Raw genomic sequence first — 72,089 nt, 5'->3', positions numbered from 1 at the left:
ATGCAGGAATCCACATGGAATCTGAAAGATTCCCTAGAGGCCTAAAAATAACATTTTTAGAATTGACTGACTTTATAATTATTTTTCTATGTTTTTTGCAAGGAGCACGATTGTGCGATCATTTTCTTTGTCTAAGCAGCTGAATTTCAGTTAACCATAGAATATAATCTTTAAGGAATATTTGAGACTCCTTGGGAGCCAAAATTTGGCTAAGTCAGAAGGGCGTCAAGTTTACTATCATATTTCACAATTTTTTGCCATGAATCCAACCATGTAGTGTATTTTTTTAGCAGAGGTGTGCATTTTTAGGCCATACCTGGAAGTGGAGGTATAAGATTTATTAATGCAATGTCTTCTTTTAATTTTTACTGATATGATGATTTGATGTTGAGAATGTTGTTTTCCATTTTGTTGGAGTATCCTTGTATGCCACGTCATGTGAGAGTTTGATATTTTTTCATGTTGAAGGAGAGATTTTATGAGTGAGTGTTCTTATATAATAACATCTCGTGGAGGGACATGCCACTCTAGTTAAGGGATGTCTTAGTTGTATTGACAAAGAACAGACCAAGTATTCATCATTATCTTGCAGTAACTAGTGGAGCGACCTCCCCACTCTTGACACTAGGCCCAAAGACGTAACCCACATTGGGTGAAATTCGTTATCAACTTGTGTGGGTTACTTGATTTGATGATTTCCTATATGTTTGCTCTTCTTTAAAGTATGCACTTGTGATTTTTTATACTCTTCCACATGCAATCCTGCTAACATCACACAAGTAAAAGATCTTTGTTAACTATAGTAGCTGAGAGAATCTAGATCACTGAGTCCCTTACAAGATGATATCCTATGGTGGGGTGCATTTATTGTTAGTTCCGCTGACAAAAGATGTGTTTAGGGCATATGTGAAGAGGAAGTCTTGAAGAGAAGAAAGGGATCATATATTTGTTGTTGTGGAGGTCTTTTCAATAGTTTATTGGACAATATGTTAGATTTCCCAAGTACATTGATGATTAAGGGTCAACCTCACTATTAGGGGGGAACTTGTTGTATGCCCTAAAGATAATCAACTTTTGGAGCAAAGAGGACTGTCATGAGGGTTGGTTAAGAAGCCCTAAGTACATTATATGCAGGAGGTAATTCAATGTTATGTGGATAGTTGAAAAGAATCCACAAGTTTCTTCAGGCTTTAATAAGTGAAGAGATGGTTAGTGGTTAGAATCTTGAAGGTCCTATATCGATGATTTGATATGTGAAAAAACATTGATAAGAGGCTTAGGTATAAATACCCTAAGAGTAGTGATGATAGAGCATCCTTGTCATTGTTAATGGGAAATTTTTTGAAGACCCTATGAGTGTTCTATCTTGGAGGAGTATAAGAGAAGATAGAGGGAAATTTCATGAGCCTATGTTTAGTCATTCTAGAAGCAACTGGAATATTGATAGTGGCATACTGCATGACTAGAGATGGAATCTTTATAAATATGTAGAAGTTCAAATGATCAATAGAAGGGGTGGAAGACGACCTGCTAGATGAGTTCAAGCTATTGTGACCAAAAGGGATGAGTAGAGTGCTCTTTTAGGAAGTAAGTCAAGTGTACTTTGTTGAGGGAAATAATGGAAGTCATATTTATTGATTCGAAGCCCTAATTGTCAGTGTATGAGGACTGTATGTAAGGGCTATGATCCCTTGTACTGGAGCCCTAGATTTGTTGTATTAATATTTGTAATATAGCAAGTTTTTGGTTAAAGATTTTCTTATGCACGAGACTGATTCAAGGCTATATGTTTTTTGTTGTGAAATGTGGTGAGGTTTTGGTATTTTAGTGTGTTTGTGATCATGATGTTAGACTTAAACCTAATTCTGAAGTGTTGTGGAAAAATCAACACTCTTTTACTAATTATTTGGAATTACGAATTACTGAGTGGGGTGGTGAAATAGTAATTATAAATTTTAAACTTATTTAACCAAACAATTAATCATCTTCAATTTGCCCACAATATAAACACATTGAGATCATATATGTAGACATTGTTTTAGAGTGGAAACCTTTCTGAAGAAAAACCATGAAAGCTTGTTTTTATTATGATGTAAATGAAAAGCACCAAATCTCATCACATCGATTCTTGTAACCACGCACTAGAAAGAGGGTCCAACACACTCAAATCAACAAGAATTGACTTCCTAAAGTTACTAACCTTAGGTCTATTTAAGCACTGACCTCCTATGGCAAGTTAGATCTATATTTCATACATTTTCAAAGTTAAATATTTGTTAGTGTTCTTCAATTCCATTTTAATTCAGTTTTATTTCCCTCATATAGCCACCTCTCCCTCGAGAACATACATTGTTAGGCCCCTATACTACTAGTGTAACCCCTTATTGTTATTAGTATAACCCCCTTATTATATTGATGTACCCATGTAGTGCCCATATTGTTACTATTGTGCCCCATAGAAGCCCACTATTGTTATTATTGTGCCCTTACATTATTATTGTTATGTCGGCTCTGATTATATTATGACCCTTAGACTCCTATATATAGAAAGGAGGTCTTTTCATTTGTATTATCGAAGAATTGGTCATTTATGTAATGTAAAGGAGGTTGCCCCCTCGAAGAGGCTGAATTCTAAGGTGTGGATCTCTCTTTTCTATCTTTTTGTGAGCTGGTTTCATAACATTTGGTATCAGAGCTTTGGATTCTAGGGTTTCGCTGCTCCAAACAGGTCATCGTAATTTTTGCTATAATTTTTTTTGCGACATTTCATAAGCTAACAAAAAAACCCATTTGAGATGAGATCATAATGAAGCTCAGGTCCGAATTTCAGAGTGTTTTGCGCTATATTTGCGGAGATATGATCTGAGGAAGTTGGTCTTTTTGCAGACTCCTGAATTACATTCCAAATAGGTGACCTGGGGAAAATCGTCATAACTTTTTCTCTAAGCATCGGATTGAAATTTTGTAAGAAGGTACAGAAAGAGGACGGATTTTAGTTTCTTGTAGATATTTTTTAGAGCCAAAGGTCGAAACAGTGACACGTGGCACTTCATTCAATTTCGCTCTTTTGGAAAGGGCTATAATCAGGTCATCTTGGGAGATTATGTATAACTCTTTCTTGGAGAATCCAATTTGGATCAGACTGTGGCATTGGAAAGTGGACACAAAGTGCTACTACAGGTCACAATTTTAGAACTTAAAGATCCGAAAGTACAGAGTTATAGTCGTTTCAAGATTGAGCTCCTAAAATCAAGAAAAAACAAGATGAGGAAGTTTGATGGCAAGGATCCGGTAAATTGGATACTTCAAATGGAGCAATATTTTTATCTACATGGTGTACCACTGTTACAAAAGGTATGTATTGCATCTTCATATTTAGAACCAGATCAATTTTTATTGTATGAAGGGCTTTGTTCTCGTAAAAAACTTGTTACGTGGTCAATTTTCACGGAGGAAATGATAGCACATTATGAGGATACAAAGAGCAACACCACAACAATTGGAAAGAGTAAAAGGGCTTTGTGACATAGTGGAAAGCAAAATTATGGAAACCAGGAAGCATACCCCTCACAACTATAAAGATGGAAGTGTTGTTTCTCCTAGTCTTCCACAACCTACAAGGGTTACACCACAAAAATTGGAAGAAAAAAGAGAAAAAGGGCTTTGTTACAATTGTGATAGAAAATGCACTAAAGGTCATAAGTGTGCTGAGAAGAAATTATTTTACATAGAATATGAAGAGGAGGAAGAAAAGGAGCAAGAAAGGTCAAAAGAAGAGGATATGCTCCAGGAACAAAGCCTAGATAAAGAAGAAATGAATCCAACCATATCTTGTAATGCATTGACAAGAATTACCACTCCTCAAACCATCAAGATAGAAGGAAAAATCAAGAAGAAAAAGGTAATAGTGTTGATTGATTCAGGAAGTACCCACAATTTTAGTCATTGTAAGGTAGCAAAAGAATTGAATTGCTTCTTATATCCAACACCAAAGTGTCAAGTGATGGTTGCAAATGGAGGAACAATAAATTGCTCTGGAAAGTGCCATAATATCAAGCTATCCATGGAAGAATATGTATTGACTAGCCCAATGCTTTCCATTCCAATGGGAGGTGCTGATGTTGTACTAGGAGTCCAATGGCTACAATCCTTGGGTACAATAGCTTTTAATTTTCAAGAACTTTTCAAGAAATTTTCTGTGGAAGGAAAGGAAGTTGAATTAAGGGGCATTGCAGGGAAACCAGGAAAGATAATCAGCTCTAACGGTATGAAAAAGCTTCTAAAAAAGGAACAAAGAGGTGTAATTGAACAATTACGTTCACTAGATGTTTCCACATTGGAATCATCTATTTCTCCATATTTCAAAAAGTCTTGGACAATCATTCCAAGGTATTTGAGACTCCCAAAGGTCTCCCACCCATTCGTGATCATGATCATGCTATTCATCTGATTCCAGGAAGTGTTCCTCCAAACATCAGGCCATAGAGATATCCCTATACCCAAAAGAGTGAAATTGAACGTATGGTTGCAGAAATACTAGAGGCTGGTATAATTCAACTGAGTCAAAGTTCTTTCTGTGCTCCAGTAGTATTGGTGCACAAGAAGGATGGATCATGGTGCATGTGTCCGGATTATAGGGAGCTCAACAAGCTCACTATTAAAGATAAGTTTCCCATTCCAGTCATTGATGAATTATTGGATGAATTGCATGGATCAATTTACTTCACCAAGTTGGATCTTCGTTCAGGATATCATAAAATCAGAATGAAGACTGAAGACATTCTGAAAACAGCATTTAGAACTCATGAGGGTCATTATGAATTTTTGGTCATGCCTTTTGGCCTTACCAATGCACCTTCAACATTTCAAGGTTTGATGAATTCCATTTTCAAACCATTCCTTAGAAAATTTGTGTTAGTATTTTTTGATGATATACTAATCTATAGAAAGTCTTGGAAGGATCATGTTGAACATATTGACAGGGTGCTACAATTATTGGAGGAGAAACAATTATATGAAAGAGGATCCAAATGTTTCTTTGGAGTACAAGAGGTCGAATATCTGGGTCATATTGTATCTCATGAAGGAGTTAAGGTAGACCGTAGCAAAATTAAAGCCATTAAGGAATGGAAAATCCCCACATCCATAAAGCATATGCGAGGATTTCTTGGGTTGACAGGGTATTATTGCAAGTTTGTTAAGAATTATGGGAGAATAGCAGCACCTCTAACAACATTATTGAAGAAAGATGCATTTTCATGGACTCCATAAGCAACAAAGGCCTTCGAGCATCTTAAAGAGGCAATGTGCCAAGTACCAATCTTAGCTACACCAGACTTCACAAAAACCTTTATTGTGGAATGTGATGCTTCAGGAAATGGAATTGGTGCTGTTTTAATGCAAGATGAAAGACCCATTGCTTTCGAAAGTTGTCCAATCAAGGGAAAGTTTTTACACAAAGCTATTTATGAGAAGGAAATGTTGGCAATACTCCATGCACTTGAGAAATGGCGACCCTACCTAATGGGAAGACACTTCAAGGTAAAAACGGATCATGATAGCCTTAAATAATTTTTAGAACAAAGATTATCCTCGAAAGAGAAACAAAAGTGGGTCACAAAGATGTTGGGTTATGACTCTGAAATCATCTACAAAGAAGGGAAGCAAAATGTGGTGGTAGATGCACTCTCAAGCAAAGATGCGGATGTGGAAGCATTATTGTGTGCCATTTCTATTATCCAAATAGATTGGATAAACGAAGCAAGGGATGAATGGAACAAGGATGAAGAAGTATGGCCACTTATTCAAAAGTTGCAAAAGATCCCAATTCAAACAATATTGCCAGAAATTGAAGAGGAAGGAAAAATCATATTGGAACTTGAAGCAGTCACAGAAAAAAGAACCCGACAGCTACGAAATCGATAACTTTTTGAGTATCTCATCAAGTGGAAGAACTTACCCGCTGAAGATTCCACATGGGAGGACAATAATTTTATACAGAAGCATCAAGAACTACTCAAGCATTGAGGACAATGCTTTTTGAAGGAGAGGGGCATGTTAGGCCCCTATACTACTAGTGTAACCCCTTATTGTTATTAGTACAACCCCCTTATTATATTGATGTACCCATGTAGTGCCCATATTGTTACTATTACGCCCCATAGAAGCCCACTATTGTTATTATTGTGTCCTTACATTCTGTCGACTCTGATTATATTATGACCCTTAGACTCCTATATATAGAAAGGAGGTCTTTTCATTTGTATCATCGAATAATTGCTCATTTATGTAATGTAAAGGAGGTTTCCCCATCGAAGAGGCTAAATTCTAAGGCATGGATCTCTCTTTTCTATTTTTTCGTGAGCTGGTTTCATAACATACATTTTCCTTACAAATCACTTCATTCTTCCATAGACACACACATTCTTATTTTGTAGCACAACACTTATGTAATACACTTGCTACTAGGATTAGCTACTCTCAATCTTCACTCACCTCCACTCAACACTCATTCACTACTCGTAACACACTCAATCTTTTTCAACACTACTCTTTCTTCAAATCAAATTATACACAACTCGAGAACAAGTGCTACATTCAATGCATATAGGGATTGAAGATGTTTTTCATTAATTACTCTACAGTTCGAGGAGGTAGTTTACTTCATTACAATGGGGGTAGTTTAGTTCATTACAATTGCAGTCCATTGTTGTCATCCTTAAATTTATTTGAGCTCCTCTTTGGCAATATTTCCCAGCTTCAGAATGTCTATCCACTAAATTGATTTCCACCAATTGCACTTTTCTTTTTAAAGCTTCTCCATCCTAAGTTATAATTTTTCTAGAACACAGTTTGAATCTTGCACTTCTTTCTCTATTGGTGGTTATCTATCTCTTCTCATCATTTATTCCATCCCAAAAACATGTAGTTCACTATAGTATAACTATGCAAAAAATCATTTTGTTTTTCATAACTAAATACGACCATACATCCTGACTTTTCAAGCCCTTAAAGCTTTAACCCCTCTTTGTAATGTGACTGCCCAAATGACCAAAACTTGTATGTTTGAATTACTTAAACTCATAGTAGGGTTCATATTTTTCATCCATGTCATTGTACTAATGACCCAAATGACGAGATATCTAAGTAGCTCATATATGGGGCCACTACCCTTGGTTCCACATTAACCTATACTTGTCTCACAATATGGTCCCACCATATTTAGGAGTATATGAGAAACTGACCTATGTACTTCTGCTACGATGCCCAAGCCATGAATATATTAGACCAAATCATGTATTAGGCATTCTTCCTCGATTTCACCAAATATCAGAAAAATCATTAACATGAGACATTAGTTACAAACACAAACCCATAGCTCAAAATCCACAGTCATACCAAATCAACAACTGAAATTGGTTCTTACATCATGATGACATCATCATGTCACATAACAACATTTAGTGGTGCCACAAGTCATATGGATTTCACCCACTTGGCCATCCAAAATGTCCAAATCTACCTACCATGTGTCACATACACGGAGTGACATGTCATCACGTAGGTCTAGTAAGTGCCACATGTATTCCACTTCACTAGCTTCATCATCCTGCCATGTCATCAGAATATACAAAGAGGAAAGATGGACATTGGTGCTTCTCCAATTTTTCCTTTATAAGATTCTTTAGGGTTGGATGTGTGAACTACACTAGAACCATGCTAAAAATGGAACTATCCCAACAAATATAAGTAAAATACTTCTCTTAGCATTCACCACTAAATGGCTTGAATATCCAAAACATCCAATCATTTCTGATGTAGTGCAAACTCCAACTCCTTTACCAAGAACCACCTATTTTCTCTCTTGAAAGGCTTGAACCTCCAAATTTCTTCTACTAACGCTAACTTCCCAACTTGAAACCACATTATTTGTTCAACCCTTGGGATAATCTCTAAGTGCCATATACCATTGGAAAAATTATTTCATAGGAATATCCCACTATGCACCTTATAAATGCACCTAACTTGATCTTCATCCCACAAATGCACTAATATGATTGCCTAACACTCTTTGAAGGTTTGTTTAAGAATGAAATAAAAAGTAACTATAAGGGTTCTCAACAATGTCGTCAACACCAAACACCCATAGTCATAATCATATTTTTTAAATATTCATCACATATCTTACTACTATGATGGTTCTCAACTAAAGACCTTAAATAATAGTTGAATCCCACTGATCTTGCTACTCCCCTTGACATCAATGATAACACTATGCTAAAAACTATTCGATGCTAATCAATGAAGACAATATGCTAAAAAATTGGTGCATATTTGATACCTGGAAAGAGAGTTTTATGAGTAATTTGTTTATGGATTTTAATAAATCTCCTTAAAATAATAGGGAGGTGCCGTTTTGTATCCATTGAAAATTGTGATTTGAATTCAAATTGATCTCCACACTAATTTTTTTTGCAGTAGTGGGTTTTAAAGGGTTTGTATTCTCTCTATTGTGGTTCAACCAAATACTAGGCATAATCCATTTGGAGGGCCACCTCCTCTTAGATGTAATCCCAACCAATTCCCACAAGAACCTCTATGTTTATATTTCCTTTTTGACACTAGTAGTGCAATAACATGTCTCACATGTAGTCTAGTGTAGGATAGTTCATTTGTGGTGGCCTTGAGACAATGCCCATTGGAGTAGACCTATAGGTGTAGGGCCTTTGGACCACATTGGTTTTAAACCATCAACGCCATGAAGTGACAATGGTGTCTCTAATATGAGTTGAGTAGCACCACATCTATTCTCTCATTGTGAGCATGCTTTCCATGGCCCAATCGAGGATCCCATATAAGAGAGATTTATGGATCAACTTGGTATGATTTTTAATTGATGCTAAATTATTGGTATTTGTATAATTGAAAAATATTAAATAACTGGAACTTTAACATTTTGACTTTTGGTTTTTTAACATGTGTAGGGGCTATGAGAGGATATGCCACCATCGAGGTGGGAAGATATTGATTCTACCACTATCGACACAACCATGGTTGTAGAATTTCATATTGTGACACATTACACACAAGTATTTAAATGAATTTATTCTTATCTACTTCAATTATAACTTAGCATGATTTACAAAATTGTTGTTTTACAAATATCCAACTTATTTGGTAGAAGTAAATATTATTCTTTCTGATTATATATGTTTCCACTAAACAGTTCGAATATCCATCTCCACTTGGGATTCACATATCACATCACATATATTGATCCATTTTCATGTATTATTATCATCATTTTTTATCCATTTCACTTTTCTTTTCTCTTCTTAAATCCCATACTTAGTCATATTTCCAAAGTTGAATGTGGAACCTTATAGCTTGAGTAATAATCCTGCAACTCACACACTTTCCATTCCATGTATAGCCCATATCTAACTACTCTTGGTTCGATGAAATCTAATGATGGCCTCTCAAAGTGCATTAGTGGCAATGCAAACCTAGAACATAAATAAAATGTTCATTTGGAGGCATGATTATAGGTACTTATGCAATGAATTTGAAGATCATGTAAAGATATGAAATGTAGGAAAGTGAGTTGGCTTTCTAAATATATAATTTCTATTTATATAAATTTTACCTATATGTGAATCTTCATATTTCATAACAATGGTATGTTATTTTTCATGCAAAATATAATAGATATGTTTCTATTAGTGCAAAATTTAAGTATTTAAATGTTGGAATCTTGTTTCAAAAACTTGTGGAGTTGTAGGGAACGATTTTAATTGTGCACAACTATTTTTCGAAAACTCATAATATTAATTTTATATTTTTCATAAATTATGAAAATCATTATATAATTCAAATGACAATGCCTTATTGGCATGTTTGTGTTGCCATTAATGTCACGTCTTGTAAGACATGTACTTATGAGTCACTATGTATTACTTATTATGCATGCAGTATTAAGGTTGTGCTGATGTTGTCAAGTGTTTTCATAGACTCAAGAGGCCTGTAGTAGAGTTGTGTTGATGCAGCGAATATTCGCTATGCCAACAAGGGGAACTAACTTGATTGCAGACCCCAATTAGATCTGCTTTCATTTGGAATGGCTAGTTCTGACAAGTTTTAGAGGATCCCGTAAACTATTATATGTGTTGAAAGATTGCTTCTTGGAGGAAGACTTCAATTAAATCAACAAATGAAACAACTAACCTATATGTATGAAATCCTAACTACACTAATTCTAACTACTTATGCTAGTCCTAACTATTCTAATCTATCATGCAGGAGCATAACAAAAGGAAGTTAAACATCATATATAAATTCCAAGTCCTAATGAATCAATTACTAGTTCACAGATGAACAAGGGTGTCTTAAATATTAATTGCAATCTAATTACTTATACAGGAATACACATTCCTTTCCATACAAATAAAACTTGGAACTGATGTTTAACATGGTCTCGAATCAACAATCGCTTGTGAATTAACCATGGTAACAAATCATATTTGAATGACCAAGATTAGTCACGAATTGTCTGTTATCAATATGCACAAAACAAATCACATTTATATTTAGGCCAGCAACAACATACTCATTCTAAACACATGAAAGGAGAAGCAAATGAATCTGAGAAAGGCTCTTTCTTGACCAAATAGTCTTCTTTATTCACAATAAATCAAATTTGTTCTGCCCAAAAAAAGTCTCGGCTTTCATCTTCGGAGGCAATACTTATACAGAAGCCACTGACCCTCGGTCTCCACTGACTTTTCACCTCACCCCTCTTTTCAATATACAAATTAAAATATACAGGCATAGAATCGATCGGTGAAATGGCTGATACGTGAACGCCACATCTACTGGAGCGTTTCATTTCCTGGGGAAATGAGTGGATGCTGATTGAAAGGAGGAGGTGTGTGTGTCATTTCTTCATGATGAATCCTAAGACTGCATAACCTTCGGAACACACAGGTAACACATGGAAGCATGACCACCAATGCCTAAAGCCAAATCTTTAAATAAAACATATCCACATATATAAACTCTTTGGATCCGCTCATGCATCTTTTATCTGGAGCCATACTTGATGCTTATACATCTATTATTCGACCTCACTTTCCTTCTCTTGGTCCTCATCTGTAGAGATAACCAACATCAGCTATACTTATGAAAATATGATAGAAATTCTTAAAAACAAAAATCTTGGCTTACTTAAATGTTTATAACATCAGAAGGAACAAGTGTGAATGAATGGGCCCCTCATTTTTAGTTCACGCATTGATTAAGTCCTCCAAGCGTAAACTCGATTTACATTGAGAATCATTGCATAACACAGAACCAGATCCAAAATACGGACTTGAAATATTATAGACAGGAACCCATACACTATCGGGTCCACTAATCGCATCGCGCCTTATGTTTAAGCTTTGGGCTCATGCCGATTGTGACTTGCGATTGGCCGGACCCGAAATATATATGTGCCACAGCTCATAATCCCCTCGGGTCCACCATATAAGACTTGCTTTTGAAAACCCAGACCGGAACACTTTATCGAAAACACAGGGAAAACACGAGAAAACCCGCGGCCAGACTTCAAAAATTATGCATCCGGGCGTATAATTATCGCGAGGTTTGCTCATCGCGCCTTCGTATCTCGCATGGGCTTCACCTTTGCCAAATGCTGATTGCGATTAGAGATAGGCTCTGAATTTGAAAATATATAAGATGTGCTTAATAATATCGGTGGGTCCACCATATCATGGAACGCCTTGTGTATGGGCCTTGGGTTCCACCAATTGTGACTTGTGATTGTGGAGCAGACCCGAAAAATATATGTGCCACACTTAATAGTCTTGGCGGGTCCGGTATATCGCAGTGCTTTATGTATAAGCCCCAAGCTCCGCCGATTGCGACTTATGATGGGCTTCAGACCTGAAATAGATATGCGTTATGGTTAATGATGCCGGTGGGTCCGCCATTCACGAAACGTTGAAACTTGGGCTTTGGGTCTTGGCAATGTGCGATTGAGATAAGTGATAAAAGCATGCAAAAATGTGTGAAGACCGAGGCAAGGCGAAAAAGGTTAGATTCACGTGCATGTTGTATAGTATTTCTATTATCAAGGCATTGATATGGAAATAAGGACGTGATCGGAGGATTTGAGGATTGAAAAGTCCCGATGAATGATATGAATGAAGGGATGGAAAGGGTTATAGATGAATCATGCAGCAGAGATTTATTAGGGGGTATTAACCATTAAGAATTGAAGATTTGACTCGGCACATAGTTGAAAACCCTAGGATAGAAACAGATCATTCAAAGAGTAATCATTCGGGGAAATGAAAGAGAAAACTTCTAGGGGACCCATTCAAATTTTCTTCCAGAGAAGGTTTTAGTAGGGTGGTGGTTGTGGCCACAAAAAATGGCGAACCGCTGGGCGAACTAGTTATCTTTGTTTCCAAATAAACCTTGGATCAATAGAACATCCGGGTGTTAAGATAAACTTGAAATGCAAACTGTATAGATGGACAGGCATGGGTTCCACTTCAACATTAAATGCTTCAGGTGGGATAAAGACAAATAGCTTCAACTTACTGATAGGGTTTTGAGAGGCATTCTCCAATGGTAGTATTATGGGATTCATTGACCTTCCTTTTCCTGTTTCCTACTTTAAAAATCCTTTCAGGGACATCACGGGTCTGCCAATTTCTATTTAGGTGCATACCTCAGCTCTTTATTGCATCATCAAACTTGATGTAGATATGTTTATCTGCACTTTATGTAAGAATTCCAGTGCTATATTTTCGTATGATTGAATGGGGCGTAGTCGTGGATCATGCCATATTTTTAAACTGCTTAAGCAAGGTTGGGATTGTTGTGTCAATTAGTACTCTGAGCCCAGCAACAATCCCTACTCCAACCAGCTTCCCAAACAACTTGTCCTTCCAGATTGGCACAAGGACTCGACATTTCATTTTCCTTTAAATAAGTCCTTCCAGTTTCACGCACAAGGACTAGATCACAATTGGATTTGCCACAAGCTATATGACAGTGATCTTAGCCCATGAAAGTAGGTTTACTTGTAGATGACAGGTATTTGAAACCTAGTGTGGTGGATGGGACCAATGGAGAGTAACTGCAAACCTTACAGGCAAGTATAAGCTAAGTCTGAGTGGGATTGTTTAAAAATGCAGTGTTCCGCCATGCTAGTCTAGTCATGGTTACACATTTTTTCATTTTATAAAGATGCCCCTACATGCTTCAGGTATCCAAGCTATCAACAGATCTTACCTAGTTCCCAATAGATGCTAATGAGCGGCTTCGATTTGAATTCCACAGCTGATTTTCAAGTTTTCATAGGCTTATTGAAAGTTTGTTTGATTTGCAAGGTAACGATGAATCTAGGATCGACAAACTCATCAACAGGTTAATGAGGGATGCAAAAGCTGAAGGTGACGAATGAGGGAAATCTGAAGAGAGTTTAAAAAAGTGAAAACGAGAGCAGAGGACTGAAATCCACTGGTTGAAAAGGACTGAAATTCAAAACAGAGGAAAAATAAACTCTGCGGAAATAACAGGAATGGAAGGGACCGAAATATAACTAAGCTAACAAAATAAATAAATAAATAAAAATGAATCCTAACCTACTCAGGAGGTAACCACCATGTGTTGGTTACTAGAAGTATCTATTGAGATGTTGGCCATTAACAGGGAGTCTTTTAGTTTCTCCCTGTAAAGTTTTCAATCTGTAAGTCCCCTGACCAATTTTCTCCTCAATTCGAACGAGCCCAGCCATAAGTGTTGGAATTTCACGTTCTTACCCTTTGGGGTGACTCTATCAGCCTAGAGGGCATTTGTTAAAGCGTTGTGCCAATTCCTCTGGTTGTCAGCAAAAGATGCATGAATTATGCGGATGATGTTCTTATTTGAGGACTCTGTAGCTCCATTTACCTAGGGGTAATAGCTTAATGCATATCTTATGTGAACTGGTTTATCGATATCGAATTCGGTCAACTTTAGTGATGAAAAATAAGATGTGTTATCAAACATGAAAATGTCAGGGATGCCAAACCTATTGACAATAAATTTCTCAATGAAAGATATTACCTCGTCTTTACTCTCATTCATAAGCCTTTCAAGCTCATTTTCATCAATGAGTGCATTTTTGAATGTCTTCTCACAATGTAGGAGCTCGAGGGTCTGCTCGTCACCTTCGAATGCCTGCCAATTTGAGATGTTATTAGGTACGGATGGTTTGAAAATCAATTCAACATAATATTTATTCTTGTTTAATCTAAGATCAGGTAAAAGTTTTGCAGCCATACCAGTCATCAGATCGGCATCTTGGTTTTTCATCAAGGTATGTGTATGATATTAAAAGAGTCAAAACTATCAATTAAGCTCCATACCTCATGTTCGTATCTTACCAGGTGTGGTGAATTGCAATGTATCATTTTCATTACCTGGTCCATAACTATCTGTAAGTCACCAAAAGCTTTAATATTTCTCACCTTCACATCAATGGCTTTTTTCAAACCTTGTAGCAAGCCTTTGTATTCTGTCATGTTGTTGGTGCATGCAAACTCCAACCGACTAGCCATCGAATGTTGGTCCCCTTGCGGGTTAGTGAGAATGCTCCCAGCACCTACACCTTCTAGGTAGTTAAAGGCATCAAAATAGAGTGTCCAAAATATAGAATCTGATGTTATATCAAATGAACTTCCTTCTACGAAATTGGCCCTATCACCTACCATATTACAGGATAGCTCATCAGTCGGAGTGTGGGGGAGAGCTTCCAACAATGTGTTTACGACAGTTTCTTCAACTATCTTTGCATGGAATTCTCTGAAAGAGGTTTCGATGGCACAAACATCAAAACTATAATTCCCAAGGATAGCGTTGGTAAGCATTACAGGTTCATTGGGGTCATTTAGTTCTGTCACCATGTACTTCATGTATCTTTCTTGATAAACTCTCAGCATGTCACCATTTCCCTTCTAAGGCAATAAGAGATGGGACCAATCAATTGAGAAATACCCATTCAGATTTGCTGACCTGTTGTTGGCTTATTGGGCCCTGACCTAGGTTCGAAAGAGTTATTAGCCAAACAAATCCTGCAGCTACTGGCCCATTCGGCAACAGCCCGTGGAGCGCAACTCAAGTCTCAATGAGGTAGCAGGGGAGGGTGTTGGAACTAGGTTTCCACAGCCTTGGAATGTCTTGATGTGGTTTGAAGCAGTCGCGAACTGTCCTGCAGCATTGCGCCACTTTGTACTGCTATCGGGTTTTCCTGTAGATCTTCCGTCAATACAACCAAATCTAACCTGTTGACTCAACTGCAGGGGTCCATGCACACAGCGATGGACTGTACCAGGCCTCTGTACACACAGTTTTAGAGCCTCTATCTATCTACCAACACCCTTGACTCAGACTTACAAACGCAGAGATTATTGCCTTCACAAACCCATAACATCAAGAGGAAAAACTAAAACTAAAAATTGGCCATAGAGCCTTACTCTATTTATACATTTCCATGGTCCGTGGACCATGGCCAGGCTGACTCACTTTCCATTTTCTTACATTATTTTTCGGTGGACAACCCTTGGACATGACTCATTACAATTCCCGCTCCGTGCACTTCATGGAGTCTTTACCATACTTTTACCCAAAATTGTGGGCTTTGAGCCCTAAAACCATTATGCGGGGCCTCCACTACCGAACAGGCCCTCAACACAATCATCGTGACTCGTCCCGAGTCACTCGACTGGTGCAACAATCTTCGCGCAGAGGTCATTCAGAAATTTCTGTGCTTCGCTTACACTCGCAACAAAACCTTCCACCATCTGATGTACTTGTTCCACGCGAGCCACTGATGCTCAGTATCTGTTTCAGTTTCCTGTCCGGGTGCATATGCTACCTGCATGTGTGCCACCTTTTGCTCGATGGTGGTGGAAACCAAAAATGCCCCATCTAGCCAAGGCTGGACCCATTCTTTAATCACTTTTCATTCTGCCGAGCAGCGTTAGCTCTTATCTTAAGAGCCTGAGCCTCCTTCATCTTGGCCAAGCACTCCGTAACAGCAACCGTCTGCACAGTCCCCCTAACATTATCATAGGCTTGTTGTAACTCCCTTGCCTCAGTTTCCAACCGTTGTAAGGTTGGGTCTTCCTACAGTGAAGTGAGAGTAATAAGTGACTGATCCAACAAGTAAGCGCACTCATGCATGGCACGCATTATTGTTTCCTTCCTAGATTGAATGATGCCTCTCCACTGCTCGGTGACCTCCGGTGGTGTAGAAGGCTATGCTTTGAGTTTCAGTTCTGCGATATGTAAGTTGAGGTCCAACTGGACCCTCGCGGCTTCTTTCTTTCCTGCATGGAACCCACTGGCTAACTCATGGATTTTTATGCCAACAGGTAACTTGGCCGCAATTCCTAGCTGAGGGGCACGAGAACATTCTCCCCTACAATTTGCTCCAACTGCTGATTTTGTGCTACCGATCCGTCTCGTTTGAGGCGCAATTGTTCTATATTAATTTGTTGCTCACTGAGTACTTGTACCACGCGTCCTTCCATGGCATGGAGCTCCATCATTGCATTGTCCTAGAGCTGGTACAAGCTTTCGCACAGGAGGGAAGCCAAATTTAATCCAAGCCCCATAAGCCGGGCCACCACAACTTTGTTTGCCACATTTTCTATTGTCAATGCTCCTGCCGGGAGCGTGATAGTATTAGCCATTTGGGCTTGTAGTAACTGCTCTGTGGCTGACATACCCATAATTCTGTGAGTAGCGATGGTTCCCGGCTGTGAGCCATGTGCCCCAAGTTCCTGCAACTGTGCGCAGAGCGCCCCCAACACAAGTTGTTGCTCTAACATGGCCTCATCGATTGCTTCCGGGTGACTTCGCGAACTGTATCCTCTATGTCACCTAGGTCACCCTCAGTCAATGTGATAAGTTCCCCATCCCATTTGTATTCCTTGGCCCTCTTGCGTGGCTTCATCCATTCTATCGGTCGTGGTCATTTTGAGGGCAAACCCATGGTGGTTGGCACCGTTCCTTTCGTCCTTGTATCCGTGGCCAGCTCTGTGGTCACATTTAGACCACTTTCATCCTTCCTCATTGTAGGCCCTCCTACTATTGCTTTACCTGTAGAAGCCTGTGTTGCCTCTCGGGCTGCTTGTACTTCTACATCGTGTTGTTCGTTCCGCTTTTGTTGTGCTACACGCTTAGCTTCAGCCTTCTTTTTTTGGATAGTGGCCTCATCGCGCCCCACTGCATCTGGTTCGCACCACTTTGGTGGCTAGGTATCCAATACCACAAAGATAGCCTCATCAATGGCAACAAAGGGAAGTGTGGTCCACATGTGGTCTGGGTCCTTGTGCCCCCAGACATATACATGGTGCATGTATGCCTTAAAATTGGCTACGTTCTTCACACTGTCATATATCTCTGTGGACTGACGATGTTGCTAGTTGATCAACTATTGGATGTTTTCTTCCATTAGTATTCAAAAAATCTTGATGTCCCAGATTCTTGTGGAATCCCTCGTTGCCCAGATTGACCCATATTTGGCAGCTTCTGGCCAATCCTGGTCCAGTGAAGGAAGCTGACTATCTTCGGGTAATTCACTTGTGACCAACATGATGGATAACGTCAACCACACATAGTGGAAGGCCTTACCCTCCTCTTGGGCCTCCCTGCAATTGGTCAGGAACTCGTCACAGAGGAACTGTGCCCAATTGAACCATTCCCCTTCTATGCATTACTCAACTAGCGTGACAACTATTATTGGGAACTTGTTGGCATGGCATTTCCGTATCACATTTCCTGCCAGCAACTAGGTAGCAAAGCGGACCCCTTTGTTCGAAATATTGTCAATAGCATGCCCTCGTTGCTTTTTCTCCAATTTGTATTTCTTTTACAAGGTTTCTGTCATTGTCACATCGCCACTCATATCAACTATTTCCATGGGGTCCCTTCCTCCATAGGGAAGCTGCGAGATCTTGTGAATAAGTTCCGCCATGATGGGGATGGGTTTGTCTATCCATAAATATCCATCATGTACCAAACAGAGAAGTTGTCAAATGACCAATATTGTAATGGGGGGCCGGTGAAAATGTGGAATGGACAGGAGACAGAGTAACCCAGCTTCCTCCACCTTTTGCAACCACTCCTTCGGCTGAAGTGTCGTAACAGTGCCCTCTACACTTTGCTCCATCAGTTCGCTAGTTTCCAAATGGGGAAGCTTAGCAATATCTACAAGGTCCCAGTCTTCAAATTTCATAGTCGAGATGTGACCGGTTGCCATTCCTTCGAGTGAACCCCTTTAGGGAGAGACATGGTGATGAGTATGTTGTCAATGACATCCAGATCTGTAGGGACCTTAGCCTTCCCTTTTCTTGGAGGGACATACTTGGGTCATCTTACTGGCTAGATATCTTCTTCTATCTCTTTATCTGGTTCTATTTTGTTGACATAGGTCGGAGGATATTCATCATCTTCATCGCTCTGAATCGTAATGGTTTTTCCTTTTTCCTCCATCAACAATTTTCCAAATTGCAGATTTCGCGGAGACGGACGGACCAGGCCTGCTACTTGGGGGTTCTTCTTGGTCCGCAACGTCCTGGGTGATTTATGGATTTCAGCTGTATCATCCTTGGGTGTGGATATCGACCTAAGTAAGGAATCCTGTATTACCTTCGGCATGGCTTTAAACCATGAACATTCTCTTACAACTGGTTCATCCATCCTGTACCACTCTATTTGAACCTTGAATATTTTACTATGCAAGGGGCCAAATGGTGTGTGGTAATGAGCCACCTATGCTTTATATACTTTTTCCATTTCAAATTCAGTTGTTCTCCTCGATCGTGGCTTATTAATGCGATTTTGGTGGCAAATCCATTCAGTCTTGTGTCTTAATGGCCCGCCACCCACTGCTTCATGTCTTAAATGGGAAATCTTGTCATGAACAGTAGTTGTAATGGTCATCGTCCATTCTGCCAATGTGGCAGCACAGTCCCTGGTATGTAGACACATTCTATGCTTTTTACTTTTCCAGCGCACCACGTCCGAATCGTGCAACCTTCCTACAGACTGCTTTATAGTCCCGCGCCCTCTTTCAACTGCGTGGAGCGCTAAGACTAGGCCTCCTAGAGATAGCCAAGTGGTCGCACCCCTAGTGCGAGCCTTCCTCTTCCCTGCTAGCCCGGGCTATGAGCACCCTTTGCGTTCCTTTGATTCAAGTAGCATGTCGCAGCCTGTGCTCCCTTGTTCACTAGGGTGTAGTCACAACTGTGATAGTAGGGTTGCGACTTCTTCGAGTATCATAGGAGGGTCAGCCAAGTCCGGTCCCTTCATTCACAAGCTCACGCGACTCGCTTGTGGGCCTCCTATTTTTATTTTGTCAATTTCTTCATCCAGCCTTGTCAACTAGATGAGTCGTTCTTGTAGACAAGACCGACCTCCCTAGTATCTAATGATATCTAGCGACAAACAAACCAATCAACTTCTATCTTTCTCTAAATATGCAGTTTATAAATAAAGGCAAACAAGTGTTTTAGGCCTACCATGGGTCCAATGCAAGTTTGTGGAAGCCTCACTCTGTTGATCCAAATGAGCTCCCTTGTAGAGAATCTGCAAACACAAACAAGCACACAAATTAAATAGCACATGAAAAGAAAATATAATAAAGCATACTTATCATGATGATCAAGGAATTCATGAAAAAAATCACATAAGAGAATTTGTTGAGAAAAATGAATCTGATTGTATTAATTTAAATCAAAGAAGAACTTTACAACCTGTGCCTTGATGCAGTACATGCTCCTCCCAGGGTCCAGCAAGAAGTCTCCTCTACTTTGACAAGTTTCACTCTCTTCCCAATGAAGCCAACAGGTATGTGATCTCTCCTCTTAAGCATAACTAGGAAGTCTCAATTCCAACAAAATTTACCCTAAAAAATGTTTAGCTTCTAACCTCCCTAGAAACCAGCCCAATGCCTTAATTTATAGTGCAATGGAGGGAAGTTACTAGGTCCTCCTTCAAAGGGATAAAGCCCTCCTTCAAAGGGATAAGCTCCTCTCATGAAGGGATTAGCTCCTTCACTTTTGGGATGCATGAACCACCTAGGAGCGAACCGTCCATGTCAAAATTCCTTCTAGAATAATCTAGAATTAACCCAAAGTGAGTTTTTAAGAATAAACTTGTGCCTTTTTGACTTTCACAGGGGTCCGCACCCACTCCTTTAGAGATAGAGTGGGTAGGTCCACATGTAACATGAACAAGGGGTGCGGGACCGTAGGCAACAGTGAGAGAAAGTGCAGAACCAGAGCTTTATTGATTTTTAAGGTCTTTCTCTCATTTTCAAAGCTTGACATGGAGAGCTGAGGTTTGAGACTTGCTTAGGAGGACAGTATGAATGATGATAGACCCATACTGACTGCAAATAGTCATGGTGACAATATTTTGTATAACAGATTGCCCCCTAACGTGCGAAGTCTGTAGTAGATGGTGATTTCATTTATCATCTAGGAAGAGTGAAGTACTTTATCATTTTGAGGATCATCTTGTGGAGAGCCCGGTTGGAACCTGTAAAAACATTCAATGCAAAATATATATATGAGATGATATCATTGCTGAGGTAGGCATTCCCATACTCAGATCAAAACTGACTAGAAAACTAACTACTGCTCTGATATAGGAATGATCTTGTAATACATCACAAGTATAGACACATGTAGACACAGTATGGACGCAGCCATCTGTTTATGAATAGTCCACTGTATAATGAATACAAAATTCCTCTCAGCCTCGATGGTGGAAACTAGATCCAGGGTCTTGATTTCTACTTCCCGAAATAGTACGATTCTAACCATGTGAATGAATGTGTCGAAGTCGAACATGGTAGAAACCACTTGATTACTAGTCAATGATGTAAACTGTTAACAAGTGTGAGAGAAACCACTAGTAATGTCAATGGCTCTCAAAGTACTCAGTACAATCCATGAGATGTGAACAGATGTGTTGATGTCGAACATTTCACAGAATCCTTTGATCAAAGGTAAATGATGCAACCTATCGTCGAAGGTGACAAACCTGCCACTGAGGCATGCAGATCCCAAGGTACTGACTATTTCTAGGTCATCTTTCTAGATAATGAGCTGAAGTCGATAAAAAGCGATCCGTCGTAGGCAAGCCCACAACACGAAATCATAGATCAAGTTTGAAGAAATTTAGTTGCAAGGACTGACTCAGGGATGGTCAAGATGGATGACAGATATTTTGCAGATGAATGGTTTATTTGCACTGACCTCTTGAACACATAACGACACAGCAGATGGTTTGGTGACAATTGACCCAATGTTAATACCCAGAAATCGGCTGAAGACTTTCAATATGGTTTGATCAACTTCTAGGCAAAGGATTTCCCAACCCAGGTGAATAAAAGTGTCGTGTTCAAGAGTGGTTACAAAGTATGACAAACAGGCTCATTTTTCTCTCTTTTCCCCCACCATTTCTGGCAAGTACCTCTTTATTTTTGACAAGCTTGAGGAGGATAACATTTGCTTGATTATAACCTCATCCAACTTAGTTTAAATTCGAACCCTAAGAAGGAGTGGTCCGTTCCTGTTTGTAATTGAACATGTCCTTTACTATTAAATTTTAACGAGTCCAATATAGGAGAAACTCGGCGTTTTTCAATTTTAGAGAGTCTGAAAAAACTTAAGAAAACTCAATGGTTGTCCTTTTTCGTAAATTTATGTCTCCCAAGCCCGAAAATGTATAAAATAATACTTGAGAGAACCGCTTGATCATTACGACCAATGAGTACTTTTCATAGTTAGTGCCTCTAATCCGAAAAATTAAAAAAGTGATCAATGACACATCGTTTTATAACCAATATCGAATTTGAAATGACAAAAATCTGGATACCTTATCATGTTTTTACAGTCAGAAAAGAGCTGTAAGTGGACCGTCTTTTTAGTTCTGTTTTAACGAGCTTAAAAAGAAAAACTTGGCAATCTTTTCATGTTTTAGGAGTCAGAAAAGAGCTTAAAGGTGACTCTAATGTTTTTTCGTCGAAAATGACCGATTTCGCCTGAAAAATCCGTGATCCTGAACAAAAAACTCAAACATTACTCATACCTGTTTAAAATGGATAAAAATGCTTCAAAAGTTATCTCTTTAAAGTGAAACATAAACAAATTAAAAACTCATTTATTCAAAAAACTTATAAAAAGGGCTTTTGTAAATTCATTTTTACCGTTTGACTTCAGAGTGAGAAAAGAGAGCTTTTGGTCAGAAACTTCCCATGAAGATTACGGAAAATCTGTCCGTTGGAATCGAACGCCGTCTCCTCCAGGTAATCTACATCATCCTACTCTTTCATTTCATTCATTTCAAAGTTGTTTTTAGGCTTTGATTTCATTTTTTAAGGGATTTTTAGGTTAGAAACCCGCGCGCGGGGGTCCACAGGCATAGCACAGGTAACCTGCGGACCCCGACTTTTTTGTAAAGGGAAAAAAGTCAGGGGTCCGCACCTGCCATGAAGGAAAAGTGCGGACCCACACACTGTCTCTAACAGAGAGGGTGCGGTCCCCGCATCAAGGGTTTTTAAACCTAAATTTCTCAAATTTCATCCAAAAATTTTGCTTTTAGATATTCTAATTCGCCTTTTTATTGTATGTAGAGTATACTTCATGCTTGATTGGCGAGAATGGGAGCACGAGGATGTAGATCTTTCTGTGATAAATCATCAACCTTCGATTGATGCATTGAAGGCATGCGGCTTATACAAATTTTGGGCCATACTTGGCATGAGGGCCCAGGTGGACTTTTTGCAATGGCTGGTAGACAGGTGGAGCATACAGGACCAGTGCTTCTTCATTGGTGGTCACCAGCTCGAAATGGAGCCAGAAGACATTTACTTTTTGACTGGTTTGCCTAAGAGAGGTGAACACTTGACTCTATTCGGGACTAGGCCAGGTGGCTAGTCTGTCGATAGCCTCCGGCTAGAGTTTTGCAACGACCAGACTAGAGACAAAGGGATAGATATCAAAACCATATCCCTTCCTAAACTAAAAGTGATTGCATTTTCTGTTACTAGACTTTGAGGAAGCGTAGCACTACATATAGCCACTAGATCCCAAATGTGGATGGCAGTAGACTGCTTTCGAGGCACCATCTTCAACTGGTGCGATGCTGTGTTGGCTAATATAAAAGGCCAACTGACTAGAGAAAAGAACGGACAACTGAAGACCTTTGGATATGGTGCTTTAGTCATGAGCATTGGTCTCGAGAGGGTTCCAATGTTGGTCCCACAGCATCTCACTGTTGGAGCTGGACTTCCCCGAGAGCCCAAACTGATGCGATGGGTTGCAGTTATGGCCCGTCATTCGAAGGAGGGGACAAAAGTCGTTCGATTCACTCCTGAGTATTTCCATTGGTTGGAGAACCAAGTTTTTGCTATTCAGGACTTTCCTTACGCTGGGGTAGATTTTCGTGGTGACCGAGACATGGCTCTTCCACCAGGAGAGAAATGGGATGACTCAGGTAAAATCATTTTCAAAATTTTGTAATTTATTATTTTTTGTTTTTATCTCATGCCAAAATTGATAGTAAAAGTTTCAAATGCAGATGTAGGTCCACAGCGACCAGCCGCTTTCTGGCCCTATGAGAGGAAACAACCAGCTGCAGCAGCACCAGTCCCATAGGACGAATCAGCAGAGACCTTAGCCAAATTGGAGAGTCATATAGAGCGTTTGACAACAGACATTCCGTAGACCATCATAGATGACATTCCTCTTAGGCTACAACGCTATGTGATTGGGGTCCCATGACCTTTCAGGAGGTTCCTTTGCAGGGTGGCCCATACAGTGGTTTCTTATCGAGATCATCACCAGTGATTGGATGATCGCCTATTGTAGAAACATATGACATTTTTTGCTTTTTGTACTATCATTTTTGCCGATCATAAGGTGTTTTTCAACCTATGATCGAAGACGATGTATATTTGACACACTCCTATATTATACTATATCACTATTACCGGCTTATCTTGTAAAACATATTATGGAATGTTTTTAAATTTACTTGTATGATTATTGCAAATGTCTACTTAACATTCGGGAAGCAATTGAATCTGCTAATGTATTTAAATATCTTGGAATATGTTGATATTCAATATAGTCAAATTCACGTTCCAAGAGACGAACTCTCAAAAATAATCTCAATAACACTGGATTTCTAATGGCATATACTCTATTAATCTGTAATACAACGAGTTCAGAATCTAACCTCACTATCAAACTCCGAATTCGAAATGAAATAGATTCAGATAATAACTCAATCACTGTACTATACTCTACAATGTTGTTTGTTGTTTGATTGAGGCTTACCCTATGCATAGATACCAACTCGTCATAGGGCGAATAGATAACCCAAGATGCGGAAGAAATGTTCCATGTATTACAACACTCACCATCAGCAAAAGCAATGTATGTTTGGAGAGGCGTCGACATCTGCAATATCAAGAGTAAAACCAAGATAAGCAGGAATAATGACGAAAAACACTCTCTAAGCTAAGGACACTTTTTAAACTAAAACACACCAGCTAGAAAAAAAACTAATCTAACTAAAAAATCTCCACACCCAGATTTAAGCATAATGCCTCTTCAGGTAAAGACCATTTCTGGGTTTACCTAAAGAGACCCCGTCAAAGTCTACCAATTCATAGGCCCCTTTTGCTAGCTTTCGCTTAACAACATAAGGACCATTCCACATGGGTACGAATTTTCCAGCACCTAATTTATCATTTTCTTGATCGTACAATAAGACTAGGTCTCCTTCTAAAAAATTTCGAGGGGTAACATTTCGATCATACTAAGCTTTAATACGTTTGGCATGAGTTTCGATCGCTAATGCAGCACCACGTCGATTCTTATCTAGTTGAGCCAAGTTTAACAAACGTTTTTCCTCTTCGCAAGTGGCTGGAAGTAATTCGATGGCCATTTGCAATGACATGATTTCACATTCAATGGGTAACACAGCTTCCAGACCATAAACTAGTTGGAAAGGAGTGAACCCGGTTGAGGTTTTTACTGAGGTTTGATATGCCCAAAGCGCTGAAAATAGCATGTTATGCCAATTTGACCTATGAATCCCAATGATTCATCAAATCATGATGACTAGAAGTTTGTTGATGGCTTCAACCAGACCATTAGCCTGTGGATAATATGGAGTTGAACTATCGAGACGCAAGCCAAGTTGGTCTGTAAGTTCAGTCATCATAATGTTTTGAAAATGATGCCCATGATCAATGATAATTGCTTTTGAAACACCAATCCTAGCAATTATATGATTGAACATGAAAATCGCAGTAGTCTTAGTGTCTGCCTCAAATGTAGGCATCGCCTCGGCCCACTTGGTAAAATAATCTACCGTAAGGATAATATACGCATGCCCCCCAGCCAAGTGAGGGTTACATGTAATAAAATCGATACCCCATTTCGCAAAAGGACCGACAAAAATTATAGGGTGGAGAGGAGCAGGTGGAGTGCGCATCTTTCGATCAAAAATTTGGTAGTTGTGGCATTTTCGGACCGTGTTAATACAATCTTTAAACAAAGATGACCAGAAATAGCTAGCGTGCAATATCTTTTGGGTTGTGGCAAACCCAGACATATGACCGCCACACACTCCAGAGTGACAGTAATTTAGAACCCTTTCAACTTCCTTATGAGTTAAACAACGTTGAAAAACAGACTCTGCCCCACGATGCTAAAGTGTATCTCCAATAGTTTTGAATTGTTGGGACTAGAATCGTATTTTTCGTCGTTCTGACCTTGAAATTTCTAGCCAAAAGGATTGGGTCTGGAGATAAACTATGATATCCCCATACCATGGATCTAAAGTGATGATTAGAAACAAGGATTCGTTCACAATGGGCTCCTCCGCCACTGTTTCTGTGTTAGCACGCGGGAAGTCACACATTAACTCCACAAAAACTAAAGATTTCTTCGACTTAGATTTTTCAAATTCCAAGTCGAACTCCTACAGGATTACAATCCATTTGGAGTACTTGCCCCTTAGCAATTGTTTGGTCAAAATATAGATCATAGGGTTGCAATCAGAAATTACTGTAGTTTTGCGTAGTAAAATGTAATGACGAAAACGTTGGACAGCTTGAACAGCTGCCAATGCCAATTTCTCCAAATGTGAGTATTTTAGCTCAGTTGGATTTAAAGTTAGACCAAGGTAATATATCACATGTTCAGTACAGAATTCATCTTCCTGAACTAATACCATTATGATGGTGGAATGCGAGGCGGCGAGATACAAGAAGTAGTCCTGGTTGTAGTTGGGAGGATGCAATAACGGTGCATGGGTCAACACGTGTTTTAGTGCATCAAAAGATTTATCAGCTATCTCATCCCAAAAGAATGGAGTATTCTGTTTCAACAACCAGGTAAAACCCTTTGTGATCTCGCATTGTTAGGAATGAATCGACGTAAAAAGTTTGCTTTCCCTTGCAAAATTTGGATTTGGCGAAGACTCGAAGGAGGAGGCAATTTGACAATAACTTCAACCTTCGAGGGATCGATGTGGATGCCGGCTTTCGAAACAACAAACCCCAATAACCGACCCGTTTCTATACAGAAAACACACTTGTGTGGATTCAACCTAATTCGATAATGCATACACCTCATAAAGATTGCTCGTAAATGGATGAGATGATCAGCTCGATGTGATGAATGAGCAGGTAAATCATCGAGATAGGGTTGCACAATGTGCTTGATGTCATGAAATGCGTAAGACATGGCTCTTTGAAAAGTTGCCCCGATGTTCTTGAGCCCAAAAGGTAATTTGCAATAAGAAAATGTCCCCCATGGACAAATGAAAGCCATTTTTGGTTGATCAGCAGGTAGAATATTTATTTGATTGTATCCGGAAAAACCATCCATGAAGGAGAATATTTCACTGTCGGCACAATCATCAATGATTTGATCGATATAGGGAGTTGGGTAATTGTCTTTTGGACAGGCTCGATTAATGTCCCTATAGTCGATACATATTCTTATTGTTCCTTGCTTTTTGTTAACAAGAACAATATTCGATACCCAATCCGTTAACGGAATCAGATAAATGAAACCTGCTTTGAGTAATTTTTCAACTTCTACTTTAATGGCAGCAGCTTTTTCATGGGTGGATCTGACGCAAATGTTGCCGGATGGGTTTAGCATCTGGGTAAGTTTTGATTTCATGAACAACAATTGCGGGGTCAATTCCTGGCATTTCCTCATAGGAAAACACGCGTGGAATTCTTGAAATAGGGCCTTATATGTTTGAATTTCATCTTCTGTACAAGAGGCACCTATATGAATGTTTTCAACAATTCCAGGCTTAACCCAAATATCAATAGGAATAATTCGAGAAATGTTTCCCAAATTTAACTCAGAATCAAGATTTTTCATGGGATTCTGAGGTTCCTTGACATATTCAGTCGTAAAAATAGATGAAAAAGCATTTCCAAAGCGATCAATATCAGGTAAAAGCGAAGATCTATGATGAAGATCTTCCCATGGTAAATCATCGACACATAGGATTTCACGAATTTGCTCATCAGTGTGAACAAGTTTGGAAAACGTTGTTGAATCTGAGTTTGACATTGAAAATTATTCCTCATGGACCACATTCATTATGTCGATTTTGGTTGAAGAAGGGTCGGAAAACGACTGCACGACCTGATACGCAATTCCATATGGACTCAAAGGCATGACATTACCAAATGAGTCTATCTCAGATTCAGAATGTGCAATCCAAGGATCATCATAAACAATAGTGTCTGACGAAATCATATGAATGGTTGTAGTAGAAGACGATGTGTTGATAGGAGGAAAAGGAAAAGTTCCTAGTAAACCAGAATCTTTAACTAGTCCTACTCCAACATCCTTATACGGGATAGTTGTTTTGCTGACATGCTGAATACTTTCAGAAGAGGCTGGGTCGGATGAAAAGTAAGTCAGCTGGTATATAGTTAAGATCTTTCCATTATGAGGGAACTTTATAAGCCGAAATACAGATGAAACAACAACTGTCATAGCGTAAGACCAACTATGACCCAAGAGAAGGTTGTAATCTAGAGGGGCATCAACCACCTCCACATCTAGATTAACAGTTTTGCCTTCAACCCCTATAGGTAAATCCTATAGAATGCCAAAAAGATGAAACCCACGGCCATCAAAGGCCTTTAGAATCGTCGGGGATTGATTTAGCATAGGAGAACCAAGTGATCTCCAACACTGTATCGACATAATACACGTTGAGGCTCCCTCTTCAATCACAGTCCTATAACAAGGTCTGTTTTTTACTAACAATGGGATCTATAAAGCTATTTGATGAGGTAAGCGCGGTGTACTATTTTCTAGATCGAAAATTATAAGGTTCGAGTCCTGAATGTCAACAGCTCCTATAGCCGACAATAGCAATTTACGCTGTGCTAGACATGATTGCAGCACTTCCAAAGCCGACATTGCTGAAGGTGAAATAGCCAAATCTTAAACAATGTTATAGTTCTGAGCCGCTCTCACATGTGGATTGAAAGCTAACTTTCGAAGTATACCCTTGGTGGGCGGTTCGATTACTAAGTCTGGGTTAGGTTTCTCAATCTGTAGTGGATCGGAAACGGGAGTTGAAGTTGATGGGTTCGAATGAGAAGATTCTTCTTCCTTACCATCAATAGGACTTTTACTTCCATAATCATGCAATCGAGTCGCAATCCTAACATGGGACATCATCATTATGGGTTCTTCAGAGGCATTTGAGAAAGAACCTATCATCTTACTGTCTAGACTAGGAAAAGGATCCTTCAAAACAATAGGCGTTTGGGAACCTTTGACGATTTTCACAACCTCTGCACGATGAGGGAAGTCTCTTGTAAAATGCACTTCGTCACAAATGAGACAAGGATAACGAGGTTTGCGTTTCTCATGAGTTGATTCCGCTTTTTCTGGTTTCTCTTTCGAATTTTTATCTGTTTTATTTTTCTTCTTCCCTTTTTTCTTACCGCCAGATTTTGACTTGGCTATAGATGACTCTACAACATGAATATCGGTGGAGATTTGTACGAAAGAATATCTTGTCAGGGAATCTGGTAAAGTTATGATAGGAGAAGAATTCTTGGAAGATTTCTTCTTACTTTTTGTATTAACTGTACCAATCATACCATCAGCGGCATGAGACCCTGAAGGCGCTGCAGTTATTTGATTTTGTTTAGGAAGGTTGGGGATTTTCTCGTGTAACGCACCTGACTGCGTATAAACTAAGTCAAGGTACTGAGCTTGAGCAATTACTTGCTCCTCAGTAACGACTCCTGCCTTAGCTACATCCTCAGTGATCTTCGGTAATAAAGATTTTACAAACCATTCAGCTAAGATTTGATCCGGAATAGAAACTTTCACTAAACGCCGTCGACATTTCCATTCATGAATGTGATCTGAAATATAGGTGGACGTTGACTGTTTTAATGAAGTTAATAATTCCATGCCATTGTCATATCTGACTGGCAACTGAAAATGAGTTAAAAACGAAGTAGCTAACTGACTAAAGTTATAAAAAGTGGCTTGCGGTAACTCAATGTACCACTTGGCCGCAAGACCAATTAGAGTGCACTGGAAAAGCCTTAAATGGATTGAATCATCTTAAATGGAATTAGACGCACACCAGAGGTGATAAGTCATCACATGGTTCGACGGGTCCTCTCCTGATTTTCCTTCAAAGTTAGGAATATCACTAGGCAACTTATTCGGCATTGGCAGCCAAAACGAAGATAGTTAATTGGATCATTCGTAAGGCGTGACAAGTCAGGCAAGTCCAAAGTTGCAATAAATGGTAACTGACAATTAGGATCCCTGAAACCCTGGGTCATGAGACCAGCCCCAGGAAGAGGATATGCAGGATAACTAGGAATTGGAATTGCATTTGGGATATTATATCCTCTCAGAAAACCAGGATTAACCGGACCGTAATGGGGTTGTTGAGGTTGCTGATATGTATATCCAGGGTATGGTTGATACTGATAAACTGGCTGCTGCACAACAGACCGAATTGGTACTGTCCCTGGTACGGTTGATAAGTAAATTGAGGTTGACTTGTGACAACCATACTTGGACCAGGTTGTCCTACAGGCATTTGAACCGAAGTTTGAATTGTGGATCTAGACTGAGGTAAATATGTCTGAGGAGTTGATACAGGAACAGTAGAAACCGGAGCTGTCGATACTCCAGAAGTAGGTGGGCTAGATTGAACAGATGTTGCAGCAGTTGCAGTAGTCGTTTAAGGTGGAATACGAGGCGTACTAGGCCCAGACTGAGAAACTACAGAAGGTGCGGAAGTTTGACTAGTAGACTGGACAGGTTGCTGGGGTTAACCAGAAACCAAGGGTTGTCCAGATTGAGATGACAACTGCACATTCAGTTGCAAGATCTGTTGAGTTTGAGTTGGATCCCACACTAAGTTCATTCTGGGGTACAACCCATAACAAGTTGAGAATATTGAGGACCATAACCAGGTTGAGGGTAGGGTTGATAATTCAAAGGTACATTTCTAGCTCCTTGGACAAAAGAATGACCGGAAGGTGGCTGGAAACCTTGGGATGGATATTTACCTTGAGGTTGATAACCTTGAGGCACGTACTGATACTGGGTTGACCTTGAGGTACATATTGATACTAGGGTTGACCTTGAGGTACATACTGAGTCTGGGGTTGACCTTGAGGAACATACTATCCCGTAGGTATGTACTGTCCTTGAGGTTGCCCCCGAGGCGGAAATTGGGTACCTTGAGGTTGCCCCCCAGGCGATACTTGAGGACTTTGAGGCTTCCCCCTAGGCGGTAACTAGCCACCTTGAGGTTGAGGATTAGGAATAGTACCTGACATCATAAGAATATCTTCTACACTCAATGACTTAGTTCCATTATTTCCAGTTAATAACCCTTGTTCAATTGGTTGAGGAGATGCTCCCGAAAAAGTACCACTAAGTGACTGATACCCAGAGGGAACAAAAGGACCACCGTATAAAAAGGTTTCTGGAGATTGTGAAAACATGGATGATTGTCTTAACATATTTAACGGAGGATAATAACCCCTAGGTGTTGGGTGAAAAGGAATGCGAGGTGGTGAAAAACTTAGTCCCAGGTTTTCTAAAAAATTGGTCAATGAAAGATACCAAGTGTTGCTCCTAGGTGGACTGTAAAAGATTGATTCACGCTCCATAAGTTCTATAATTGGTTGATTTTCAGGGACAGGGATACCTTCTTCCATAGTAGCAAGTTCTTCAATAGCTATATGTCCAGAAGGAATATTTTGGGTAATTACTCTTTCTACCCTGGGTGAACCAGGACTACTAGAAGTTGGAGAGGCAAATCCTGATGTTGGAGTAGCAGCAAATTCAGTTTCAGGTTTAGATATTTCAGGTTCCTCACCTAAATCACTAGTAGATGAAAAACTACCAGTAATTTCGGAAAATGAAATAGATTGCGGATTATAATCTGTTACTAAAGCTTGATAATCATGATGTACAACCAATGAAGACTCTCCTTCTTCAGGTGATCCAACTCTACTGTCTCTAGGAGTTACAAGGGCTCATAACCCTTCAGGCTGGCTCAGTGAAAACTCAAGAGGTTGGCCCCGAAGTCTATAGGACTTCCTTGGTAATTCAGCCACGATTAAATATTTTAACTACTTCACACGCAAACAAAGAAAAATCTCAATGAAAACCACCTAAAACCTCTAAAGGACCAAACAATTTTGAATCACACGCCTAAAGAATCTAGGAGATCAAACCACACACAAACAATAACTTTCCGTACTGAAAACACTAGTTGGCGATGAAATCCAACATCGCAGAGTTCAATACAGAAATGGTTGTTGGAACAATTACCCCGGCAACCTGCTTAACGAATAGACTGGCACAAGTTTCTCCACTAAATTGTCTCGAGTGAAGAGAACCCCCCAGAAAATCCAAGTGAGTCTAGCGGACGTCAGCTCCAGGTACAGTGGGATCTTCCCTCCACTGTCACCTTAGGAAAGAATCCTATAGAATATGGTCACTATGGTTACCAACGCAAACAAATATACCTGGAGGAACAGTCTACGATCCAATACGGATGCAAGGGCAGAGTAACAAGCTCAATCCCCTTGAAGGCTCCTTGAAATAATCCAAGGTTTGCCAACAGGTGACCCCAGGCTCCTCGACAATGGTTAATCCGAGGTTTACCGTTTTTAATATGTGAATATATTCTATCGTTCCCAGTGAGGAAGGATTGATTCTCACACTAGTTCAGATATGATCTCGTGCTTCTCCTTTAAGAGGAGCTTTCCCAGAGCATAGATGTAACAATTGGATTTTATCTCCTACCGCAAGATACAACTATTTGTTTGTTTTACTATCTTGGAGAGTTAATTACTCCCTACTCCAAGATACTAGCCTAAGCTATGTTGGTGATATAGAGCCCTAGAAATAAAAAGATTACTAGATAGATTTTACTTTAAGCGTTATTTTTATTGGTTTTTTCGTAAGTCAAAAGGTTCAGAGATGAAACTTATGGTATGAAGACTCGACTCCAAATCACTAAAAGATGCACTTAAGATGATAAGCAATCTTTTCCCTTAAATTAATTTCTAGCTAGGAAAGAGTTGAGAATGCAAATGCTTGTAAAAACAAATCTTTCTTTAACAAACAAATCAAAAGAAGATCTTTTTTTCTTTTCCAATGCACTAAAAAATGAGACAACTAGTTATGCTCACAAAAATTTCCCTTTTCTTTCAAACACTCAAATACTACAAAAACAAACTTTTTCCAAAAGAGATTTTTTTATTTTTATAAAACACTCAAAACTATGGAAAAATCTAATCTTGAGATCTATAAATCCTAAAACTATTTGAAGTAAAAGCTTACAAGATTTCTTTTCAAGGATGTTTTACTTAGCTATAAGCAAACTAAGAACTAATTTGTCCAGAATCACAAATCAGTCAAAAAACAACCAATTTTTGTTTTCTTATCTAAAAATTAAATCCAAAACTTTTAACACAAGTCCTTTCAAAGTTTCACAAAGAGAAAGAACAAGATGGATTCCTCAACAAAGTCAGATTTTGCGAACGGTCAGACTCATAAGAAGGCCAATAAAAGCCAAGGTGATCTGAGGCTTCTAAGGCTTCTAAGCTCTGAGCTACTACAAGACCAAAATGAAAACCAAGTTCGGCAACCAAAACTTCTAGGAATTCCACCTAAAACCCTAATGCCAATGGAATTAACCTAAGAAAAGTTCCTGACAAGTCACATGCAGGTCTGGGTAGAGGAAAAAAACACTTAAAAAAATCCTAAGCTGACTGAAAGAGAAAATCTTAAGTTTTTCAAAATTTTGAGAGGGTCCACAGGCCCGTAGTCCACACAGGTGCGGTACCGCTCTGTGTGTAAACCAAAAGTGCGGATAGGTCCGCACTGTGTTACAAGCAGAGGGTGCGGTCCTCTCCCAAAAGTATGAAAAACAAAAAATAATTCAAGATCTACTAAACCTACCCAATTCCACACACAACAAGCCAAAAACAGAAACAAAAACACAGTTTCTCAAGTCAAAGTAAAAGCAAATCAAAAAATCAAGTCCCCAGTGGAGTCGCCATTTTGTCAACCAGATGAGTCGTTCTTGCGGACAAGACCAACCTCCCTAGTATCTAATGATATCTAGCGACAAACAAACCAATCAACTTCTATCTTTCTCTAAATATACAGTTTATAAATAAAGGCAAACAAGTGTTTTAGGCCTACCTTGGGTCCAATGCAATTTTGTGGAAGCCTCGCTCCGTTGATCCAAAAGATCTCCCTTGTAGAGAATCTGCAAACACAAACAAGCACACAAATTAAATAGCACCTAAAAAGCCAATATAATAAAGCATACTTATCATGATGATCAAGGAATTCATGAAACAAATCACATAAGACAATTTGTTGAGAAAAATGAATCTGATTGTATTAATTTAAATCAAGGAAGAACTTTACAACATGTGCCTTGATGCTGTACAAGCTCCTCCCAGGCTCTAGCAAGAAGTCTCCTCTACTTTGACAAGTTTCACTCTCTTCCCAATGAAGCCAAAAGGTATGTGATCTCTCCTCTCAAGCTTAACTAGGAAGTCTCAATTCCAACAGCATTTACCCTCAAAAATGTTCAGCTTCTAACCTCCCTAGCAACCAACCCAATGCCTTAATTTATAGTGCAATGGAGGGAAGTTACTAGGTCCTCCTTCAAAGGGATAAAGCCCTCCTTCAAAGGGATAAGCTCCTCTCATCAAGGGATTAGCTCCTTCACTTTTGGGATGCATGAACCACCCAGGAGCGAACCATTCACATCAAGATTCCTTCTAGAATCATCTAGAATTAACCCAAAGTGAGTTTTTAAGAATAAACTTGTGCTTTTTTACATTCACGGGGGTCTGCACCCACTCCTTTAGAGATAGAGTGGGCAGGTCCACAGGTAACATGAACAGGGGTTGCGGGACCACAGGCAATAGTGAGAGAAAGTGCAGAACCAGAGCTTTATTGATTTTTAAGGTCTTTCTCTCATTTTCAAAGCTTGACATGAAGAGCTGAGGTTTGAGACTTGCTTAGGAGGATAGTATGAATGATGATAGACCCATATTGACTGAAAATAGTCATGGTGACAATATTTTGTGTAACAAGCCTTGCGATTTTCCTTCTTACCCTTGCCCCCACTTCCTCCAGTTCACAATGTCACAAGCTATCGTGCCAAATGGCTTCTTGCAACCGCTGGATCCCTTCGTCTAGGTCTTCTCATTCAGATCAAACTGCAGGGGCAGTGGTTGGGGTAATTCTCTTTACTTCCCGTCTGATCGTGGATAGAGTTCTCTTAGCACAGCCTACTTTGTGTATGGTCTTATCAACCCAGCGAACCCCTGTTATGCATAGATTCAGTTGGGTTGATGGTTGTGCAACATACAACTGTGCCCTCCATTGTAGATGGGTGGCAACCCTGCTCCATCGTGATTGCCCTGGTTGCGTTCACCGCGCACGTCCTCCAATCCGTACCCGCAACCGCCTTCTACCACTGTGCTCATTCCACCTCATCTTCCTCTATGCACACCACCCTAGTGTGATTGCCGCCTGCAATGCTTCTTCTGTCGCACCCTACTTCTTTTGCTTTATCATTGAAGTTCTGCAAAGATTGACAAAATCCTCCTCCTTTGTTGCACCATTGTCCACTGGATGCTATCATACCTCGGTTTTCGCACGTCGTAGTGATCTAATCATCATGTTACAGTTGATTGTTGTGACTTCATGCAATCGGTTCTGCCATCGCTCAATCTCCTCGTCTAAATCTGAGGTGAAGGAACTGTCACACTCCCATGAGATTCTCCCGTCCGCTGTGGGATTCACCCGATCCTGGTCTTACGCTGTTATCTAGTTGATGCAGTCTAGTTCATCATCGCTATCCTCTTCATGCACCAGTTCAGTGTAGTATGCTCCTTCAGCTGGGTCTACCAGAACTATAATACAGAGTGACTTTTTCTCGAATGTCATCTTTTGTCTTTTTAAATTGATGATCCCATTCATGTCTATGGCCCAATCTATTCCTAGCAATGCAAGGTAGGGACTACTATCATCAACAATTTCTATTACCTCAAAGTTAGTCTGCGTACTTCTGCCTTCAATGTCCATGGTCACCCCTTACAGTCATCGCATTGGTAAGATCCTTTTCTGGTTGGCCATCTGTAGTTGAATACGAGACCACTGTAGTGTGGGACTACCCATGTATTCCCATGTTTTCTTAGGCAACACATTCGCATCAGACCCTAAATCCAGAATGATGTGGTCCATCTCATACTCGCCACTTTGCGCCATCATTTGCATCACCCTCTCGGTGCGCAGAGCATGTTTTCCCAATTTTCGGACTACACGCGACTCCCCTGACCCTGTGCAGTTAGTGATCAGATCTTGCCATCCTTTAACTACTTTATTGTCACGTAGCAACTTCATACATGTCTCTAAAAAGGTGGTAAGCATAGAGGGATCCATTCCTGGCTCAATTGGTGATGAGCCCCATAAATGGGTAATTATATGGGCTCATTTTGCCTCCTAACTTAGCATAATCCACCCTTTTCATTAGTTTATTGCATGTTTTTTATTATATTTGTGCTAATAGAGTGAGTTGGGTTGGTCATTATGTCATGGAGTCTAATGTGTTCTTCATGCATATTTTTTTCCAATTTTGGAGACAAAGTCAAAGATTTAATGGACATTTGGCAGCAAATATTCGAAGAAAACAAGGGAGAGGATTTATAGGAGGGTGCCCCCCTCATTTATGACTCCCTACTTCGAATTCTCCTTCAGGAAGCTCGGAGCACAAGCAGCCACATAAATGCACCAAAGAGGCAACCGACCAAGTGCAGGGTAACTTCTGTCTATCTTAAGTTTTGAGAGCCAAGCCTCCCTAATTTTAAGGAAGTTGTTGGGAACTTCAGTTGTATAAGTAGAGAGGCCTAGGGCCTCATTAGGTTGTTGAATGTTAGTCAAATTTTTGAACTTTTGTTGTAGTTTTTCTCTGCTCAACTTCGAGCTTACTTTTGTGGACAGTTTCATGTAATCTTACTGTTATTTTGATAATGAAGATGAGATTGTTTTTGAGCTAGCACTGAGTCACCTCAGAGGGCTGAAGCTCTTGGGTTAGGGCCCAATCCAAGCATCTAAGCTACTCCTGTCTTGTATTTATATGTTATGTTTCAGTTTATGAATTAATTGTTGTTAGATAGATTTCTTTCTTAGTTAAGGATATGTTTCTTTTGGTGATATAAAAGGTTGTTTCCATTTCAGTTTTCTGTAGCAGGTTGAACAGTGATAGGAAAAAGATACAAAAATGCAATCAACAGAGCCTTGGCCTCCTTTCCTCCCTTTGGGACCATGAATTGAGGCCAAGACCCTCTTGCTGCCACAAAAAACACAGATTTACCTTTTCAATAGGATTTCTAGTGTGGCAGCTTGTTAGAAGGTTCATGTTTTTCTGTAGATCTATTTCGCCATGCTCATTTTTGTCTTTGCAATAAATTTCCTTCCATGCTTCCTTTCCATATAGCAATGTTCAGCATTTACTTTCCTAGATCAGAATTTATCTTAGCTTGATGCAAAGTTCTGTTTTTTTTATGTAGCTAGTTTCTTTGTTTGCTTAATATCAGTGTTTGATTTTTAGTTCTCTGGCAGTACATCTCCACATCTTCCTATAGCTATGCAAACTCCAAATCCGCCATCGATTGCCACCTAATCACTGCCACATTTGCAAACAAATAAATTACATGCATGACAATTTCACCTAAAAATACATAAAAATCCAAAAAGATGTTTTTTTCTCATTTCTTTCTAGAAATAGCTTGCGTAGATGTTGTTTGCTTCCTAGATTAAGTAATAACATTTATTTCAGGGTGTTTTATCTCTCTTTCTACAAAAATGGGATTAGCTGGTTAATTAGGGTTTGCTAGGTTTACTTTGCATTTCAATCTTCTTTCTCTTTCTGCAAGTAGAGCAGCCTTTGTAGAGTAAGCTTTCCTTTCTGTCATTACATATAAAGATTCTTCTGGAATTCATAGAAGTTGGCTTCAACTCCTAGTGATCTTATGCCAGCTGACCAAGTGACAGCCTGCAATAAGCACTAGTACTTGTGCATACAAGAACATCTCTTCCAAGTTTGTTACAAACTACTGGGTTGATAAAAGTAAAGTAGGAAGCCCAGGAGTTGCCGAGTTGCCGCATTATTGCTGCAATACTGGTGCTCACCACTTTTTGGCATCGTTGCCAGGGAAGCGTCAGAGTATTTTGTGATTACTGCTTTTCTTCTATTTTCTACTACAACATTCTGCTAAGTAGTTTATTTCAGCAAAAGTAGAGTAGTTGTCTCTTTCAATTTCTGCATTTCCTTGCTTTCATTTCAATTCTACAATTTCCATTCCAGCAAAAGTAGATTAGCCATTTCCTTGCTTTCATTTCAATTCTGCAATTTCCATTTTAGCAAAAGTAGATTAGTCATTTCCTTGCTTCCATTTCAATTCTGCAATTTCCATTCCAGCAAAAGTAGATTAGTCATTTCCTTACACTCATTTCAATTCTGCAATTTCCATTTCAGCAAGTTCATTTCAGTTAGTTGCAATTTGTTTGTTCAATCAATTTCAGTTTTGCAGGTACAAGCAGAAAAAATCAAAAACCACACAAAAAAAGATTTCCTTTCATGCCTCATAGGAACAAAGATAATTTAGGAAAATTCTTACCCAACACCCCCACCACATCACATAGCCACCCTTCTCTCTTCTTCGGTGGCAGTGATCAAGAACAACATTTAGGTGAAAAACCAGATATATTTGAAGAACCTATAGGGGAAGAAGAAGAAGAAAACATCGCTCTTGAGACAATGGATGAAAATAGAAATGCTAGGGGGAATGGGGAAAGAGTAGAGGATACCTTTCCCATCCGAGAGACCAATGGGGACACTAAAATCAAGAACATAAGCCCTTCAGCCCTACCTCACTTTCATGGATTGACTACAGAAGATCCTGACACCTTTTTGTTTGAGATTGTTGTTATCTGTCGAACCTATGACTATGCAAAAGATGAGAAAAAGTTGAAACTATTTCCTTCTACCCTCGAGGATGCAGCATTGTGCTGGTTCATGGGGTTACCTAGCAATAGCATCACAACTTGGGCCCACATGCAGTAGGCCTTTAATAACAAATGTCGAGACTACTGTAGGTGAAAAGACACCAAGGAAGAAATGTTCCGAATGACCATGGGAAGTGATGAATCATTGGAAGATTATGAAGAGAGGTTCCAGCTCAGTTATAAAAGGGTCATGATCCAGATTCAGCGGAAATAATACTTCATTTCATTAATGGAAAATACTGACATATGCTTACAAACAGAAATGGCAATAAACTAGCTAGGGCGATGGTAGCTTATCTCTGAGAAGAGATGGGATGGCTACATGCCTCTGAACTGTTCTGAACTCCATTACAATGAGGCTCGAAGGCCTATTTATTGTTGAGAAACAATGGAAAACCCTTCACATACCGAAACCTAACCCTAGAAGATGAAACGCCAAATTGTGGACCCCGTTTGGGTAAATTGGTACATCAATTTCCCGGGGTCGTAACTTTGGCATACGATCTCCGTTTGACGCGTACGATAGCTCGTTAGAAAGATCTATCCGAGTACTACCACTTTGGGAGGCAAAGTACTACCACTTTAACGGGCAACATAGGGCTCGGTCGCCCCAGAATTCCAAAAAAACGTCGTTTAGGGCCTCAAAACGGCTCCGGAAGTTCAGGACTCGAAAAGCTGCTAAAAATAGTAAACTGTGCTACAATTAAGGAAACTGAAAAGACTGAAAGAGACAGTTGTGAGGGTCCAAATGGGTTGGTGGGTGGCCACCAACATCCACCTGGATCATTCCTCCCCCCTTACGAAGCAATGGTCCCCATTGCGTTGAGTTCCTCCATCTGCTGAACTTGTCCTGCAATCTCTGATGTGTCCAGTGATGGTGGGAAGCATGGTTGACGATGGTCCACATTGAACATTTGGTGTCGGCGAAGGAATGGAGGAATGATGTGCTCCAATGCATTGTTCCCCATAGCCTTGGCACTGCTGTAAGGACCATGTTGGAGTGGTCTGAGCTTATGATGGGTTCTGGTAAGGCGTTCCTTCTGTCGATGCAACCAGACTTTGTTGCCCACTTGAAGCTTGTGTGGTACCCCTTTGGGTGAGGAGAAGTTGTTCCTGTGTTCTGTCATGACCGTATTCCTTTGCTGCTGCTGCTGCATGGAGGAACCCTTTGCAGGGGTCATGGATGTAGCAACGATCTTCCCCTTATTTTGGGAGTGAACCAGACAGATGAATTTCCTGGTCTGTGATATGAGCTTGCTGCCTTTCTTGGTAGTGATCAAGGATGTGGCAGTCGGTGGGGCTACCTCTGGTATTCTGTATAATGAATTATTCAAAGAAATAATGACAGCACTTATGGCTTGATGCTGTAGGGAAGGTGGCACTGCTGGCGAACTTTCAGATCTCGTCCTTCATGAAGCCACCCAATACTGTATGGCTGTGGGTGTGGTGTAGTCGGTAGGCCCAACCGCTTCATGACCTCTGCTGAAACGAGGTTCTTTTGGCTACCGCTGTCGACAATGAATTGCAGCGGTGAACCCTTCACCCACATCTGTGAGTGGAAAAGACGCTCTCCCTCTTCTGGATCTGCAGGTTCATTCTTCTGGATCTTGGCGGTGGCAACAGTGGCGCTGGGATCTGCATCAATGATCTGCTTCCCTTTGCCATTCCCCTTTTCGGGTTCTGGCTCAGGATCGGAACATGCATCTGATTCGGAAGCCTTCAACTCAGCCACCAGCGACTGCTTGGTCCGACACTCACTTGTGTTATGAGTGGGACTCTTGTGGAACTCACACCACTTCCCTGTGTCCTTCTTCGGCTTCATGGTGTTGTTCTTTTCTTGCGGCTTTGATGGGTTGTCTTGGGTCACCCCGCCTTGGCTTTGTCCTTTGGGCTTCGGATTTGCAGATCCAAAGTCTCGCTTCTTCTGTTTGAACTTTTGCTCGATTTTGACAGCGTATCGGTATGCTGTGCCGAGTGAGGAGATGTTCAAGAACACCATCTCTTCCTGGATGTATCTGTGCAGGCAGCCGCAGTATTTGAGTACCAGATGCAGCTCAGAATCTTTGATACCCAACTGTGTGCGAAGGGTATGAAAAATGTTTGTGAACTCCGACACATCTTGGTCTCGTCCCTGCCGCAGTGTGGTCCATTTGATGTATTTGTCCTCATAGCTTCCGACAGGGTAGTACTGCTCTTTGATGGCATCCCGGAAGTCATTCCAAGTGGGTGCGGCTGAAAATAGTGAGCTTGTACTTTCATCCTTCTGCTCGCAGTAGGTTTCCCACCAGTCCTTGACGTGGGGGGCTGCTTTGAGAAGAGCGAAAACAATCTTTTCCCGACTTGAAAATTCATGAACAGAAAAATACCCATCTAGCAGATTTAACCATTTATCTACGGCATCTGCGTCTATTTGACCCTCGAAGATGGGGATTTCAAAATTAACTTGTACCTTGAACGGTGTGGCGTTTCCAGAGTCGCTGTTGGAAGCCGATGCGTCGCCTCTAGGTAGGCGGTGAAGGATCTGTGCAAAGCTATCCATCATCGCGTTCCTTTGCCGCTCGAGCGCTTCTTCGAGCAAGATTTTGATAGGATCTCCTGCCCCCTCGTCTTTCTTCTCATCCGCCATGGGAGGCCGTCGGGATTTGCGAGGCTGGTCTTGCAAAGGTTCGACCAGTTCAAGCCCTAACTCCTTATACCCCGACCTCGTTGGGGACATGCAAAGAAAAACAGAGAAAAAGCAAACCTGGCTCTGATGCCACTGATCCAGATTTAAACAGGAACGCAACAAATTACAGAGATAACCATATACACAAAGATGCAGTGGAAATAATACTTCATTTCATTAATGGAAAATACTGACATATGCTTACAAACAGAAATGGCAATAAACTAGCTAGGGCGATGGTAGCTTATCTCTGAGAAGAGATGGGATGGCTACATGCCTCTGAACTGTTCTGAACTCCATTACAATGAGGCTCGAAGGCCTATTTATTGTTGAGAAACAATGGAAAACCCTTCACATACCGAAACCTAACCCTAGAAGATGAAACGCCAAATTGTGGACCCCGTTTGGGTAAATTGGTACATCAATTTCCCGGGGTCGTAACTTTGGCATACGATCTCCGTTTGACGCGTACGATAGCTCGTTAGAAAGATCTATCCGAGTACTACCACTTTGGGGGGCAGAGTACTACCACTTTGGTGGGCAACATAGGGCTCGGTCGCCCCAGAATTCCAAAAAAACGTCGTTTAGGGCCTCAAAACGGCTCCGGAAGTTCAGGACCCGAAAAGCTGCTAAAAATAGTAAACTGTGCTACAATTAAGGAAACTGAAAAGACTGAAAGAGACAGTTGTGAGGGTCCAAATGGGTTGGTGGGTGGCCACCAACATCCACCTGGATCATTCCTCCCCCCTTAGGAAGCAATGGTCCCCATTGCGTTGAGTTCCTCCATCTGCTGAACTTGTCCTGCAATCTCTGATGTGTCCAGTGATGGTGGGAAGCATGGTTGACGATGGTCCACATTGAACATTTGGTGTCGGCGAAGGAATGGAGGAATGATGTGCTCCAATGCATTGTTCCCCATAGCCTTGGCACTGCTGTAAGGACCATGTTGGAGTGGTCTGAGCTTCTGATGGGTTCTGGTAAGGCGTTCCTTCTGTCGGTGCAACCAGACTTTGTTGCCCACTTGAAGCTTGTGTGGTACCCCTTTGGGTGAGGAGAAGTTGTTCCTGTGTTCTGTCATGACCGTATTCCTTTGCTGCTGCTGCTGCATGGAGGAACCCTTTGCAGGGGTCATGGATGTAGCAACGATCTTCCCCTTATTTTGGGAGTGAACCAGACAGATGAATTTCCTGGTCTGTGATATGAGCTTGCTGCCTTTCTTGGTAGTGATCAAGGATGTGGCAGTCGGTGGGGCTACCTCTGGTATTCTGTATAATGAATTATTCAAAGAAATAATGACAGCACGAGGCCTTGACTCATACACAGCATGTCGCCTCCACAAGTATGGCTGGCCTAATAATACATCACAAACATCCAGAGGTGTAACATCACACAATACCTCGTCTGTGAAGGGCTTGATGCTGTAGGGAAGGCGGCACTGCTGGCGAACTTTCAGATCTCGTCCTTCATGAAGCCACCCAATACTGTATGGCTGTGGGTGTGGTGTAGTCGGTAGGCCCAACCGCTTCACGACCTCTGCTGAAACGAGGTTCTTTTGGCTACCGCTGTCGACAATGAATTGCAGCGGTGAACCCTTCACCCACATCTGTGAGTGGAAAAGACGCTCTCCCTCTTCTGGATCTGCAGGTTCATTCTTCTGGATCTTGGTGGTGGCAACAGTGGCGCTGGGATCCGCATCAATGATCTGCTTCCCTTTGCCATTCCCCTTTTCGGGTTCTGGCTCAGGATCAGAACATGCATCTGATTCGGAAGCCTTCAACTTAGCCACCAGCGACTGCATGGTCCGACACTCACTTGTGTTATGAGTGGGACTCTTGTGGAACTCACACCACTTCCCTGTGTCCTTCTTCGGCTTCATGGTGTTGTTCTTTTCTTGCGGCTTTGATGGGTTGTCTTGGGTCACCCCGCCTTGGCTTTGTCCTTTGGGCTTCGGATTTGCAGATCCAAAGTCTCGCTTCTTCTGTTTGAACTTTTGCTCGATTTTGACAGCGTATCGGTATGCTGTGCCGAGTGAGGAGATGTTCAAGAACACCATCTCTTCCTGGATGTATCTGTGCAGGCAGCCGCGGTATTTGAGTACCAGATGCAGCTCAGAATCTTTGATACCCAACTGTGTGCGAAGGGTATGAAAAATGTTTGTGAACTCCGACACATCTTGGTCTCGTCCCTGCCGCAGTGTGGTCCATTTGATGTATTTGTCCTCATAGCTTCCGACAGGGTAGTACTGCTCTTTGATGGCATCTCGGAAGTCATTCCAAGTGGGTGCGGCTGAAAATAGTGAGCTTGTACTTTCATCCTTCTGCTCGCAGTAGGTTTCCCACCAGTCCTTGACGTGGGGGGCTGCTTTGAGAAGAGCGAAAACAATCTTTTCCCGACTTGAAAATTCATGAACAGAAAAATACCCATCTAGCAGATTTAACCATTTATCTACGGCATCTGCGTCTATTTGACCCTCGAAGATGGGGATTTCAAAATTAACTTGTACCTTGAACGGTGTGGCGTTTCCAGAGTCGTTGTTGGAAGCCGATGCGTCGCCTCTGGGTAGGCGCTGAAGGATCTGTGCAAAGCTATCCATCATCGCGTTCCTTTGCCGCTCGAGCGCTTCTTCGAGCAAGATTTTGATAGGATCTCCTGCCCCCTCGTCTTTCTTCTCATCCGCCATGGGAGGCCGTCGGGATTTGCGAGGCTGGTCTTGCAAAGGTTCGACCAGTTCAAGCCCTAACTCCTTATATCCCGACCTCGTTGGGGACATGCAAAGAAAAACAGAGAAAAAGCAAACCTGGCTCTGATGCCACTGATCCAGATTTAAACAGGAACGCAACAAATTACAGAGATAACCATATACACAAAGATGCAGCGGAAATAATACTTCATTTCATTAATGGAAAATACTGACATATGCTTACAAACAGAAATGGCAATAAACTAGCTAGGGCGATGGTAGCTTATCTCTGAGAAGAGATGGGATGGCTACATGCCTCTGAACTGTTCTGAACTCCATTACAATGAGGCTCGAAGGCCTATTTATTGTTGAGAAACAATGGAAAACCCTTCACATACCGAAACCTAACCCTAGAAGATGAAACGCCAAATTGTGGACCCCGTTTGGGTAAATTGGTACATCAATTTCCCGGGGTCGTAACTTTGGCATACGATCTCCGTTTGACGCGTACGATAGCTCGTTAGAAAGATCTATCCGAGTACTACCACTTTGGGGGGCAAAGTACTACCACTTTGGCGGGCAACATAGGGCTCGGTCGCCCCAAATTCCAAAAAAACGTCGTTTAGGGCCTCAAAACGGCTCCGGAAGTTCAGGACCCGAAAAGCTGCTAAAAATAGTAAACTGTGCTACAATTAAGGAAACTGAAAAGACTGAAAGAGACAGTTGTGAGGGTCCAAATGGGTTGGTGGGTGGCCACCAACATCCACCTGGATCATTCCTCCCCCCTTAGGAAGCAATGGTCCCCATTGCGTTGAGTTCCTCCATCTGCTGAACTTGTCCTGCAATCTCTGATGTGTCCAGTGATGGTGGGAAGCATGGTTGACGATGGTCCACATTGAACATTTGGTGTCGGCGAAGGAATGGAGGAATGATGTGCTCCAATGCATTGTTCCCCATAGCCTTGGCACTGCTGTAAGGACCATGTTGGAGTGGTCTGAGCTTCTGATGGGTTCTGGTAAGGCGTTCCTTCTGTCGATGCAACCAGACTTTGTTGCCCACTTGAAGCTTGTGTGGTACCCCTTTGGGTGAGGAGAAGTTGTTCCTGTGTTCTGTCATGACCGTATTCCTTTGCTGCTGCTGCTGCATGGAGGAACCCTTTGCAGGGGTCATGGATGTAGCAACGATCTTCCCCTTATTTTGGGAGTGAACCAGACAGATGAATTTCCTGGTCTGTGATATGAGCTTGCTGCCTTTCTTGGTAGTGATCAAGGATGTGGCAGTCGGTGGGGCTACCTCTGGTATTCTGTATAATGAATTATTCAAAGAAATAATGACAGCACGAGGCCTTGACTCATACACAGCATGTCGCCTCCACAAGTATGGCTGGCCTAATAATACATCACAAACATCCAGAGGTGTAACATCACACAATACCTCGTCTGTGAAGGGCTTGATGCTGTAGGGAAGGCGGCACTGCTGGCGAACTTTCAGATCTCGTCCTTCATGAAGCCACCCAATACTGTATGGCTGTGGGTGTGGTGTAGTCGGTAGGCCCAACCGCTTCACGACCTCTGCTGAAACGAGGTTCTTTTGGCTACCGCTGTCGACAATGAATTGCAGCGGTGAACCCTTCACCCACATCTGTGAGTGGAAAAGACGCTCTCCCTCTTCTGGATCTGCAGGTTCATTCTTCTGGATCTTGGCGGTGGCAACAGTGGCGCTGGGATCCGCATCAATGATCTGCTTCCCTTTGCCATTCCCCTTTTCGGGTTCTGGCTCAGGATCGGAACATGCATCTGATTCGGAAGCCTTCAACTCAGCCACCAGCGACTGCTTGGTCCGACACTCACTTGTGTTATGAGTGGGACTCTTGTGGAACTCACACCACTTCCCTGTGTCCTTCTTCGGCTTCATGGTGTTGTTCTTTTCTTGCGGCTTTGATGGGTTGTCTTGGGTCACCCCGCCTTGGCTTTGTCCTTTGGGCTTCGGATTTGCAGATCCAAAGTCTCGCTTCTTCTGTTTGAACTTTTGCTCGATTTTGACAGCGTATCGGTATGCTGTGCCGAGTGAGGAGATGTTCAAGAACACCATCTCTTCCTGGATGTATCTGTGCAGGCAGCCGCGGTATTTGAGTACCAGATGCAGCTCAGAATCTTTGATACCCAACTGTGTGCGAAGGGTATGAAAAATGTTTGTGAACTCCGACACATCTTGGTCTCGTCCCTGCCGCAGTGTGGTCCATTTGATGTATTTGTCCTCATAGCTTCCGACAGGGTAGTACTGCTCTTTGATGGCATCCCGGAAGTCATTCCAAGTGGGTGCGGCTGAAAATAGTGAGCTTGTACTTTCATCCTTCTGCTCGCAGTAGGTTTCCCACCAGTCCTTGACGTGGGGGGCTGCTTTGAGAAGAGCGAAAACAATCTTTTCCCGACTTGAAAATTCATGAACAGAAAAATACCCATCTAGCAGATTTAACCATTTATCTACGGCATCTGCGTCTATTTGACCCTCGAAGATGGGGATTTCAAAATTAACTTGTACCTTGAACGGTGTGGCGTTTCCAGAGTCGCTGTTGGAAGCCGATGCGTCGCCTCTGGGTAGGCGCTGAAGGATCTGTGCAAAGCTATCCATCATCGCGTTCCTTTGCCGCTCGAGCGCTTCTTCGAGCAAGATTTTGATAGGATCTCCTGCCCCCTCGTCTTTCTTCTCATCCGCCATGGGAGGCCGTCGGGATTTGCGAGGCTGGTCTTGCAAAGGTTCGACCAGTTCAAGCCCTAACTCCTTATATCCCGACCTCGTTGGGGACATGCAAAGAAAAACAGAGAAAAAGCAAACCTGGCTCTGATGCCACTGATCCAGATTTAAACAGGAACGCAACAAATTACAGAGATAACCATATACACAAAGATGCAGCGGAAATAATACTTCATTTCATTAATGGAAAATACTGACATATGCTTACAAACAGAAATGGCAATAAACTAGCTAGGGCGATGGTAGCTTATCTCTGAGAAGAGATGGGATGGCTACATGCCTCTGAACTGTTCTGAACTCCATTACAATGAGGCTCGAAGGCCTATTTATTGTTGAGAAACAATGGAAAACCCTTCACATACCGAAACCTAACCCTAGAAGATGAAACGCCAAATTGTGGACCCCGTTTGGGTAAATTGGTACATCAATTTCCCGGGGTCGTAACTTTGGCATACGATCTCCGTTTGACGCGTACGATAGCTCGTTAGAAAGATCTATCCGAGTACTACCACTTTGGGGGGCAAAGTACTACCACTTTGGCGGGCAACATAGGGCTCGGTCGCCCCAGAATTCCAAAAAAACGTCGTTTAGGGCCTCAAAACGGCTCCGGAAGTTCAGGACCCGAAAAGCTGCTAAAAATAGTAAACTGTGCTACAATTAAGGAAACTGAAAAGACTGAAAGAGACAGTTGTGAGGGTCCAAATGGGTTGGTGGGTGGCCACCAACATCCACCTGGATCATTCCTCCCCCCTTAGGAAGCAATGGTCCCCATTGCGTTGAGTTCCTCCATCTGCTGAACTTGTCCTGCAATCTCTGATGTGTCCAGTGATGGTGGGAAGCATGGTTGACGATGGTCCACATTGAACATTTGGTGTCGGCGAAGGAATGGAGGAATGATGTGCTCCAATGCATTGTTCCCCATAGCCTTGGCACTGCTGTAAGGACCATGTTGGAGTGGTCTGAGCTTCTGATGGGTTCTGGTAAGGCGTTCCTTCTGTCGATGCAACCAGACTTTGTTGCCCACTTGAAGCTTGTGTGGTACCCCTTTGGGTGAGGAGAAGTTGTTCCTGTGTTCTGTCATGACCGTATTCCTTTGCTGCTGCTGCTGCATGGAGGAACCCTTTGCAGGGGTCATGGATGTAGCAACGATCTTCCCCTTATTTTGGGAGTGAACCAGACAGATGAATTTCCTGGTCTGTGATATGAGCTTGCTGCCTTTCTTGGTAGTGATCAAGGATGTGGCAGTCGGTGGGGCTACCTCTGGTATTCTGTATAATGAATTATTCAAAGAAATAATGACAGCACGAGGCCTTGACTCATACACAGCATGTCGCCTCCACAAGTATGGCTGGCCTAATAATACATCACAAACATCCAGAGGTGTAACATCACACAATACCTCGTCTGTGAAGGGCTTGATGCTGTAGGGAAGGCGGCACTGCTGGCGAACTTTCAGATCTCGTCCTTCATGAAGCCACCCAATACTGTATGGCTGTGGGTGTGGTGTAGTCGGTAGGCCCAACCGCTTCACGACCTCTGCTGAAACGAGGTTCTTTTGGCTACCGCTGTCGACAATGAATTGCAGCGGTGAACCCTTCACCCACATCTGTGAGTGGAAAAGACGCTCTCCCTCTTCTGGATCTGCAGGTTCATTCTTCTGGATCTTGGCGGTGGCAACAGTGGCGCTGGGATCCGCATCAATGATCTGCTTCCCTTTGCCATTCCCCTTTTCGGGTTCTGGCTCAGGATCGGAACATGCATCTGATTCGGAAGCCTTCAACTCAGCCACCAGCGACTGCTTGGTCCGACACTCACTTGTGTTATGAGTGGGACTCTTGTGGAACTCACACCACTTCCCTGTGTCCTTCTTCGGCTTCATGGTGTTGTTCTTTTCTTGCGGCTTTGATGGGTTGTCTTGGGTCACCCCGCCTTGGCTTTGTCCTTTGGGCTTCGGATTTGCAGATCCAAAGTCTCGCTTCTTCTGTTTGAACTTTTGCTCGATTTTGACAGCGTATCGGTATGCTGTGCCGAGTGAGGAGATGTTCAAGAACACCATCTCTTCCTGGATGTATCTGTGCAGGCAGCCGCGGTATTTGAGTACCAGATGCAGCTCAGAATCTTTGATACCCAACTGTGTGCGAAGGGTATGAAAAATGTTTGTGAACTCCGACACATCTTGGTCTCGTCCCTGCCGCAGTGTGGTCCATTTGATGTATTTGTCCTCATAGCTTCCGACAGGGTAGTACTGCTCTTTGATGGCATCCCGGAAGTCATTCCAAGTGGGTGCGGCTGAAAATAGTGAGCTTGTACTTTCATCCTTCTGCTCGCAGTAGGTTTCCCACCAGTCCTTGACGTGGGGGGCTGCTTTGAGAAGAGCGAAAACAATCTTTTCCCGACTTGAAAATTCATGAACAGAAAAATACCCATCTAGCAGATTTAACCATTTATCTACGGCATCTGCGTCTATTTGACCCTCGAAGATGGGGATTTCAAAATTAACTTGTACCTTGAACGGTGTGGCGTTTCCAGAGTCGCTGTTGGAAGCCGATGCGTCGCCTCTGGGTAGGCGCTGAAGGATCTGTGCAAAGCTATCCATCATCGCGTTCCTTTGCCGCTCGAGCGCTTCTTCGAGCAAGATTTTGATAGGATCTCCTGCCCCCTCGTCTTTCTTCTCATCCGCCATGGGAGGCCGTCGGGATTTGCGAGGCTGGTCTTGCAAAGGTTCGACCAGTTCAAGCCCTAACTCCTTATATCCCGACCTCGTTGGGGACATGCAAAGAAAAACAGAGAAAAAGCAAACCTGGCTCTGATGCCACTGATCCAGATTTAAACAGGAACGCAACAAATTACAGAGATAACCATATACACAAAGATGCAGCGGAAATAATACTTCATTTCATTAATGGAAAATACTGACATATGCTTACAAACAGAAATGGCAATAAACTAGCTAGGGCGATGGTAGCTTATCTCTGAGAAGAGATGGGATGGCTACATGCCTCTGAACTGTTCTGAACTCCATTACAATGAGGCTCGAAGGCCTATTTATTGTTGAGAAACAATGGAAAACCCTTCACATACCGAAACCTAACCCTAGAAGATGAAACGCCAAATTGTGGACCCCGTTTGGGTAAATTGGTACATCAATTTCCCGGGGTCGTAACTTTGGCATACGATCTCCGTTTGACGCGTACGATAGCTCGTTAGAAAGATCTATCCGAGTACTACCACTTTGGGGGGCAAAGTACTACCACTTTGGCGGGCAACATAGGGCTCGGTCGCCCCAGAATTCCAAAAAAACGTCGTTTAGGGCCTCAAAACGGCTCCGGAAGTTCAGGACCCGAAAAGCTGCTAAAAATAGTAAACTGTGCTACAATTAAGGAAACTGAAAAGACTGAAAGAGACAGTTGTGAGGGTCCAAATGGGTTGGTGGGTGGCCACCAACATCCACCTGGATCATTCCTCCCCCCTTAGGAAGCAATGGTCCCCATTGCGTTGAGTTCCTCCATCTGCTGAACTTGTCCTGCAATCTCTGATGTGTCCAGTGATGGTGGGAAGCATGGTTGACGATGGTCCACATTGAACATTTGGTGTCGGCGAAGGAATGGAGGAATGATGTGCTCCAATGCATTGTTCCCCATAGCCTTGGCACTGCTGTAAGGACCATGTTGGAGTGGTCTGAGCTTCTGATGGGTTCTGGTAAGGCGTTCCTTCTGTCGATGCAACCAGACTTTGTTGCCCACTTGAAGCTTGTGTGGTACCCCTTTGGGTGAGGAGAAGTTGTTCCTGTGTTCTGTCATGACCGTATTCCTTTGCTGCTGCTGCTGCATGGAGGAACCCTTTGCAGGGGTCATGGATGTAGCAACGATCTTCCCCTTATTTTGGGAGTGAACCAGACAGATGAATTTCCTGGTCTGTGATATGAGCTTGCTGCCTTTCTTGGTAGTGATCAAGGATGTGGCAGTCGGTGGGGCTACCTCTGGTATTCTGTATAATGAATTATTCAAAGAAATAATGACAGCACGAGGCCTTGACTCATACACAGCATGTCGCCTCCACAAGTATGGCTGGCCTAATAATACATCACAAACATCCAGAGGTGTAACATCACACAATACCTCGTCTGTGAAGGGCTTGATGCTGTAGGGAAGGCGGCACTGCTGGCGAACTTTCAGATCTCGTCCTTCATGAAGCCACCCAATACTGTATGGCTGTGGGTGTGGTGTAGTCGGTAGGCCCAACCGCTTCACGACCTCTGCTGAAACGAGGTTCTTTTGGCTACCGCTGTCGACAATGAATTGCAGCGGTGAACCCTTCACCCACATCTGTGAGTGGAAAAGACGCTCTCCCTCTTCTGGATCTGCAGGTTCATTCTTCTGGATCTTGGCGGTGGCAACAGTGGCGCTGGGATCCGCATCAATGATCTGCTTCCCTTTGCCATTCCCCTTTTCGGGTTCTGGCTCAGGATCGGAACATGCATCTGATTCGGAAGCCTTCAACTCAGCCACCAGCGACTGCTTGGTCCGACACTCACTTGTGTTATGAGTGGGACTCTTGTGGAACTCACACCACTTCCCTGTGTCCTTCTTCGGCTTCATGGTGTTGTTCTTTTCTTGCGGCTTTGATGGGTTGTCTTGGGTCACCCCGCCTTGGCTTTGTCCTTTGGGCTTCGGATTTGCAGATCCAAAGTCTCGCTTCTTCTGTTTGAACTTTTGCTCGATTTTGACAGCGTATCGGTATGCTGTGCCGAGTGAGGAGATGTTCAAGAACACCATCTCTTCCTGGATGTATCTGTGCAGGCAGCCGCGGTATTTGAGTACCAGATGCAGCTCAGAATCTTTGATACCCAACTGTGTGCGAAGGGTATGAAAAATGTTTGTGAACTCCGACACATCTTGGTCTCGTCCCTGCCGCAGTGTGGTCCATTTGATGTATTTGTCCTCATAGCTTCCGACAGGGTAGTACTGCTCTTTGATGGCATCCCGGAAGTCATTCCAAGTGGGTGCGGCTGAAAATAGTGAGCTTGTACTTTCATCCTTCTGCTCGCAGTAGGTTTCCCACCAGTCCTTGACGTGGGGGGCTGCTTTGAGAAGAGCGAAAACAATCTTTTCCCGACTTGAAAATTCATGAACAGAAAAATACCCATCTAGCAGATTTAACCATTTATCTACGGCATCTGCGTCTATTTGACCCTCGAAGATGGGGATTTCAAAATTAACTTGTACCTTGAACGGTGTGGCGTTTCCAGAGTCGCTGTTGGAAGCCGATGCGTCGCCTCTGGGTAGGCGCTGAAGGATCTGTGCAAAGCTATCCATCATCGCGTTCCTTTGCCGCTCGAGCGCTTCTTCGAGCAAGATTTTGATAGGATCTCCTGCCCCCTCGTCTTTCTTCTCATCCGCCATGGGAGGCCGTCGGGATTTGCGAGGCTGGTCTTGCAAAGGTTCGACCAGTTCAAGCCCTAACTCCTTATATCCCGACCTCGTTGGGGACATGCAAAGAAAAACAGAGAAAAAGCAAACCTGGCTCTGATGCCACTGATCCAGATTTAAACAGGAACGCAACAAATTACAGAGATAACCATATACACAAAGATGCAGCGGAAATAATACTTCATTTCATTAATGGAAAATACTGACATATGCTTACAAACAGAAATGGCAATAAACTAGCTAGGGCGATGGTAGCTTATCTCTGAGAAGAGATGGGATGGCTACATGCCTCTGAACTGTTCTGAACTCCATTACAATGAGGCTCGAAGGCCTATTTATTGTTGAGAAACAATGGAAAACCCTTCACATACCGAAACCTAACCCTAGAAGATGAAACGCCAAATTGTGGACCCCGTTTGGGTAAATTGGTACATCAATTTCCCGGGGTCGTAACTTTGGCATACGATCTCCGTTTGACGCGTACGATAGCTCGTTAGAAAGATCTATCCGAGTACTACCACTTTGGGGGGCGAAGTACTATTACTTTGGCAGGCATCATAGGGCTCGGTCGCCCCAGAATTCCAAAAAAAACGTCGTTTAGGGCCTCAAAACGGCTCCGGAAGTTCAGGACCCGAAAAGCTGCTAAAAATAGTAAACTGTGCTACAATTAAGGAAACTGAAAAGACTGAAAGAGACAGTTGTGAGGGTCCAAATGGGTTGGTGGGTGGCCACCAACATCCACCTGGATCATTCCTCCCCCCTTAGGAAGCAATGGTCCCCATTGCGTTGAGTTCCTCCATCTGCTGAACTTGTCCTGCAATCTCTGATGTGTCTAGTGATGGTGGGAAGCATGGTTGACGATGGTCCACATTGAACATTTGGTGTCGGCGAAGGAATGGAGGAATGATGTGCTCCAATGCATTGTTCCCCATAGCCTTGGCACTGCTGTAAGGACCATGTTGGAGTGGTCTGAGCTTCTGATGGGTTCTGGTAAGGCGTTCCTTCTGTCGATGCAACCAGACTTTGTTGCCCACTTGAAGCTTGTGTGGTACCCCTTTGGGTGAGGAGAAGTTGTTCCTGTGTTCTGTCATGACCGTATTCCTTTGCTGCTGCTGCTGCATGGAGGAACCCTTTGCAGGGGTCATGGATGTAGCAACGATCTTCCCCTTATTTTGGGAGTGAACCAGACAGATGAATTTCCTGGTCTGTGATATGAGCTTGCTGCCTTTCTTGGTAGTGATCAAGGATGTGGCAGTCGGTGGGGCTACCTCTGGTATTCTGTATAATGAATTATTCAAAGAAATAATGACAGCACGAGGCCTTGACTCATACACAGCATGTCGCCTCCACAAGTATGGCTGGCCTAATAATACATCACAAACATCCAGAGGTGTAACATCACACAATACCTCGTCTGTGAAGGGCTTGATGCTGTAGGGAAGGCGGCACTGCTGGCGAACTTTCAGATCTCGTCCTTCATGAAGCCACCCAATACTGTATGGCTGTGGGTGTGGTGTAGTCGGTAGGCCCAACCGCTTCACGACCTCTGCTGAAACGAGGTTCTTTTGGCTACCGCTGTCGACAATGAATTGCAGCGGTGAACCCTTCACCCACATCTGTGAGTGGAAAAGACGCTCTCCCTCTTCTGGATCTGCAGGTTCATTCTTCTGGATCTTGGCGGTGGCAACAGTGGCGCTGGGATCCGCATCAATGATCTGCTTCCCTTTGCCATTCCCCTTTTCGGGTTCTGGCTCAGGATCGGAACATGCATCTGATTCGGAAGCCTTCAACTCAGCCACCAGCGACTGCTTGGTCCGACACTCACTTGTGTTATGAGTGGGACTCTTGTGGAACTCACACCACTTCCCTGTGTCCTTCTTCGGCTTCATGGTGTTGTTCTTTTCTTGCGGCTTTGATGGGTTGTCTTGGGTCACCCCGCCTTGGCTTTGTCCTTTGGGCTTCGGATTTGCAGATCCAAAGTCTCGCTTCTTCTGTTTGAACTTTTGCTCGATTTTGACAGCGTATCGGTATGCTGTGCCGAGTGAGGAGATGTTCAAGAACACCATCTCTTCCTGGATGTATCTGTGCAGGCAGCCGCGGTATTTGAGTACCAGATGCAGCTCAGAATCTTTGATACCCAACTGTGTGCGAAGGGTATGAAAAATGTTTGTGAACTCCGACACATCTTGGTCTCGTCCCTGCCGCAGTGTGGTCCATTTGATGTATTTGTCCTCATAGCTTCCGACAGGGTAGTACTGCTCTTTGATGGCATCCCGGAAGTCATTCCAAGTGGGTGCGGCTGAAAATAGTGAGCTTGTACTTTCATCCTTCTGCTCGCAGTAGGTTTCCCACCAGTCCTTGACGTGGGGGGCTGCTTTGAGAAGAGCGAAAACAATCTTTTCCCGACTTGAAAATTCATGAACAGAAAAATACCCATCTAGCAGATTTAACCATTTATCTACGGCATCTGCGTCTATTTGACCCTCGAAGATGGGGATTTCAAAATTAACTTGTACCTTGAACGGTGTGGCGTTTCCAGAGTCGCTGTTGGAAGCCGATGCGTCGCCTCTGGGTAGGCGCTGAAGGATCTGTGCAAAGCTATCCATCATCGCGTTCCTTTGCCGCTCGAGCGCTTCTTCGAGCAAGATTTTGATAGGATCTCCTGCCCCCTCGTCTTTCTTCTCATCCGCCATGGGAGGCCGTCGGGATTTGCGAGGCTGGTCTTGCAAAGGTTCGACCAGTTCAAGCCCTAACTCCTTATATCCCGACCTCGTTGGGGACATGCAAAGAAAAACAGAGAAAAAGCAAACCTGGCTCTGATGCCACTGATCCAGATTTAAACAGGAACGCAACAAATTACAGAGATAACCATATACACAAAGATGCAGCGGAAATAATACTTCATTTCATTAATGGAAAATACTGACATATGCTTACAAACAGAAATGGCAATAAACTAGCTAGGGCGATGGTAGCTTATCTCTGAGAAGAGATGGGATGGCTACATGCCTCTGAACTGTTCTGAACTCCATTACAATGAGGCTCGAAGGCCTATTTATTGTTGAGAAACAATGGAAAACCCTTCACATACCGAAACCTAACCCTAGAAGATGAAACGCCAAATTGTGGACCCCGTTTGGGTAAATTGGTACATCAATTTCCCGGGGTCGTAACTTTGGCATACGATCTCCGTTTGACGCGTACGATAGCTCGTTAGAAAGATCTATCCGAGTACTACCACTTTGTGGGGAAGATCTATCAAAGTACTACCACTTTGGCGGGAAACATAGGGCTCGGTCGCCCCAGAATTCCAAAAAAACGTCGTTTAGGGCCTCAAAACGGCTCCGGAAGTTCAGGACCCGAAAAGCTGCTAAAAATAGTAAACTGTGCTACAATTAAGGAAACTGAAAAGACTGAAAGAGACAGTTGTGAGGGTCCAAATGGGTTGGTGGGTGGCCACCAACATCCACCTGGATCATTCCTCCCCCCTTAGGAAGCAATGGTCCCCATTGCGTTGAGTTCCTCCATCTGCTGAACTTGTCCTGCAATCTCTGATGTGTCCAGTGATGGTGGGAAGCATGGTTGACGATGGTCCACATTGAACATTTGGTGTCGGCGAAGGAATGGAGGAATGATGTGCTCCAATGCATTGTTCCCCATAGCCTTGGCACTGCTGTAAGGACCATGTTGGAGTGGTCTGAGCTTCTGATGGGTTCTGGTAAGGCGTTCCTTCTGTCGATGCAACCAGACTTTGTTGCCCACTTGAAGCTTGTGTGGTACCCCTTTGGGTGAGGAGAAGTTGTTCCTGTGTTCTGTCATGACCGTATTCCTTTGCTGCTGCTGCTGCATGGAGGAACCCTTTGCAGGGGTCATGGATGTAGCAACGATCTTCCCCTTATTTTGGGAGTGAACCAGACAGATGAATTTCCTGGTCTGTGATATGAGCTTGCTGCCTTTCTTGGTAGTGATCAAGGATGTGGCAGTCGGTGGGGCTACCTCTGGTATTCTGTATAATGAATTATTCAAAGAAATAATGACAGCACGAGGCCTTGACTCATACACAGCATGTCGCCTCCACAAGTATGGCTGGCCTAATAATACATCACAAACATCCAGAGGTGTAACATCACACAATACCTCGTCTGTGAAGGGCTTGATGCTGTAGGGAAGGCGGCACTGCTGGCGAACTTTCAGATCTCGTCCTTCATGAAGCCACCCAATACTGTATGGCTGTGGGTGTGGTGTAGTCGGTAGGCCCAACCGCTTCACGACCTCTGCTGAAACGAGGTTCTTTTGGCTACCGCTGTCGACAATGAATTGCAGCGGTGAACCCTTCACCCACATCTGTGAGTGGAAAAGACGCTCTCCCTCTTCTGGATCTGCAGGTTCATTCTTCTGGATCTTGGCGGTGGCAACAGTGGCGCTGGGATCCGCATCAATGATCTGCTTCCCTTTGCCATTCCCCTTTTCGGGTTCTGGCTCAGGATCGGAACATGCATCTGATTCGGAAGCCTTCAACTCAGCCACCAGCGACTGCTTGGTCCGACACTCACTTGTGTTATGAGTGGGACTCTTGTGGAACTCACACCACTTCCCTGTGTCCTTCTTCGGCTTCATGGTGTTGTTCTTTTCTTGCGGCTTTGATGGGTTGTCTTGGGTCACCCCGCCTTGGCTTTGTCCTTTGGGCTTCGGATTTGCAGATCCAAAGTCTCGCTTCTTCTGTTTGAACTTTTGCTCGATTTTGACAGCGTATCGGTATGCTGTGCCGAGTGAGGAGATGTTCAAGAACACCATCTCTTCCTGGATGTATCTGTGCAGGCAGCCGCGGTATTTGAGTACCAGATGCAGCTCAGAATCTTTGATACCCAACTGTGTGCGAAGGGTATGAAAAATGTTTGTGAACTCCGACACATCTTGGTCTCGTCCCTGCCGCAGTGTGGTCCATTTGATGTATTTGTCCTCATAGCTTCCGACAGGGTAGTACTGCTCTTTGATGGCATCCCGGAAGTCATTCCAAGTGGGTGCGGCTGAAAATAGTGAGCTTGTACTTTCATCCTTCTGCTCGCAGTAGGTTTCCCACCAGTCCTTGACGTGGGGGGCTGCTTTGAGAAGAGCGAAAACAATCTTTTCCCGACTTGAAAATTCATGAACAGAAAAATACCCATCTAGCAGATTTAACCATTTATCTACGGCATCTGCGTCTATTTGACCCTCGAAGATGGGGATTTCAAAATTAACTTGTACCTTGAACGGTGTGGCGTTTCCAGAGTCGCTGTTGGAAGCCGATGCGTCGCCTCTGGGTAGGCGCTGAAGGATCTGTGCAAAGCTATCCATCATCGCGTTCCTTTGCCGCTCGAGCGCTTCTTCGAGCAAGATTTTGATAGGATCTCCTGCCCCCTCGTCTTTCTTCTCATCCGCCATGGGAGGCCGTCGGGATTTGCGAGGCTGGTCTTGCAAAGGTTCGACCAGTTCAAGCCCTAACTCCTTATATCCCGACCTCGTTGGGGACATGCAAAGAAAAACAGAGAAAAAGCAAACCTGGCTCTGATGCCACTGATCCAGATTTAAACAGGAACGCAACAAATTACAGAGATAACCATATACACAAAGATGCAGCGGAAATAATACTTCATTTCATTAATGGAAAATACTGACATATGCTTACAAACAGAAATGGCAATAAACTAGCTAGGGCGATGGTAGCTTATCTCTGAGAAGAGATGGGATGGCTACATGCCTCTGAACTGTTCTGAACTCCATTACAATGAGGCTCGAAGGCCTATTTATTGTTGAGAAACAATGGAAAACCCTTCACATACCGAAACCTAACCCTAGAAGATGAAACGCCAAATTGTGGACCCCGTTTGGGTAAATTGGTACATCAATTTCCCGGGGTCGTAACTTTGGCATACGATCTCCGTTTGACGCGTACGATAGCTCGTTAGAAAGATCTATCCGAGTACTACCACTTTGGGGGGCAAAGTACTACCACTTTGGCGGGCAACATAGGGCTCGGTCGCCCCAGAATTCCAAAAAAACGTCGTTTAGGGCCTCAAAACGGCTCCGGAAGTTCAGGACCCGAAAAGCTGCTAAAAATAGTAAACTGTGCTACAATTAAGGAAACTAAAAAGACTGAAAGAGACAGTTGTGAGGGTCCAAATGGGTTGGTGGGTGGCCACCAACATCCACCTGGATCATTCCTCCCCCCTTAGGAAGCAATGGTCCCCATTGCGTTGAGTTCCTCCATCTGCTGAACTTGTCCTGCAATCTCTGATGTGTCCAGTGATGGTGGGAAGCATGGTTGACGATGGTCCACATTGAACATTTGGTGTCGGCGAAGGAATGGAGGAATGATGTGCTCCAATGCATTGTTCCCCATAGCCTTGGCACTGCTGTAAGGACCATGTTGGAGTGGTCTGAGCTTCTGATGGGTTCTGGTAAGGCGTTCCTTCTGTCGATGCAACCAGACTTTGTTGCCCACTTGAAGCTTGTGTGGTACCCCTTTGGGTGAGGAGAAGTTGTTCCTGTGTTCTGTCATGACCGTATTCCTTTGCTGCTGCTGCTGCATGGAGGAACCCTTTGCAGGGGTCATGGATGTAGCAACGATCTTCCCCTTATTTTGGGAGTGAACCAGACAGATGAATTTCCTGGTCTGTGATATGAGCTTGCTGCCTTTCTTGGTAGTGATCAAGGATGTGGCAGTCGGTGGGGCTACCTCTGGTATTCTGTATAATGAATTATTCAAAGAAATAATGACAGCACGAGGCCTTGACTCATACACAGCATGTCGCCTCCACAAGTATGGCTGGCCTAATAATACATCACAAACATCCAGAGGTGTAACATCACACAATACCTCGTCTGTGAAGGGCTTGATGCTGTAGGGAAGGCGGCACTGCTGGCGAACTTTCAGATCTCGTCCTTCATGAAGCCACCCAATACTGTATGGCTGTGGGTGTGGTGTAGTCGGTAGGCCCAACCGCTTCACGACCTCTGCTGAAACGAGGTTCTTTTGGCTACCGCTGTCGACAATGAATTGCAGCGGTGAACCCTTCACCCACATCTGTGAGTGGAAAAGACGCTCTCCCTCTTCTGGATCTGCAGGTTCATTCTTCTGGATCTTGGCGGTGGCAACAGTGGCGCTGGGATCCGCATCAATGATCTGCTTCCCTTTGCCATTCCCCTTTTCGGGTTCTGGCTCAGGATCGGAACATGCATCTGATTCGGAAGCCTTCAACTCAGCCACCAGCGACTGCTTGGTCCGACACTCACTTGTGTTATGAGTGGGACTCTTGTGGAACTCACACCACTTCCCTGTGTCCTTCTTCGGCTTCATGGTGTTGTTCTTTTCTTGCGGCTTTGATGGGTTGTCTTGGGTCACCCCGCCTTGGCTTTGTCCTTTGGGCTTCGGATTTGCAGATCCAAAGTCTCGCTTCTTCTGTTTGAACTTTTGCTCGATTTTGACAGCGTATCGGTATGCTGTGCCGAGTGAGGAGATGTTCAAGAACACCATCTCTTCCTGGATGTATCTGTGCAGGCAGCCGCGGTATTTGAGTACCAGATGCAGCTCAGAATCTTTGATACCCAACTGTGTGCGAAGGGTATGAAAAATGTTTGTGAACTCCGACACATCTTGGTCTCGTCCCTGCCGCAGTGTGGTCCATTTGATGTATTTGTCCTCATAGCTTCCGACAGGGTAGTACTGCTCTTTGATGGCATCCCGGAAGTCATTCCAAGTGGGTGCGGCTGAAAATAGTGAGCTTGTACTTTCATCCTTCTGCTCGCAGTAGGTTTCCCACCAGTCCTTGACGTGGGGGGCTGCTTTGAGAAGAGCGAAAACAATCTTTTCCCGACTTGAAAATTCATGAACAGAAAAATACCCATCTAGCAGATTTAACCATTTATCTACGGCATCTGCGTCTATTTGACCCTCGAAGATGGGGATTTCAAAATTAACTTGTACCTTGAACGGTGTGGCGTTTCCAGAGTCGCTGTTGGAAGCCGATGCGTCGCCTCTGGGTAGGCGCTGAAGGATCTGTGCAAAGCTATCCATCATCGCGTTCCTTTGCCGCTCGAGCGCTTCTTCGAGCAAGATTTTGATAGGATCTCCTGCCCCCTCGTCTTTCTTCTCATCCGCCATGGGAGGCCGTCGGGATTTGCGAGGCTGGTCTTGCAAAGGTTCGACCAGTTCAAGCCCTAACTCCTTATATCCCGACCTCGTTGGGGACATGCAAAGAAAAACAGAGAAAAAGCAAACCTGGCTCTGATGCCACTGATCCAGATTTAAACAGGAACGCAACAAATTACAGAGATAACCATATACACAAAGATGCAGCGGAAATAATACTTCATTTCATTAATGGAAAATACTGACATATGCTTACAAACAGAAATGGCAATAAACTAGCTAGGGCGATGGTAGCTTATCTCTGAGAAGAGATGGGATGGCTACATGCCTCTGAACTGTTCTGAACTCCATTACAATGAGGCTCGAAGGCCTATTTATTGTTGAGAAACAATGGAAAACCCTTCACATACCGAAACCTAACCCTAGAAGATGAAACGCCAAATTGTGGACCCCGTTTGGGTAAATTGGTACATCAATTTCCCGGGGTCGTAACTTTGGCATACGATCTCCGTTTGACGCGTACGATAGCTCGTTAGAAAGATCTATCCGAGTACTACCACTTTGGGGGGCAAAGTACTACCACTTTGGCGGGCAACATAGGGCTCGGTCGCCCCAGAATTCCAAAAAAACGTCGTTTAGGGCCTCAAAACGGCTCCGGAAGTTCAGGACCCGAAAAGCTGCTAAAAATAGTAAACTGTGCTACAATTAAGGAAACTGAAAAGACTGAAAGAGACAGTTGTGAGGGTCCAAATGGGTTGGTGGGTGGCCACCAACATCCACCTGGATCATTCCTCCCCCCTTAGGAAGCAATGGTCCCCATTGCGTTGAGTTCCTCCATCTGCTGAACTTGTCCTGCAATCTCTGATGTGTCCAGTGATGGTGGGAAGCATGGTTGACGATGGTCCACATTGAACATTTGGTGTCGGCGAAGGAATGGAGGAATGATGTGCTCCAATGCATTGTTCCCCATAGCCTTGGCACTGCTGTAAGGACCATGTTGGAGTGGTCTGAGCTTCTGATGGGTTCTGGTAAGGCGTTCCTTCTGTCGATGCAACCAGACTTTGTTGCCCACTTGAAGCTTGTGTGGTACCCCTTTGGGTGAGGAGAAGTTGTTCCTGTGTTCTGTCATGACCGTATTCCTTTGCTGCTGCTGCTGCATGGAGGAACCCTTTGCAGGGGTCATGGATGTAGCAACGATCTTCCCCTTATTTTGGGAGTGAACCAGACAGATGAATTTCCTGGTCTGTGATATGAGCTTGCTGCCTTTCTTGGTAGTGATCAAGGATGTGGCAGTCGGTGGGGCTACCTCTGGTATTCTGTATAATGAATTATTCAAAGAAATAATGACAGCACGAGGCCTTGACTCATACACAGCATGTCGCCTCCACAAGTATGGCTGGCCTAATAATACATCACAAACATCCAGAGGTGTAACATCACACAATACCTCGTCTGTGAAGGGCTTGATGCTGTAGGGAAGGCGGCACTGCTGGCGAACTTTCAGATCTCGTCCTTCATGAAGCCACCCAATACTGTATGGCTGTGGGTGTGGTGTAGTCGGTAGGCCCAACCGCTTCACGACCTCTGCTGAAACGAGGTTCTTTTGGCTACCGCTGTCGACAATGAATTGCAGCGGTGAACCCTTCACCCACATCTGTGAGTGGAAAAGACGCTCTCCCTCTTCTGGATCTGCAGGTTCATTCTTCTGGATCTTGGCGGTGGCAACAGTGGCGCTGGGATCCGCATCAATGATCTGCTTCCCTTTGCCATTCCCCTTTTCGGGTTCTGGCTCAGGATCGGAACATGCATCTGATTCGGAAGCCTTCAACTCAGCCACCAGCGACTGCTTGGTCCGACACTCACTTGTGTTATGAGTGGGACTCTTGTGGAACTCACACCACTTCCCTGTGTCCTTCTTCGGCTTCATGGTGTTGTTCTTTTCTTGCGGCTTTGATGGGTTGTCTTGGGTCACCCCGCCTTGGCTTTGTCCTTTGGGCTTCGGATTTGCAGATCCAAAGTCTCGCTTCTTCTGTTTGAACTTTTGCTCGATTTTGACAGCGTATCGGTATGCTGTGCCGAGTGAGGAGATGTTCAAGAACACCATCTCTTCCTGGATGTATCTGTGCAGGCAGCCGCGGTATTTGAGTACCAGATGCAGCTCAGAATCTTTGATACCCAACTGTGTGCGAAGGGTATGAAAAATGTTTGTGAACTCCGACACATCTTGGTCTCGTCCCTGCCGCAGTGTGGTCCATTTGATGTATTTGTCCTCATAGCTTCCGACAGGGTAGTACTGCTCTTTGATGGCATCCCGGAAGTCATTCCAAGTGGGTGCGGCTGAAAATAGTGAGCTTGTACTTTCATCCTTCTGCTCGCAGTAGGTTTCCCACCAGTCCTTGACGTGGGGGGCTGCTTTGAGAAGAGCGAAAACAATCTTTTCCCGACTTGAAAATTCATGAACAGAAAAATACCCATCTAGCAGATTTAACCATTTATCTACGGCATCTGCGTCTATTTGACCCTCGAAGATGGGGATTTCAAAATTAACTTGTACCTTGAACGGTGTGGCGTTTCCAGAGTCGCTGTTGGAAGCCGATGCGTCGCCTCTGGGTAGGCGCTGAAGGATCTGTGCAAAGCTATCCATCATCGCGTTCCTTTGCCGCTCGAGCGCTTCTTCGAGCAAGATTTTGATAGGATCTCCTGCCCCCTCGTCTTTCTTCTCATCCGCCATGGGAGGCCGTCGGGATTTGCGAGGCTGGTCTTGCAAAGGTTCGACCAGTTCAAGCCCTAACTCCTTATATCCCGACCTCGTTGGGGACATGCAAAGAAAAACAGAGAAAAAGCAAACCTGGCTCTGATGCCACTGATCCAGATTTAAACAGGAACGCAACAAATTACAGAGATAACCATATACACAAAGATGCAGCGGAAATAATACTTCATTTCATTAATGGAAAATACTGACATATGCTTACAAACAGAAATGGCAATAAACTAGCTAGGGCGATGGTAGCTTATCTCTGAGAAGAGATGGGATGGCTACATGCCTCTGAACTGTTCTGAACTCCATTACAATGAGGCTCGAAGGCCTATTTATTGTTGAGAAACAATGGAAAACCCTTCACATACCGAAACCTAACCCTAGAAGATGAAACGCCAAATTGTGGACCCCGTTTGGGTAAATTGGTACATCAATTTCCCGGGGTCGTAACTTTGGCATACGATCTCCGTTTGACGCGTACGATAGCTCGTTAGAAAGATCTATCCGAGTACTACCACTTTGGGGGGCAAAGTACTACCACTTTGGCGGGCAACATAGGGCTCGGTCGCCCCAGAATTCCAAAAAAACGTCGTTTAGGGCCTCAAAACGGCTCCGGAAGTTCAGGACCCGAAAAGCTGCTAAAAATAGTAAACTGTGCTACAATTAAGGAAACTGAAAAGACTGAAAGAGACAGTTGTGAGGGTCCAAATGGGTTGGTGGGTGGCCACCAACATCCACCTGGATCATTCCTCCCCCCTTAGGAAGCAATGGTCCCCATTGCGTTGAGTTCCTCCATCTGCTGAACTTGTCCTGCAATCTCTGATGTGTCCAGTGATGGTGGGAAGCATGGTTGACGATGGTCCACATTGAACATTTGGTGTCGGCGAAGGAATGGAGGAATGATGTGCTCCAATGCATTGTTCCCCATAGCCTTGGCACTGCTGTAAGGACCATGTTGGAGTGGTCTGAGCTTCTGATGGGTTCTGGTAAGGCGTTCCTTCTGTCGATGCAACCAGACTTTGTTGCCCACTTGAAGCTTGTGTGGTACCCCTTTGGGTGAGGAGAAGTTGTTCCTGTGTTCTGTCATGACCGTATTCCTTTGCTGCTGCTGCTGCATGGAGGAACCCTTTGCAGGGGTCATGGATGTAGCAACGATCTTCCCCTTATTTTGGGAGTGAACCAGACAGATGAATTTCCTGGTCTGTGATATGAGCTTGCTGCCTTTCTTGGTAGTGATCAAGGATGTGGCAGTCGGTGGGGCTACCTCTGGTATTCTGTATAATGAATTATTCAAAGAAATAATGACAGCACGAGGCCTTGACTCATACACAGCATGTCGCCTCCACAAGTATGGCTGGCCTAATAATACATCACAAACATCCAGAGGTGTAACATCACACAATACCTCGTCTGTGAAGGGCTTGATGCTGTAGGGAAGGCGGCACTGCTGGCGAACTTTCAGATCTCGTCCTTCATGAAGCCACCCAATACTGTATGGCTGTGGGTGTGGTGTAGTCGGTAGGCCCAACCGCTTCACGACCTCTGCTGAAACGAGGTTCTTTTGGCTACCGCTGTCGACAATGAATTGCAGCGGTGAACCCTTCACCCACATCTGTGAGTGGAAAAGACGCTCTCCCTCTTCTGGATCTGCAGGTTCATTCTTCTGGATCTTGGCGGTGGCAACAGTGGCGCTGGGATCCGCATCAATGATCTGCTTCCCTTTGCCATTCCCCTTTTCGGGTTCTGGCTCAGGATCGGAACATGCATCTGATTCGGAAGCCTTCAACTCAGCCACCAGCGACTGCTTGGTCCGACACTCACTTGTGTTATGAGTGGGACTCTTGTGGAACTCACACCACTTCCCTGTGTCCTTCTTCGGCTTCATGGTGTTGTTCTTTTCTTGCGGCTTTGATGGGTTGTCTTGGGTCACCCCGCCTTGGCTTTGTCCTTTGGGCTTCGGATTTGCAGATCCAAAGTCTCGCTTCTTCTGTTTGAACTTTTGCTCGATTTTGACAGCGTATCGGTATGCTGTGCCGAGTGAGGAGATGTTCAAGAACACCATCTCTTCCTGGATGTATCTGTGCAGGCAGCCGCGGTATTTGAGTACCAGATGCAGCTCAGAATCTTTGATACCCAACTGTGTGCGAAGGGTATGAAAAATGTTTGTGAACTCCGACACATCTTGGTCTCGTCCCTGCCGCAGTGTGGTCCATTTGATGTATTTGTCCTCATAGCTTCCGACAGGGTAGTACTGCTCTTTGATGGCATCCCGGAAGTCATTCCAAGTGGGTGCGGCTGAAAATAGTGAGCTTGTACTTTCATCCTTCTGCTCGCAGTAGGTTTCCCACCAGTCCTTGACGTGGGGGGCTGCTTTGAGAAGAGCGAAAACAATCTTTTCCCGACTTGAAAATTCATGAACAGAAAAATACCCATCTAGCAGATTTAACCATTTATCTACGGCATCTGCGTCTATTTGACCCTCGAAGATGGGGATTTCAAAATTAACTTGTACCTTGAACGGTGTGGCGTTTCCAGAGTCGCTGTTGGAAGCCGATGCGTCGCCTCTGGGTAGGCGCTGAAGGATCTGTGCAAAGCTATCCATCATCGCGTTCCTTTGCCGCTCGAGCGCTTCTTCGAGCAAGATTTTGATAGGATCTCCTGCCCCCTCGTCTTTCTTCTCATCCGCCATGGGAGGCCGTCGGGATTTGCGAGGCTGGTCTTGCAAAGGTTCGACCAGTTCAAGCCCTAACTCCTTATATCCCGACCTCGTTGGGGACATGCAAAGAAAAACAGAGAAAAAGCAAACCTGGCTCTGATGCCACTGATCCAGATTTAAACAGGAACGCAACAAATTACAGAGATAACCATATACACAAAGATGCAGCGGAAATAATACTTCATTTCATTAATGGAAAATACTGACATATGCTTACAAACAGAAATGGCAATAAACTAGCTAGGGCGATGGTAGCTTATCTCTGAGAAGAGATGGGATGGCTACATGCCTCTGAACTGTTCTGAACTCCATTACAATGAGGCTCGAAGGCCTATTTATTGTTGAGAAACAATGGAAAACCCTTCACATACCGAAACCTAACCCTAGAAGATGAAACGCCAAATTGTGGACCCCGTTTGGGTAAATTGGTACATCAATTTCCCGGGGTTGTAACTTTGGCATACGATCTCCGTTTGACGCGTACGATAGCTCGTTAGAAAGATCTATCCGAGTACTACCACTTTGGGGGGCAAAGTACTACGACTTTGGTGGGCAACATAGGGCTCGGTCGCCCCAGAATTCCAAAAAAACGTCGTTTAGGGCCTCAAAACGGCTCCGGAAGTTCAGGACCCGAAAAGCTGCTAAAAATAGTAAACTGTGCTACAATTAAGGAAACTGAAAAGACTGAAAGAGACAGTTGTGAGGGTCCAAATGGGTTGGTGGGTGGCCACCAACATCCACCTGGATCATTCCTCCCCCCTTAGGAAGCAATGGTCCCCATTGCGTTGAGTTCCTCCATCTGCTGAACTTGTCCTGCAATCTCTGATGTGTCCAGTGATGGTGGGAAGCATGGTTGATGATGGTCCACATTGAACATTTGGTGTCGGCGAAGGAATGGAGGAATGATGTGCTCCAATGCATTGTTCCCCATAGCCTTGGCACTGCTGTAAGGACCATGTTGGAGTGGTCTGAGCTTCTGATGGGTTCTGGTAAGGCGTTCCTTCTGTCGATGCAACCAGACTTTGTTGCCCACTTGAAGCTTGTGTGGTACCCCTTTGGGTGAGGAGAAGTTGTTCCTGTGTTCTGTCATGACCGTATTCCTTTGCTGCTGCTGCTGTATAGAGGAACCCTTTGCAGGGGTCATGGATGTAGCAACGATCTTCCCCTTATTTTGGGAGTGAACCAGACAGATGAATTTCCTGGTCTGTGATATGAGCTTGCTGCCTTTCTTGGTAGTGATCAAGGATGTGGCAGTCGGTGGGGCTACCTCTGGTATTCTGTATAATGAATTATTCAAAGAAATAATGACAGCACGAGGCCTTGACTCATACACAGCATGTCGCCTCCACAAGTATGGCTGGCCTAATAATACATCACAAACATCCAGAGGTGTAACATCACACAATACCTCGTCTGTGAAGGGCTTGATGCTGTAGGGAAGGCGGCACTGCTGGCGAACTTTCAGATCTCGTCCTTCATGAAGCCACCCAATACTGTATGGCTGTGGGTGTGGTGTAGTCGGTAGGCCCAACCGCTTCACGACCTCTGCTGAAACGAGGTTCTTTTGGCTACCGCTGTCGACAATGAATTGCAGCGGTGAACCCTTCACCCACATCTGTGAGTGGAAAAGACGCTCTCCCTCTTCTGGATCTGCAGGTTCATTCTTCTGGATCTTGGCGGTGGCAACAGTGGCGCTGGGATCCGCATCAATGATCTGCTTCCCTTTGCCATTCCCCTTTTCGGGTTCTGGCTCAGGATCGGAACATGCATCTGATTCGGAAGCCTTCAACTCAGCCACCAGCGACTGCTTGGTCCGACACTCACTTGTGTTATGAGTGGGACTCTTGTGGAACTCACACCACTTCCCTGTGTCCTTCTTCGGCTTCATGGTGTTGTTCTTTTCTTGCGGCTTTGATGGGTTGTCTTGGGTCACCCCGCCTTGGCTTTGTCCTTTGGGCTTCGGATTTGCAGATCCAAAGTCTCGCTTCTTCTGTTTGAACTTTTGCTCGATTTTGACAGCGTATTGGTATGCTGTGCCGAGTGAGGAGATGTTCAAGAACACCATCTCTTCCTGGATGTATCTGTGCAGGCAGCCGCGGTATTTGAGTACCAAATGCAGCTCAGAATCTTTGATACCCAACTGTGTGCGAAGGGTATGAAAAATGTTTGTGAACTCCGACACATCTTGGTCTCGTCCCTGCCGCAGTGTGGTCCATTTGATGTATTTGTCCTCATAGCTTCCGACAGGGTAGTACTGCTCTTTGATGGCATCCCGGAAGTCATTCCAAGTGGGTGCGGCTGAAAATAGTGAGCTTGTACTTTCATCCTTCTGCTCGCAGTAGGTTTCCCACCAGTCCTTGACGTGGGGGGCTGCTTTGAGAAGAGCGAAAACAATCTTTTCCCGACTTGAAAATTCATGAACAGAAAAATACCCATCTAGCAGATTTAACCATTTATCTACGGAATCTGCGTCTATTTGACCCTTGAAGATGGGGATTTCAAAATTAACTTGTACCTTGAACGGTGTGGCGTTTCCAGAGTCGCTGTTGGAAGCCGATGCGTCGCCTCTGGGTAGGCGCTGAAGGATCTGTGCAAAGCTATCCATCATCGCGTTCCTTTGCCGCTCGAGCGCTTCTTCGAGCAAGATTTTGATAGGATCTCCTGCCCCCTCGTCTTTCTTCTCATCCGCCATGGGAGGCCGTCGGGATTTGCGAGGCTGGTCTTGCAAAGGTTCGACCAGTTCAAGCCCTAACTCCTTATATCCCGACCTCGTTGGGGACATGCAAAGAAAAACAGAGAAAAAGCAAACCTGGCTCTGATGCCACTGATCCAGATTTAAACAGGAACGCAACAAATTACAGAGATAACCATATACACAAAGATGCAGCGGAAATAATACTTCATTTCATTAATGGAAAATACTGACATATGCTTACAAACAGAAATGGCAATAAACTAGCTAGGGCGATGGTAGCTTATCTCTGAGAAGAGATGGGATGGCTACATGCCTCTGAACTGTTCTGAACTCCATTACAATGAGGCTCGAAGGCCTATTTATTGTTGAGAAACAATGGAAAACCCTTCACATACCGAAACCTAACCCTAGAAGATGAAACGCCAAATTGTGGACCCCGTTTGGGTAAATTGGTACATCAATTTCCCGGGGTCGTAACTTTGGCATACGATCTCCGTTTGACGCGTACGATAGCTCGTTAGAAAGATCTATCCGAGTACTACCACTTTGGGGGGCAACATAAGGATCGGTCGCCCCAGAATTCCAAAAAAACGTCATTTAGGGCCTCAAAACGGCTCCAGAAGTTCAGGACCCGAAAAGCTGCTAAAAATAGTAAACTGTGCTACAATTAAGGAAACTGAAAAGACTGAAAGAGACAGTTGTGAGGGTCCAAATGGGTTGGTGGGTGGCCACCAACATCCACCTGGATCAGGTCAGGTGCACACTTGACATCGAATCTCTGAAGTTGATCCTGCTTAGGGGAATTCCAGAAGACCTTCTAGACACCATCCATCTACTGGTTGGAGGAGACATCTACCAACTACCTTATGAAGACATAAAGACTGTTTTTAGAAACCATTCTAGGGCAGCCAGAAAGAGAGGTAGGGGGAGTCAACTCATATCTAGTACCCCTCATCCAGTTCATCCCTCAAAGGTGAACATGGAAACATGCTGGAAGACTTCAAGAGTGAGATGCTACAGACTCTTGCCCTGTAAATGGATACCTTGCATATCAAAAGGAAAGAAGAGGAAGCAGAGAGGGCTTTGGCCATTTTTTGTCCTAGGTGCACCAGAAGGCATCCTAGGAATGAATGTCCATTGAAATCTATAGAGGTTTGTTCAATCTATGAAGAAAATCATTCTACAGATAAGTGCCCTTCCTTGCCCGAACTTAAAGTTGTATACCAAGGGGCCAAAGAAGCCACTAAACCACTCTATTTCATGAACCAAAGGAGACCGTAAGGACCTAGACCATACCAGCAAGGGATACAAGGGACATCTCAGGAATACTACAACCCCAACCAAGCCACTTCCATATCTTCTTGGGGCCCTCCTGCTCATCCTTCCTGGTCCACAGGTCCTCCTTGCTCCTATCCGTCTCAATATCATGCCCAACCAGCTGATCATGCATTTCAATCCTATGCTTAGCCACAACCTCAGTGGAATGCATCTCATCAGGGGTGGAGGCCCCAGTACAACTCTCCTCCTGCTCTTTTGTCTCCACCACCTGCTCAACCACAACCATTGCCTCGTGCTCCACCAGGGCAAGGCCAAGTGACTACTCAACCGAACCCAAAACCAAACAACAGACATGCCCATCAAGTAGATAGTGGGGAACCATCATGCCAAACTTATGCTGTGAAGATTCAGGAGATTAACCTACGATCTAGGAAGGTTTTCCCAGATAGCCAGCCTCCCCCTCAGGAGGTTGAGGAAGATAAAGGCGAAAGTGAACCGAAAGAAATTCCACCCTTTCCTAAGAGATTATCCAGGGCAACACAACCCAACCCAGAAGAAACTAAATTTCTAGGAGAATTGAAACAATTATGTGTAAAGATACCACTTCTCCAAGACATAAAGGATGTGGCTATATACAATACGATGATAAAAGAGAAGTGCTTCAGGCATCTAGGCAATCGCAAGAGAGATGCCCCAACCATCAATTTCATAGGACAACTGTCCAACCTGATATTGGCGCAGGTAATCTGTCCGAAATATCTAGACCCTAGAAGCCCACTAGTTGATGTCCACATCAATGGCATCATGATCCCACATACCTTGATCGATCTAGGAGCTACCATTAATGTGATGACAAAGGACACCATGCCCAAACTCAACCTCTAGGGCTCCTTGAGAAAGACCACGACAGTAATGTAGCTAGCAGACCGCTCCACCATGACCCCTGAAGGGATTGTGGAAGATGTGATGGTATCCATTGATTCTTGGGAGTACCCTACTGATTTCTTAGCTCTCCAGCCGAAGGCAAAGCTCACTGGTTATCCTCTCATCCTAGGAAGACCCTAGTTGGCCACTGCTGATGCTTACATCAGTTGTTGGGCAGGGAACATGACCATCAAGAATGGGCATATGTCCAAGAAGCTAATCCTATACCTTGCTACCCAACCCTTGCTAAAACATGATCTACCTCTCTGGTTGGAGGAGGAGGATGAGGATGAAGTCTATTATGCACCACTGTGTGCAGTAGAAACTATCATAGGGGTGAACCACAAAATGAGGATGATATCATTAAAAATTTAATTCAGAATCCACCCCCCAGTATTTTTCCATTAGAATATCTAGTGAAAGAAGCCTAAGAAAATCCATTAAATGATCTCTGTGTGGTTGACCCAACCTCTCTTCGTGTTAAGAATATAGAGTTCAGCCCAGAAAGAACCTTGAAAATCAACTCATCCCTATCCACTTCCCAGGAGAAGGAACTGTGCAGCTTATTGAGAAAACATTTAGATGCCTTCGCTTGGAGTTATAAGGAGATGAAGGGAGTGCACCCTTCAGTTTTTACTCATCACATATACATTCAGGAAGATTGCAAACCAGTCAGGAAACCTCAAAGGAGGATGAATCCAGCCCTTAAAGACATTGTTAAGGAAGAATTGCAGAGATTACTGGATGGAGGATTCATCTACCCCATCTCTGATAGTGAATGGGTCTCTCCATTCGTGCTAGTGCCAAAGAAAAATGGTAAGTGGAGAATCTGTGTCGATAATCGAGAACTAAATAAAGCCACTAAAAGGGACCATTCCCCTTTGCCCTTCATAGATCGAGTGTTAGATGGTCTGGCAGGGAAAAAAAATTTCTCCTTCCTAGATGGGTTTAGAGGGTACAACCAGATTCAAATCAGCCCAGAAGACTAAGATAAGAACACTTTCACTTGTCCCTGGGGTACTTTTTCATATCGGGTCCTTCCTTTTGGTTTGTGCAATGATCCAACCACTTTCTAGAGAGCCGTATTGAGTATATTTTCTGAACTGGTTCATGATGCAGTGGAAATATATATGGATGATTTTACTCCTTATGGTTCTAACTTTCAGGAAGCTTTATCTAACCTAGGAAAAGTTTTGGACAAGTGTATTGAAATGAACCAATCCCTCAGTCAGAAAAAATGTGAATTTTTGATGACTGAAGGGACCATGCTAGGTCATGCAATCTCTCAACAAGGATTGCAGGTGGACCCCAACAAAATTTCCATCATCCAAAGGGT

The sequence above is a fragment of the Pinus tabuliformis genome, chromosome 7 (assembly GCF_031772625.1).
Source record: "Pinus tabuliformis cultivar Carrire ecotype Pingquan chromosome 7, CPIR1, whole genome shotgun sequence".
NCBI lineage: Eukaryota > Viridiplantae > Streptophyta > Pinopsida > Pinales > Pinaceae > Pinus > Pinus tabuliformis.
This window is presented reverse-complemented; position numbering follows the sequence as displayed.